Genomic DNA, 72,089 nt, shown 5'->3' on the forward strand with positions numbered 1-72,089 from the left:
AAAATAAATGAGGTATTATTTAATTTAATTGAAGTTTATTTTAGATGTACATGTAATATATAAATATACTTAATTACTTATTAGTCCATGAGTATATTAATTTATTTAAACTATAAAATTACAAATAAAACCAAAGAAATTTGATAAAAGAAAATATTTGAAAAAAAACGAATGGATAAAAATGTCAACATAGAATGTCCCTGACATGGGAATATGGAAACCCATGTTTCAAAAAGGCATCCAAATCGACTCGAATGTCTTCCAAATGGACATCTTAGGATATGCGGGCATCTCGAGATGTCCGGGTATCTTATATTACCGCAAAACAAACGTGAGAATCCATATGTCCGTCTCACGAGAATCTTGGATTCCCACGAAATAAACGGTCCCTAGAGATAAAGCGTCTACACTGATGTTAATTGGTCATGCCACTAGTGCACCGTGCATGCCACCATGTGCACATCCAACGCCCAAACACACACAGCCCTGTGTCGCCCGAGCACAGCTGGCCCATTTGTGTAGGTTATAAAAAGCTAGCCAATGTCTTGAACGTTTGTAACAACTTTGATGAATGATTTATTTGTCTTTACACTCAATTGCCAAAGCATTCTTGTGTGGAGTTTAAGATTACAAGCATTAAAAACGTTCAATGTTGATTTGTCATTAAATTTGTGGAATATTTGCCAAAGTGAGATGTGCACACAATCAAGAGGTTCTTAAGTCAATTCAATCATATATCAAAAATTCAAAGTATAAATAGTGTATATGGAAATGGTTTAAATTATTAATTAAGACCTTAATTATGATTTAATTAAATCCTATTTTGGTATATGAAACTTTAAGGTTTATCCAATTTTGGTCCCAAAACTTTTAATAGACTAAAAATACTTTTCTATTTGTTAGGAGACAATATGGGACTTTGGGTCGCATTTACAACACCATAATTCCAAAATTAATTTCAAACTCAGACATGTAATCAAACACCATGACAACGTTGAAAGTACTGGGAACATTTAAACCAATAACCTAAAATAAATATGTGTATTTAAATATAATAGAAAGTTTAAAATTTTAAAAAAAAACAAAATAATAACATAATCCAAATCAAACATGCAATGTAAAAAGAAAGCTGTGACATTTTTTTAAACTACATATTAAATTTATGTTATCAAAGTTAAATACTATTAATTAGCTCTCACAATCCCGAAAGTCAAACTAAACTCACTCCGAATTTAAATTTTTATTAATTAATAACGATAACCAATCAAAATCATTGATTAAAATATATGAGACAATAACAAGTTCTCGAACGAAGATAAATTTCTAATACTTTTCAACATCTTTCAAAGCCAAAAGCCACTAATAGTCCTATTAAAAAATTATTTTTTAAAAAATATATTATATTCCAGCACAACCACGCTCGGAGAAATTTCAACTAATCACTAAATGCCATGTCACAATTTAAATCATATTTAAGACCAATCATAAAATTACACGTGTCCTAATTAATTTAAATTGTGTCCTAAATCAATGGATGAAATAATGCCACGTGTCTCTCCTATGGCCGTCCGATGAAATCGATTAATTGGACCAAACCCATAAGGAGATTGGACTCAAGCCCATGGCCTATATGTGACCCACCAAGTCTCTATAAATAGAGGGAGTCACATCCCATTGAGGGGAGGGAGAGTGGAGGCATTTAGAGGATTGAGAAGAATTGCAGACTCAGAGTTTTCAGCATCCGGTGTCAAGCGAAGAATCTAGAGCCTAACTTGAAGACTTGAAGATTGAATTGTCACTCCGCCAAGCAACCGATTGAAGAATTCCTCTCAAGACTTGAAGACCTCACAAGCTGCACTTCAAGTAAAGGAACTCTTCACAAGCTACAAGCTGAAGACTTCACAAGCCGCAAACTGAAGAATTCGCAAGCCGAAGATTTCATCAAACATCCAGTTTCACAGCCGAAGATCGTAAAGATTCTTCAATACGCTCGAGACTGAAAGTGACAACCTCCTTGATTCGAGAACAAGTTCATTAACCCTCGAAGCGAGCTTACGTCAGAGAGAATTAATCAGAGGATCATACAGTAGAGTTGTAACAATTATACATAAATACAAATACAAGTTCATTAAGTCGAGTTTCCCTTATTGAATTTCTCGTCGAACACTCCGCCAAGCATATATATAATTTATAAGTAAATGATGTGACTAAATTGTATTATTTTCAAGTTTAATAAAAACTATAATGAGTATTACCTTCACAAGGTTTCAACTAGTATAAACCATAACATATATTAGGTGTGTCGATAAAAATTATAAATAATTTAAAACATATAGAATTGTTCTTCAAACAAGGTCATTATTAAATAATTCAAAAAGATTATCATATAAATTATAAACTATATATTCCTAAGCCACCATGTTTTACTATTTAACAAAAGTTATGATAAATAATATAAATTCTTTCCCTTTGGTACCTTAATTTGGATAATTAGAACCTTATCATCTTGAATATATTATAAGTTTTAGGCCAAATACATAGTCTTGTCCCTAATAATCTTTGTTATATTGTTCAATTTCATACCTAATCTTCTAAAAGTTTCAATTTCTTTCCATGTGCATTTTTAGAATATTACATTACAAATGTGAGGGACGAGATTCGAACCTATGACCCGTAAAAAAATTAGTGTCCATATTAACTATTGAGCTATGATTTGGCTATTTTATGTTTTTTTCAACTACCCTTCAAATTTGAGTATAGATTCATTTTTAAATGGGTTTTGTAATGTTTCTTAACCAATTAACTTATATTAAGATCGACTTTCAATCACAAAATAAGTGTTAAAAGAAAGATAATGTGTGAACTAATTAGAATGGTATTTTCAATGAAATTGTTAGCGTAGTAGTATTTTTTTTAGGTTGAACATAACTCCACTAATTAAAGTACTTATTTCCAACTAAAAGATCGTAGTTTTGAATTTCCATCACTATAGATTATACTAAAGAAAAAAAGAATTCATTTTGGGTTTGATAAATTATTACGGTAATAATCATTGTGAGGTGGTTAGGTTTTTTTTTTTTTCAATTTTCTTTTATTTTTATGGGTGTGTTGGAGGTAAATTACCATCTACTCTGTGTTAACATCAGAAACTGTCTTCTCCATGATGATCAAAAGAACCAAACAAGCCTTTCAAATTGGTTCAAGTTTAAGTAGCTCAGCTGTTTAAGCCGAGCTAATAAGCAACATATCATCGTCTGATCGACCTTCATCAGGTACAAACCGATCTTAAAGAGTACTTGTAGGTGCAAAGGCAAGGGGAATATTATGCGATAGGGCGTTGCGTTTGTCGGGCAGTCGAAGAGTCGTTAGAGTGTCGTCTGAAGCCCTATCGGGAGCTCGCCTTTATAAATATAGAACTTGCCTCTCACATAAGGTACACGAAACAATATTCTCTCTCGAGTATTGATCGGATTATATAGTGACTTGACGTTGGAGTGCTAACTCTGTTTTGCAAGTCTATGTCGGTTATTCACTCCAAACTTTGCGGATTCAAGCTTGATATTTTTATGATCAAATAAGGTGAACATTAATTTTTATTCCATTAAAACAAAAAATATTTCTGATTAATAAAATATACTTTCACGTCGTAATTAATCAAGTTAGAACATTTAAAAGATTAAAAATGACGAACTTAAGAAATAGCATAAGATTAGGGACGTAATTATGAACTTAACCTGATTTTTTTTCAATAAATTAAAATTATGGACGAGAGAATATAATTAAAGAGATTTATTTTTTTTGGACGAAAAAAGTAAAAAGATATTAATTATCTTGTTTGGCAGAATTTCTCTAGTGCCTAATTATTTAATTTTTAAAAAAATCATATGTTATTTGTTCTTATCACGAGCTTTGGATCAAATGTCATATTCAATTATAAAAATATTAGCATTAAAGTCAACTGAGGCGACCAATGTATAATCCAAAAATATTTATCTTTAAATTTGAGGCAAATTTTTGAAATAATCTTTTACAACACATTTTAAAAAATAGTACGCCCAAATAATGGGATACAACTCTAAGAAAGAGCTACGAGGCTATGTTTGAAGGAAATCAGAACCAAAGAGTGGGAATTAATTTTTTCAAAAATAAAAAATAATAATAATAAAAAAGTAATTGTAATAATCGAATCAAATGATGTATCCACTCAAGTTTTGTAATCCCATTCCTCTCCTACAATCTCATCATCGCTCACATCCCTATTTGTTACGTTGGATTTTTAATATGTGAAAGAGAGTGAATTTTAAATGAAATTGAGTAATTTAATTACATAACAAATTCTTTAGTTCATTTGTCGTTTTTATTTCTTTTTTGTCTTAAAGTTACAAAGTCGTGTTAAAAACACACATATGTTAAACTTGTTATTTCTTATGAGAGGTTCCATGTTTGGACAACTATATATAATTGTAGTTTTTCTCATTTGATAAATCAAGATTTCTCATTTGAGTTCTTCCTCCTCTCACACGAAATTTTCTCTTCTTTTTAGGGTGTTGTTCTTATTGTGTTTAGAACAAGTATATAAAAGTTCTACTAGATTCGAATAATTCGAGGTTAATGTTCTAATGGAGTTAGTCGTTGTATCCTGCTAATACAATCGATGTAATCTGCTAGCGATTTGTGCAGAGCGAATAATTGTTTTCAAGTCAGCACTATCGAAGCGTACCTTGACTATATTTGTTTGAGCCTGAAATTGATTGAGCTCGGATACGATTTAGATCGGAACGTTCTGGACGAACTATGGCCAACGATCCCCACACCTTCCCTGCACCCTTCTTGGGACCTGCAAAACAAAGTTAGCACTCCGACGAGCAAGTTAGTACTGGTCCGAGCTAACCTGCCGAGTCTACTTGGGATTACGTACCTTGCATTTAAGGCAAAGGTTTCTATTTATAGAAACTGGGCCCGACAGGGGTTCTGACACACCTAAAATCGCGGCGTGTTGTCGGGTACGAAAGGGACACTGTTACGGACTCTGTATTAGCTCAGCTCGGCACTATAGGTCCTACCCTGATTGCCGACTTGAGTATTTTGGAGCCGCTTTCTCCATTTCGCCCGCGCGTTTAACCAACTCACCTTTTTTATCATTACACGTGGCAGGCCAGGATTCGCCTCCAACATTGGCCCCCACTTCGGCGGGGCGGAGGTCGGCTCGGCGAAGTCCTCCGAGCTAACTGGAGACGGGTTGAATCCACGCGTGCATGTGTGACATCATGGATATCATCAGCCCTAGCTTCTGCTTCGGGAACCCAAACGCCGTCGTGAGGACAGCCTGGCGTCGGAGCTTTCTGGCATGGCTCAGATCGGCGGGGACAGAGCCACTGACTAGGAAGTCCTTAATTAGGTCCATCCATGTAGGCTGAGCTGACTGGACCTCCATTACCTTAGGCTGGTCGATGGACGACTCGACGAGTATTTCAACTGGCACCATTCTCGACAGGTCGGTCTCGTATGCCGAGGCTAAGCGAGCCAGTGCGTCGGCGTTGGAGTTTTCGGACCTTGGCACCTGTCGAATTACATAGTCCTCGAACTGGGCAAGGAGTCCTCGGGTTTTGGCCAGATACCTCTCCATACGTGCGTCCTTCACTTGGTACTCCTCGGTAACTTGATTGACGATCAGCTGGGAATCGCTGAGAATCAAGAGTCGCTTTACGCCCATCCCCCCGGCGACCTTCAGTCCATTTATCAGTGCCTCGTACTCGGCTTCGTTGTTGGAAGCTCGGAAGCTAAACCGGAGTGCGTACTCAAACCGAAGGCCACCGGGGCCGAGATGCAGCATGTCTGCGCCACAACCTTTCTTACTTGGCTCGGCAACAAAGTCTGCGGCGGTCTGACCTTTCAACGCTGTTCTTGGCTCGAAGGCGATGTCATGCTCACTGAGCTCTAGGGCCCACTTCATCAGTCGACCCGACGTTTCGGGCTTATAGAAAATCTGCCTCAAGGGGAAGTTTGTCGGAACGATTATTTTGTGTGCCTGGAAGTATGGTCGTAGGCGTCGCGCCGAGGTTATCAAGGCTAGGGCCAGCTTCTCAACACAGGGGTAACGAGCCTCGGCCTCAGTCAACGATTTGCTTGTGTAGTAAACAGGGCTCTGCCACCCTTCCGCCTCCCTGATAAGTACTCAGCTCACCGTATTCTCCGACACTGCTAGGTACAGGTAGAGTACATCGCCAGGCAGCGGCTTTGACAACAAGGGAGCCGAGCTGAGGTATTGCTTCAACTGCCGAAGTGCAACTTCGCAATCGTCGGTCCATTCGAACCGACCCTTTTTCCTTAGTATTTGGAAGAAAGGGTGGCACTTGTCCGTGGAGCGAGACACAAAGCGATTCAGGGCTGCTAGTCGGCCGTTCAACCTCTGCAGCTGTTTAACATTCCTCGGTGCTTCCATCTCGAGGACTGCCCTTATCTTGTCCGGATTTGCTTCAATTCCGCGTTCGTGGACCATGAACCCGAGGAACTTCCCCGACGAGACCCCAAAGGCACACTTGCTCGGGTTGAGCTTCATCTGATACTTTCGAAGCACGCCGAAGGCCTCTGCTAGGTCGGCTAAATGGGAGCTCGTCTGCTTACTTTTCACCAACATGTCGTCCACATATACCTCCATGTTGCGTCCGATCTGCTTGGCGAACATCATGTTGACCATCCACTGGTAGGTCACCCCGGCATTCTTCAGACCGAATGGCATGACATTGTAGCAATACAGCCCTTGGTCGGTAACAAAGGCGGTATGCTCTTGGTCGGGCATATGCATCCGAATTTGATTGTACCCAGAGTAGGCATCCATGAAGGAGAGGAGTTCATGCCCTGCCGTTGCGTCGACGAGTTGATCTATCCGAGGCAGGGGAAAACTGTCTTTAGACTTTAATGCACGCCGAAGGCCTCTGCATCCGACCCCTCCGGCTCTGCCCTTTCACGCCTGCCGACGTATTTTTTCAGATAACCCCTCCGGATCAGATCCTCGACCTGCTCCTTCAAGTGAAAACAGCGTGAAGTGTCGTGGCCATGGTCCTTGTGGAATCGGCAGTAGAGTCGCTTGTCTCGCTTCCCTGGAGGTCGGCGGAGCTTTTCCGGGGCTGCGAAAAGCGCCTCCAGGTCGGTATCTTCGGCCGCTGTGTAGATCTCCGCGATTGAGACGTTCAGCGGAGTGAACTTGTCGAACTTTGGCCCTCGACGGCCTGAAGGGTCTTTCTCGTCTCGGCGGCCTCTACTCTTATTGTGGTCGGCCCGCCGAGACGAGCCCCAACCATCACTGCGCTGCTTCTTGGGAGGAGGGGACTTTTGGTCCCGGTCCTTACCACGGTTGCTTCGCCGAGCTCCATTGGCTTTCGACAACTCCAAGTCGTCGATGTACTGGCGAGCTCTAGCAAGCATCTCGTTCAGGGAAGCCGGTGGTCGGCTTTCGAACTCTATCGTCAGGTTCCTGTCGTTCAAGCCCGTGGTGAAGTACATCATGGCGATGTCATCGGTGCAACTTACCACTTTGACATGCTCGTCCATGAATCGAGCGATGTACTCCGTCTGGGACTCGCTGTCCCGTTGCTTTACTGTTCCGAGGTGAGAGGGTGGCAATTTCAACAACTGCCGAGCTGAGAACTGGTTGATGAACAACCTCCTCAGCTGTTGGTAACTGTCGATGGTTCGGGGCTTCAACTGTCGGTACCACAATCTTGCCGAGCCTTCCAAGGCTATTTGAAATGCTCGGCACTTCATAGCGTTGCTTTCGGCCAGAAAATCCATCTTCCCCTCGAACACCTCTACGTAGGAGATCAGATCTCCAGATCTGTCGTAAGAACTCATGACTGGAGCCTTGAACCTCGGTGGGATAGGCGCATCCAGAATCGCTTGGGAGAAAGGCGGTTCCTCTTGCTCGGCCACGCGATGCGGATCCACAGGCCTGCACTGTCGCTTAAGATCTTCTATCTCCCTCTGAAACTGATCCCGGAGGAGGTCCACTTAAGACCGGAACAAATGGTCAGCGTGGGAGGACCTCTCTTGAACGTCGACCACTGGGCTTTCCTCCTCATCGTCAACCAAATACTCCCGATCTCCGGGTGCCACTACTCGTCGCCTCGGCATCTCGACACCTCGGCCCTGATGGGCGTTGGAGTTATCGAAAGATGCCAAGGGAGTCCGAATTGGTCGGATCCTCGGGCGCCGGCCCTCGACCCGATCGTTCTGCTGAGGATGGTCGTGAATCTGTGCTTCCAGGGCACCGCCTGTCCTCACTCGTTGTGGCTTTCAAGAGTGTGCTCTAGCTCGGGCCTCCCTGCAGGGTCGGAACTGATACTCCATTCTTTGGGTAGGATGCATCGGTCCCTTTCCTCGAATGGGATCCCTGGAGACGGAAGAGCCAGACACCTCGTTGCCTCTCTCGACCGCCTCAAGCCTTACTTTGACTTCCTTGAGCTCGGCGATCACGTCGGCTACCATGACGGGGTCCATGCCCGCATCAGCACTTGCCCCGGAACGTGCACCTGTGTTTCCCCAACCGCTGAGGCGATGTGCGCGGGGCGGCAACCCGTTTCTCTGAGGTTACAGTGGCGGGAACTGATCTGAGGTGAGGTGGAAGTCCCTGACTGCTACTGGATCGGATGTGGTCGGCCGACCTCCATTCTCCTTGACCACCCCCGCGTGGGGTCGTTGTTTGACGACGGGAGTTCCTGCCACCTGAGAATACGTGAGTCGAGGATGGGCTCAGGAAGTGACAGCATCCCTCATCGGAGAGCGGATAGGCGAAAGTTGAGATCGTGACTGCTGGGAGTGGGTTTGGGCCATTGGCTCAGATTGCAAAAGGTGAGGCTAACTTCTAGATGTGTCGTATCCCCACAGACGACGCCAGATGTTTGAGCCTGAAATCGATTGAGCTTGGATACGATTTAGATCGGAACGTTCTGGACGAACTATGGCCAACGATCCCCACACCTTCCCTGCACCTTTCTCGCGGCGTGTTGTCGGGTACTGAAGGGACACTGTTACGGACTCTGTATCAGCTCAGCTCGGCACTATAGGTCCTACCCTGACTGCCGACCTGAGTATTTTGGAGCCGCTTTCTCCATTTCGTCCGCGCGTTTAACCAACTCACCTTTTTTATCATGACACGTGGCAGGCCAGGATTCGCCTCCAACAATATTTATCAAGTTTTGATGTTCATCAAGTTGTTAGTATATGTATTGTTTGTAACTAGTTACATTGTATCTGTTTGCCAATATTACACAGTTTATATATACAACATATATTTACCAACATGTTATTCCATAGTTCTCACATTTTATTATATTTACTTTATAACTTTTATCCTTTCTCTCACCTATTAATAAGTCTCGTAACTTTTTTTATTTACTTGTTTTATATTTTTATTATTTTTTTTCATTCATACTACTAGTAATTTTTCTTCAAAAAAAAATTCTACAATTTCTATGAGTGGATGAGATTTTATTATAAAATATTATAAATTTATATTTAAATTTTAAATTTTAGTTTGTTATTATTAATTAATATCAACAAATTTTTAAAAATAGACTTCATTATTATTAAATATTAGAATAATAAAATTTAATAATATTTCAATTCATTCGCATTCCAATTTCAGCTAAGTAAACAAGGTTTGAATGTCCAACCATCTGTCAACTGGGCATGGTTAACTGATTAAGGTTATATCTTGAACCAAAACATTTTTTTTTATATCAAAGAAACATTGCATTAAAAATAAATTGTACCATTTGAGAAGGTTTAAGAGTACACGAAATACAACTGTTTTACATGATCTTAGGTATACAGGTAAAGGTTACGAGGGATAAGTTGTTGTTAAGAAGTTGTTGAGATACACTTAACATGCCTCGCAAACTTATGACACCTTTGAAGGAGACAAAAGTTTGGAGGATAAATACCGAAATCGATCTATGGTGTGAGCCTTTGTGAATAAGTCCGCAAGTTGTTGTTCGGTAGGAATGTATTGAAGGTTGAGATCCTTATGAGCCACTCGTTCATGAACAAAGTGAAAGTCAATTTCAACATGTTTGGTACGGGCGTGAAAGACTGGATTTGATGCCAGGCAGATGGAGGACTGGTTGTCACACTAAAGTGTTGGGACGATAGAGAGAAAGATGTGAAGATCCTTACGTAGTTGGCGAAGCAATGACAACTCAGCAGCGGTGGCAGCCAATGCACGATATTCAGCTTTAGTAGAAGAGCGAGTAATAGTAGATTGTTTCTTAGCCGACCAGGAGATAGGATTAGACCCCAAAAATATGACATATCCAGTGGTGGAGCGATGTCAGAAACATCACCAGCCCAAACTGAGTCAGAGAAGGCCTGAAATGAAAGAGAGCTGGCGAGAAGCGAATGCCTTGATTAATGGTACCTTTGACATATCGGAGAATGTGTTTGGCTGCAGTAAGATCACTGCTAGTTGGATGGTGCATCTGCTAGCAAACTTTATTCACCGCAAAAACAAATGTTTGGACGAGAGAATGTAGGGTATTGAAGCGCACCGGCCATCTCACGATACAACTGGGCATCAATAATAGAGCACACAGGTGTAGCGGAAAAAGAAATATTGAGAGCACCATGAGTGAAACATGGTTTGGCATCAGCCAAGTAAAACGAACTAGGAGGTCACGAGCATACTTAGACTGTGTAACCAGAATGTCATTGCCTGGGCAGTCAATCTCGAGACCAAGGAAGTATTTGAGCCTACCAAGGTCAGTCATGTCAAACCTGGTTTGAAGTTTGGAGATGAAGTGGGTGACAAAAGCAGCATCATTACCGGTGAGAATGATGTCATCCACGTAAAGCAGCAGATAGGTGATAGAGCTACCAACACAACGAACAAACAAAGATGAATCAGCATAAGATGATGTAAAATCAAATGTAGTAGTAATGTGCCCTGTAAAGCACTCAAACCAGACACGAGGGGCCTGTTTTAGGCCATAAAGTGACTTATGAAGTTTGCACACATAATGAGGAAATGCTGGATCGATGAAGCTCTGTGGTTGAGTCATATAGACCTCTTCAGTGAGATTGCCATGGAGGAAGGTATTTTTTACATCGAGTTGTCGTAGAGGCCAGCTAAAGGTACTGGAAAGAGTCAAAATAAGACGGACAGTCGGTTTCTTGACAACTGGGCTAAATATTTCGCCATAGTCAATGCCATGTTCCTGATGAAAGCCTTTGGCCACTAAGTGTGCTTTATAGCGCGCAACAGATCCATCAGGGTGACGTTTGATGCGATAAACACATTTGCAACCAACGATATTCTTCTCAGGAGGTAAAGAAACTAGAGACCAAGTACTTTGTTTTTGTAGGGTAGAAAATTCATCAGTCATGGCCTCTTGCCATTCAACAAATTTGGCTACTGCAGTAAACAAACTGGGTTCACTATCCGGGTTGGAAGTAGTAGATAAATAGCACATCTTACATTTAGAGATACCAGACTTGGAACGTGTCTGCATCGAATGAGTATTAGAGACTGTTGGCAACATGGAAGGAACAGGTGGTGGATGGTGCAAATTAGTCGGCAAGGAAGAGATAGGAACTAGAAGGGATGTCGTGTCAGTTAAAATGATGGAGGAAAGGTTCAACGAGGGAATGATAGGGGAAGAAATTGACTGTAGAGGAATGTGGATTGTAGTAGGGACGTTGGTGATATCAGAGCTAGGAAACAGAAGAGGGGTGACAACGCACCACAAATAGAAGCCATAAAAGAAACAATTATCCCAAAGGACATAGAAACGATCATTGCACTTTGCCAATAAAACAAATTGCCTATTCAAAGAACAAGGAATATGAACAAATTCTAGCCCACCAAAACTTTTCTCCAAAGTCACAACATCCACGGTCTCATTTAATGATTTTGGGGGAGATTTTTCAATTAATTGAAGGATATTGACAATTATGACACCCCTATTTAGAATTTGGAGGAAAATAATTGCATCCAAAGTTGCCTTATCCTCCACTATGATAGGTAAGGAAGGATCAAGCAAATTCCTAAAATAACGTTGATAACCGATCTCAAGACAATTAAGTCTGATGACCTCCATAGATCCCAAAACGATATTTGAACAAATTGCTGCCGCACCTCCATCGTCGCCCACCTTTTGCTTCGTCATCCTTGCCCCGGAACCATGTAAGTTCTCTAAACTAGAATGCAATGAAGATAAAGAGTCATCCTAAAAGATAACAGACGGTAGCCCTCTCCAATTTTGTGCATGGTAACCATTCAAAACGTCTTGATGACGAAGCCATGAACCATACATAACAATGTTGACTTTGATTGTCAGCCGCAACAACACTATTTGCATCCAATGGAGAGATCTCCGACACCCTACCACCATCCGCCATCACAGGAACTAGCGGGAAAGAAGGATCCTCCCTGAAAACTGCATCCACAACAGTAATAGAAGTCTCCGAAATATCTCGATCTATGCTACTTACTACTTGAAAAAACTAACAAAAAAACTAATTTATTTAAATTATAAACTTAAAAATAAATTAATAATTTTTTAAAAGATAAAGAAAATCAATGAAATAAAATATATGAAGAAAAGAACAATGAAAGGTAAAAATGTAAAGAGTGGATGCTCTCAACACGAAGAATCTTGAAAACTCGTGTTTCAAAAGGACATCCAAAACACGTTGGATGCCTCCGTATCAACATGCTAGGATATCCGTACATCTTAAAGATGCTCATGCATCCTACATTGTCGCAAGACAAACGTGGAATTCTAATGCCATCCAATGAAAATATTGGATTTCCATGAAACAAACAGACGTTTATTTGTTATCAAATTCTTAGGATTTTCTTTTTAAATAATTTTCGGCATTCTAAGTTTCTAACGCTAAACTGTGCAATTTCACTTATATTATTTATCTAGAAAAAGTAATAAGGCTCTAATAATATATAAATTTTTTTTGAGTGCCAAATCTCCTATCTTTAAGAACTGGGTTTTCAGGTGAGCTTTTTTCTCTATGGGATGGGTGTCTCTCTTTCTTCATAATCTCTCCAATTCTGCTTCTTTCTTCAAATTTCTTCCATCTCCACAATGGCAACTATCGATTTATTGGAAGAATGAAAAATTTTCAAGCTAACTTCTGAGGAGGAGGAGGTCACTATCGACATTGATGCTCCTGCTTCTGCAGAAACAGGCTCTAATTTGAATTGCAGCCTGGTAGGTAAGCTCTCTCTTAAACGTCCTGTTTCCTACCCAGTGTTGAAAAATACACTGCGTATCACTTGGAAGCTAGATAATGGCTACTTCTCAATGGAAAATATCGGTTGGAATTTATTCCTTTTCAACTTCTCTCGGGGCATTGATCGGAATAGAGTCTTTCACATCGGCCCTTGGGCTTTTGACAAAGCTGTGCTTGTGCTAATTAAGCTAGTCCCCAGGGTTCGACCTTCAGATCTAGATTTTAACAAACTGGTGATGTGAATTTTCTTTGATATTCCTGTATGAATATATCAATGGTGCTCAAGTTAGGAAATGTTCTGGGAACCTTCGAAGATGTTGACTGTGATGAATCAGTCCGCTGTTGGGGATCCAGTCTCAGAATTCGAGTAACTCTGGACATATCCAAACCCCTTAGAAGGGGAATCAAACTCAATCTTGATGGTCCTATGGGAGGTGTTAGGATCCCCATCCAATATGAGCGTCTTCTTGACTTCTATTTTTACTGTGGTAGGGTGAACCATACTATCAAGGATTGTGCTCTGTGTTTTAATGATGAAGGAAACCCTTGTTTGTGCACCAAGCATCCAAATGGACAGTGGCTTCGTTATTAAGGTTCGTTAAGGCAACAATCAACACCTGTGTAGAAGAGTGGTGAACATCCGACTGGAAATTCTGATAACGACTCGGCCCATTTTGGTACTAAGAACCCGAACGACACAATCAACCAATCAAATTCCCCTTCTCCGGCAATAGCATCTTCGGTAGGCCCTCCGGTAACAACATCTCAAACGGAAAATCCAGCATCAATGACATTGGTTTCCAAATCTGGAATCTTCATGAATTCTGCAGCATTTATGGCGGCTTTGAAATTGCCAATTATTTCTCCAATAGTTACGGAATCTCCCGATCCAATTATAAATGCAGATCCTAATGTGGCCAGTAATGTCAACATTCCTTCTAAAGAATTCAATTTACCATTATGTTCTGACCCCCACAATCATCAATTACCAAAATGGATCCTAGCCCCACTTTCACTGGTAATTTACGTCGCTGGAAGCAAAAGGCAAGGGATATTCACAATAGTAGTTCACCCTTGGGCCCAAGTCTTAATATTTCAGAAGCCCAACTTCAGCCCGCAAATGTTGGACCATCTAAGAGGAAGGCCTCCCTACATCAAAAAGCCTCTAAACCAAAGAAGCAGAAGTTACAGTAGGTCATGTTTTCAACCACGTCAGAGGACAAGATTAATGAAGCGGCGAAGGTTGCTGAGCAACCTCGTCGAGTGCCAGGAAGACCATTTGTTGGAATGTTCGGGGGTTGGGGGACCCACAAGCATTCTGTGTTCTACGTGACTTCTTGGTTCACGAAACCCACATGTTCTTTTTCTTATGGAAATGAAATGTAATGGCACTTTAACAAATAATTTGAAACTTACTCTAAATTTTGAGGGTTGTTTTACAATGGACAGTTTGGGCCTCAGCGAAGCTCTTTGGTTACTTTGGAAGGATTCTATTGATATTACAATTAGATCCTTCTCTCTTCACCATATTGACTGTTCAGTTATGTTGAATAATATCTCGTGGCACTTCACAGGTTTCTATGGACATTCAACGAGCCATAAACGCCACCTCACTTGGGAGCTTCTTCGTAGAATTCATAATATGGATGATTCTCCCTGGGTAATTGGAGGAGATTTCAATTATATCTTATGGAGCTATGAAGCCTCTCAATCTAGTTCATATGATTCCACACATATTTTTGCCTTCAGGAATTTAGTGGACCACTGTAGCCTCACTAATATGGGGTTTCAAAGGAGACCAATTTACTTGGTGCAATAACCGCTTTGCTACTTCACAACTTTGGAAGTGTCTTGATCGTTTTTAATGCAATGATTCTTTCTACTCTCTTTTTCCAGGTGCTCATGTCACTCATCTCAATTGGTCAAAATCTGACCACCGAGCTATTACAATGCATCTATTTACTCCTCTTTATAATTGTGGCTTGAGGAATAGGAAACCGTTCCGGTTTGAGGAGTGTTGGTCACAAAATTCGGAATGTGCACAAATTATCAATAGAGGAGGCACTTGGTTAGCTCCCGGTTTCCTCTCTTTCTTTTTCAGATAGTAGCAATGCAACTTCTTCTGCTTTGCATTCTTGGGGTCGGTCAAATGTTAGGGAGCTTTTCAGACAAATTCGGACCTAAAAAGCAGCCATTGCAAATGCTTATAATCAGCCTCATCTGCTGAATTTTTCTATTATTCATATGTTGGAGGATGATCTAGCTGGTCTTCTTGAATTGGAGGAGATATACTGGAAGCAAAGATCCCGCGAAGAGTGGCTCAAATGGGGTGATCATAACACGAAGTGGTTCCACAAAAAAGCTTCCATAAGGAAAGCTTGTAATGACATCCGAAGAATTGAAAATTCTCATGGCACTTGGACAGAGGACATGGAGGAGATTGAAAGCACTTTCATCTCGTACTTTCAATCAATCTTTACTTCTTTTAATCCTTCGGACACTGATATTAGTGTCATTACAAATCTCATTCCTACTCGGGTGCCATCAGAAGTGAATTCCCGTCTACTTGCCCTTTATGGACGAGAAGAAGTAGAAATTGCAATTAACATATGTTCCTGACAAAAGCTCCTGGTCTTGATGGGTTCTCCACTCTTTTACCAGAAATATTGGGATATTATGCGTCCAAAAACTATCGAGGCTTGCCTAGATGTTCTTAACAGCAATGAAGATATTTGTGCTTAGAACAGAACATACATTGCCCTTATTTCGAAGGTTAAACAGCCAAGGTCAATCTCTGATTATCGCCCCATCAATTTATGTAATGTCTCTTACAAGATCATTACTAAATCTATGACTAATCGTCTTAAGACTGTCATTGGTTTGGTTATTTCTAATTCTCAATCGGCTTTTGTTCCGCATCGAGCTATTACTGATAACATCATCATTGATCGTGAGTGCCTTTATTACATAAAGAGGCTGAAGAATGGTTGTAATGGTATGGCTGCAATTAAGCTTGATCTAAGTAAAGCTTTTGACAGAGTTGAATGGACTTATTTAGAATATATGATGAGGAGTTTGGGTTTTGCGACAAGTTGGATCTCCCAAATTATGCGTTGTCTATCTACGGTGAATTTTTCCATCCTCATCAATGGTTCCCCAAGAGGTTCTTTCTCTGCTTCAAGAGGAATCCGGCAGGGTGATCCTCTCTCCCCATATCTATTTTTACTATGTGCGGAAGGCCTATCCATGCTTTTAAATAATGCCAACAGGTTGGGACTTCTCACAGATATCACTTTTGATCTTGACAGTCCAACTATTTCTCATCTCCTCTTTGCAGACGACAACCTTATTTTTCTCAAATCATCAGAGTTTAAATGCCTTGTTCTAAGGTAGATTTTGGATTTCTATGGTCGAGCTTCAGGGCAATGTATTAACTTCTCAAAATCAGCTCTACTTTTCTCTCCAAATGTCTATTTTTAACGGAGAAGGTATCTTCAATCTATCCTAAATGTTCGACTGGTATTTGATTTTGGTATTTAGCCTGTCCTCCATTCCTCTTTCTCTAGACACAAAAGTCTAGATAGGAATTTTCTAAAGGATAAACTTTGGAAAGCTATGCAAGGGTGGAAGCGCACTTTCTTCTCAGTTGGAGGGAAAGAGATTCTTATTAAAAGTATTGGCCAAACAATCTCATCCTATGCTATGAGCGTTTTTCGTCTACCAAAGGGCTTTTGCAATGAAATCACCCGCATGTTTGCTCGTTTCTGGTGGGGTCAACTTCTGACACTCGGAAAATGCATTGAATGAAATGGGATAAAATGTGCTTTCCAAAGGAACTTGGGGGTTTGAACTTTAGAGATCTTGAAGGGTTCAACCAAGCCTTGGTGGCTAAACAGGTTTGGTGTATTCTCCAAAACCCATATCTGTTAGTTTCGAAAACTTTGAAGGCTAAGTACTTTAAAGAATCCTCGGTGCTTGATGCATCACATTGCAACAACTCATCATATTTATAGAAAAGTTTTTTGTGGGAAAGCAACTACTCTCAACAGGCTTGCGGCTCCGTATTGGTAATGGCTCTTCTGTAAGAGTTTTTTCTGACCCATGGATTTCAAGACCGATTCATTTCCGACCAATAACTGTTGATGATGGATATGATGATCTTCGGGTGGCTGAGTTCATTAGACCCCAAGGTGGATGGGATGAGCATTGAGTTTCTAGCCTTTTCTGTGCTGAAGATAGGGATCTAATTCTAGCCTTGCCTATTAGCCCTTGTAATCTACATGATTCCTAGTTATGACACTATGATAAAAGGGGAACCTATAGTGTTAAGAGTGGTTACAAGCTCTTCATAAATCTCAAATGTTCAGAGGCATCAACTTCTACCAGCTCTCAGTAAAAGGAACAATGGAAATCAATTTGGAATCTATCTATCTCTTCCAAGATAAAACTTTTTCTATGGAAAGTTGTCTGTGAGTATCTCCCAACAACGTACAATCTTAATAAAAGAGGTATAGCAGTTTTACCATTTTGCCTTCTTTGTTCATCGAAGGTGGAGACCACTGGTCATGCCATGTTTTTTTGCAAATGATTTAGGGGGATATGGCTTCAATTATTTTCCTCTCTTCCTCATCTCCCGGCTGATCCACAACTTAAATTTGTTGATATATGGATGGGTATGAAGAACAATTTAAAGAATGATGAAATTGAGTTGGCAGCAGTCACCTGTTGGGCGATTTGGTCCGATCGTAACAAATTTGCTCAAGGATTCCAAATTCCTGATTTTGAAGCCAAATGTGCTTGGATTGGCTCGTTTCATCGTAGCTATCTTCTTGCAAACATGGCTGACATCCCTCAATCTGCTCAATCAACTAATTTGAATCGGACTCGTCGGAACTGGACTCCACCGCTCAGAAATCAACTAAAGCTAAACGTCGACGCTGCTTGCAGACAACCTTAGACGGGGCTGGGCATGCTTGTCCGTGATTCATCTGGGCATTTGATAGCAGCGAACGTGTTTCTCCCCATCTCATTTTTGCCTCTTCTTGCTGAAATGAGAGGAATTTTGGAGGGTTTAAAATTCGCAAGAACCTTAAATTGCTCCCATCTTCAAGTTGAATCTGACTCTCTTCAGGCAATTCGTTTAATCAAAGGCGATTTGGATTCTCTCGTAGACAAACTTACTTGGTTGATGGAGGCGAAGCATCTTGCCCTAACCTTTTCCTCCCTTTCTTTCAACCATGCTCTTCGGTCGCGTAATAAGCCTACCCATTTACTTGCAAAGTGGGGATTTCTTCTTTAGCCACAAATTTTTGGACGGAAAAATGGCTTTTGGATTGTGTAATGGAGACTTCCCATCAATTTCTGTCCACGTGGCTTAATTTTAATACAACTTCCATTTCAAAAAAAAAATAATAATAATAATAAATAATAATATATAAGATTTTGGTTCCCATTCTTTTATTCGTAACATATTTAGTTATTCTGTGTTCATAAATGTAATAATTAAGTAATTGAGTTAAAATTTTGGCCAGAATTTGATTGAAAATCAAACTAGTCATAAAATATTGACAAGTGCTTTTCAAATATATATATCTCTCTCTCTCTCGAAAAGTGAATGAATTGAAAGAAAAATTTTAAAATATAAATTAATGTTCAGTTAATTGTCCACGTATAGGACTCGATCACAATAAGATTTTTAACATTTGGAACACAAATCATTACATTTTTAAAACCACGTAGATTAAATTGTGTATTTCAAAAAGAAGTAATAGAGCTAAATTGCTTAGACTAAAAATATCAATCTAATAAACGAATATAGTTCAATCGTAATTCACATATATCTCTCATCAAGAGGTGAGTTCGATTGCTCACCCCCACAAGTTGTAATCAGAAAAAAAAACCATCTAATACTAAAAACTTTATATATATTGTTTGATAAGGAAATTGACCAACACTGCGAACCTCGATTCAGACTGAGAGCAACTCGATGGACGAGCTGTAAATGAACTGGGCAGGTGACCTGCAAAACAAACACATTTCGATGCTAAAGTCAGTATCTGGCCGAACGAAACTCGAGAGAGAACTTAGCCAACAAATGGGAACAAGATTTCAAGTAAGCCTAGTCGGCTCGGCCTCGATGGATTGGTTCGACCGCAGGACGAAATTGATGACACTTGGCTTATCATCACGAGCCACGTATAACTCTTAATGTCCAACGGTAAGATGCCACGTGTAAACTAAAAATCACTTCCAACATATATAATAACTATTCTCTTAAATACAAAATAAACCTAATTTGATTATTTTCTTGACTATTAATAGATTTTTTAAGTTAAATAATAAGTAGTAATTTCTAATTACGTTTTGAAATGTCACATATAGTTATTAGATCGAAACATTAGCTAAGTCTATAAATAAATTAGTTTAATATTATTTCTAAAAGAATTCGCGAGATGAGATTCAAGTGAATTGAACCAGGGGAGTTGTGTGCAACGAGCTAGACAAGGAGACCTACGAATAAAAAATGATGCTATGATGCTCCAATCAGTCACAACGAATCTTTATGGTCAAGTTCTATAAGTCTTCCTACCAGCTCGCACTATGCACATGTCTTATCTGGAATGGAAATTTATTTCAATGATACGTGGAGTTGAAATTTAAACCTTCAATCCTTTAGTTTAGAATATATGCCTTAACTGATCATACTATATTCGATTGACCAATCTCCTTCTTACTTAATGGGTATTTGAAAGCATAACTATTTCTATACGTTTAAGGATTAGACATCCACCAAATGTTTAAGCAACATTTTTATTATTCTGTAATATTAGTGAGGAAAAAATATTAACAAAATATCACTTATTTGAATATAAATATTAATTATAAGATTGTTTATAACTTATTTAAAAATGCAAGATGTTTATTTGTTTATTTAAATATTTTTTTATGATTTTTTTTCTAGAAATTTCGTTAATGTTTTTATAAAATTGAGACATCAATGCATCTAGTGGTAAATCATTGATTACCAAGAAAATTAGTTAAGCATTTAAATCGAGCAATAAAGAAACTCAAAATATTAGAAAAGGCATATTCTACCAAATATCCTATAGCTTTGGGATAATTCCTTAATTTACTTGGAAACACCAATGGATTAAGATATGTCTTTTTAGGGAAGAGCCTCTCTTTTTGGATAAAATTCCAAAAGAATAAGGAACTTAGTATTCTTTGATCAAAACATCAAGAGAATTTATAGGAAAAATCATAGCATAAAAAGAACTCATGCTAAGTTGATTGGAATAGTCCACCTATAGAATCAAAATCCCCTAAAAATTCAAATAATCCAAAATGCCAAAAAGTACTCTGAAATGTCCAAAATAACCCTAAGTCTATTGGGATGTTTTCCAACTCGCTTTCATTGGAAAATAATTTTATTTTTGGAATAGCTAGCCAACCTATCTTTAAATGGTTGTCTTCTAGTCTATAAATTGACTACTTTATATCAAATGAATTTATAACTTATCTTTTAATAAAAATGATGGTTGTGTTTCAAGAAAATTAACGAGTGAATTGTAGATCGAATAAATAAGATTAAAATAAAAATGAAGAGATTAAAATGGTCACTTTTGTAAAGTACATGAACTAAAACAAATGTTTTCATGGTGCATTGATTAAGTGAACAAAAGTTGAAAACGTATAAGGACCAAAATAGACATTTAAACCAAAAATAGTTTTGGAATAGCCCGTCAACCTATCTTTAAAGGTGTCTTGTAGTCTATAAATGGACTACTTTATAGCTTAGTTTTTGGCCTACATTATTGAATGTTGTTCTTTCAATTACACACAAACTATTGAATTCACCTCTTGTGTATCATAGGCCATTTTTACATATTTCTAAAAGTATAATTTACATTTTGAAAAAACAACTCGAGGAAGAATAATTAAAATTGATATGCGACGTTATAAGAAAAAACACGCACTAAAAACGATTTTGATTTTGATTTAAAAAAAAAAATCCAAATAGAGATCAAAGTGAAACTGATGGATATTCTCACACAATCTCATTTGAGCAATCTTATGATTTTCATAAATATAAAATTTTATTTTATTTTAAAATTTATACACGTCAAAGTACATTGTTATTTTGTCTAGTACAATACGAAACGATAAAGTTGACCTCTTTTTTTTTTCTCCCTATAATGGGTGGCTATTACATATTATGATTAGGAACTAACATGAAAAAGTGAGTTGAGATGATAAATAAATAATACAATATTAAAAAAATCATAAATAAGAGTCAATTTGTAAGTTTTAAATACCTGATAACAAATGGTCATAGCAAATTATGTATGTTAGTTGAGATTGCAATCTTGTCTATGCACCAAGAAAAAAAAAGTACCAAAAATTCCTCACTTTTGTCCACCTTTTGAAATTAACACAAATTTCTTGCCTTAGAAGTGGAAATATTGAGTTTGTGTGGTGGCAAAATCATGGCCATTCAGTTAAAAGTAGGTGAAAAGTCGTTACTTGAATAAATTATTATGTTTGTTTGTTTGTTATATATGTTATGTTGGGTGTAATATATTACCTTCTTTAATGATTGGATTTCTTTTTCTTTTCATTTATGTCATTATTTATTTACCTTTTTATAATTGTCTCTTTTTGGGTATTTTTTGTTTTCAATATTTTTCCTTTGGTTCTAGATGATGTATGATGGAGATGGTTGACGCGTTTCATTGAGTTATGTATTTTTTCTAGTACAACAATTGTAGGAATCAGAAATTGAAACCGACCTCTAAAAAAGAATAATGTACTTTAACTGTTGAACTTATGATGTTGACAATAAGTTTCTTTTTGTCGTTTTAATTCTATATTATTATAAAAGGTAAAAGGTAAGTTATTTTATATTTTGATAGTTGATATAAAAAGGATTTTTTTAAAGCTTAGTATATATTATGTGTTGTTACATTTTATTATTTATTAATAATCTAAATATGAGTTTTTTAATTTAAATTGAGAATATATACCGGTTCACCCTAAATTCAAGATTACGGTGAGTCTTTTGCAACAACGGTTCTACTATAATGTGAAGGTTAATTATAATGAGTTTCTCTCACAAAACCTTTCAAATATTACAACAATTACTACCTGGTTTCTTGGTACCATGATAATGACTATTTAGAATTTACATGAAGATACCTTCGTTGAACTCACAAGAATGGGCTGTTGCCAAGCTCTACAACCTCTTTTCGCTCTCTCAGCTCACTATCGCTAACCACTTCTTCTTTATGCTTTTGTCAAAATACCTAGTAGAAAATGTTGTTTTTATACCTTCATTGTCATAGCACCACCGTGTTATCCATTAGCATCGTGACACTACGAACTTTGTAGCGTCATCTCCTAGTACGTGCACCTTCCACTTTTTTCCTTCGACTTGTGACAGAGCCTATGCGTTATCCTCTCAGCCTAAGTAACTGTTGCAGCTCCATCAATCTTTTTCATTTTGCATTCATTTTCCTAACATCTTATTATTTGCTTTCAAGGGGATTGAGTAGTTACCTAAAAAAATTCGAAGAAAGAATAAATATATCAATTGTTATTATTGTTTGTCAAAAAAGTACAACAGTGAAGTTCTAATAAATTTATTGGACGCACTCGTTTCATGATATTTGAATTGAAAGAGTGAATTTTTGAAGTGATGCCTAACGAAAAGAATTAAGAAATCTACCCTTTCACTTTTGTTCATTTTCTTTACAAACTTTAGTACATTAAAAGTTGGTTGTTTTGTGAAGGTGAACATTCCAACGTTAAATCTTCTGGTCAAGAATATATCTTAACCAATCGACGCTCCAATTAGAGTAAAAAAATCCACTTTTACTTTTAATACTTTATACTCTTTTAATTTACCATTGTAACAACTATAGTTGACATTAATATCTTGGAATGAGAATTTTATCTTTAAATTTCCAGAACTATTTATGCTCTATTCTATTTCAAGTTCATGTAATTAATGATATCAAAATAAAAAATAAAAAATAAAAAATTCATGTAATTTATGGCTATGGAAGAATTATGTGGAACTTAACCTTTGCAAGTAGATCTTGGATGAGTTTGATATATCTTTTAATTTAAGCATTTTTTCCCCTTTTTTTTAACTAGTAATTATTTTGTCAAAACCACAAGAAGTTCAGTTACCTTAAATTTGGATAATCACCTCTGAGTTTTTTCTTAAAAAAATATTAATCCAATTTTTTAAAAATTATTTTTTATTTATTATTGAATACCACACTTTTAATTATCTAAATCACTTAGAAAAATTACCAAATACACTTTAAATTAATAATTAATCAAAAGGTGCTTGTATAAAAAATAATTTTATTTAAAAAGCATTTCTTGAGAAGTCATCTCAAAGGCACCATCCATCACTTGTATAAAAGAAGATTTGATTCTTTTTTCTTAACCAAAAAAAAATAATAAATAAAAAAGATTTGATTCTAAAATTGTTAAATGCAAGTAGGGGTGTAGAGTCCGCGAGGTTTGCCTAGAAGCAGCCACCCTTAAAAGAGTGTGTAATAGCTTACTGATCGAGCGTTCTTGCGCCGACCTTCACCAAACGAGTACATGTACCCGAAACCGACACAGGTGGGTAGTTATTTAATATTTTTTTTTTGATAGATGTGTGAGGATTTTAACCTCATTCTAGGGAGGAGTATCTAACTATACTCATATTTCGCATTAAAAAAAAACTATATTGATAAAAGCTAAACTTATTGATTTAACTTTAACATTAAACTTCTCATTTCATGACATAGATTTCAATGATATAAAGTTAAACGTTTTTAATGCCACAAAATTTCAAGAAATATATAATTTGTGTTTTTTCAAAACGCTACATAATTTCAAAAACACAATTGATTTGAAGCTCATCTATATTTTGATTTATATTTTAGGTTAGATCACAAGTGTTGATGCAAGAATTTGTTCCCCTAATATCTCACCAAATTTGCACCAATCTTCTAAGTATGGAAGGGTTTAACTGACCTGCAAAACAGAATAGTAGTAGGACCGGTGTAGCTTTGACCACGCGGGCTTCGATGCTTAAGTTAGTATTGGGAAAGTCGAATGAGGAGAGTAGGAGAAGAATATGGGGTTTCAACGTACCTTTTAGGTGTGACCCATTTCTTTATTTATAGATTTTCCTCCCTCCTAGGGTTTCATTATTTGAACCCTAGGTCATTCACATCATCGGGCTTCTTAGGCAGTAAGATGCTTTGTTGCGGGCTCCAACATCAGAACTGGGTCGAGGTTCTACGAACACAAGTTGACCGGGACAGGGATCGAGAGAGAATTCGAGAGGTGTTCTCGACCCGTAGCCGAGAACACTTCGGTGCCTCGGTACTGAGGTCGGGCCAGGCGTTGAGTGGGCCGACCCTTAGGTTTTGGGCCGGCCCTGGTTGGTAGTTGTTTCGGCATCCTTCCTTCTCCTCCTCGGGATTCTCATTCTTGTTTGGACCATTTTACTTCGTATGACAACAAGCTTAGTCCTTCTTGAGCTTTTAAAGTTGTGTGTCCACTAGTATTTTTAACTTTCAATTTCGTATCCAATAAATTCTTGAACTTTAAAAGTGACTACTAAATCTTTACCCTTTCAATTTTTTATCTAATGGCTCCTATAAATATTTGTCATTTTATAAGATTCACAAATATATTAGATTCTAAGACAACATTTTAATATTATTATGTTTAATAGGTTCCTGAATTAAATTTTTTTTTTTTTAAATGTGACAAGAATCTATTAGACACAAAATTGAAACTTCAAAGACTTATTCATCATTTTTTAAACTTTAGTGACCTATTAAATATAAAATTGAAAGTTGATAAATCTAGATATATATATATTTTTTAAATTCAGAGATGCAATAGACACAAACCTAAAAAGTTAGAGCTAAACTTGTAATTCACCCTATATTTTAAGGTTCATATGACTAAGAAAAGTTTTTTGTTTTTTGTTTTTTTTTTAAATAATGTCTTCGGAAGGCTGTTTTAGAAACTTATTTACTTAAATGTCTAAATTTTTCTAATTTTACACTTTTAGATTTCTGCATGTAGGATTTTATTTTAATTTACCTTTATTTAGTTTATATCCACTTATATATCCGCATATATACATTCAAAATCACTATAGTATATATCCGCGTACCCGCATATATACAAGTTGAGTTATAAGATATATTATAATCAAATAACTATACTATATATCCTCACATATACAATATTACACACCAAATTAGAAATTGAAAACATCCGTTGGAATGCAAACCTTTCAATCTGGAGATGAATTACTCTAGCGACTGAGAAAAATTGAGGCGGCTGGAGACGAAGGCAAGCAGAAACGCCCAAAGAATAAGAACTGACGGAAATCTCTTTCCGAAGGCGGCCGGAGATGAAATGCTCTTGCGATAAAGAAAAGCAGAGCCGGCCAGAGAGGAAGGCAGAGGGTCGAAGAAGAGGAACAGAGGGTCGGAGAAAAGGAACGGACGGTCGGAGAAGAGGAACAGACTGTCGGAGGAAGAAAAGAAAATCGAAGAAGAAGATGGGTGAAGTTTTGAAAATGGATGAGTTTTTGGGTTTTGAGATTTTTTAATTTTGGAAAGTATTATTAGAACATTTTAAGGGATTTGACCCCCAATTAACCAATTCTAAATTTTAATAATTATTTAATATTAAGATGGATATACTAATAATTTGTGCGGTGGGTACCATGGATTGTTTTTAGATTGTTTGATGAAAAAGTATAAATTCTATACTTTTCTATCATTTTACGTAATTATGATTTCTAAATAGATGATCTATCAAATATCTTTTTTTTTTTTAATTGTATTTGATGCTCTATTCAGTGTCAAAAAGGCTTTATATGGTGTAATGGGCTTAGAGAATGGGCTTGAAAAATATGATGCAAAAGGAGCCCAAGAAGTACTAGGATAAATAGATGCATTTCTTGCATCTTAATTAGTTTCGACAAATTAAATAATTACGGTTAAATAACACGTTTGCTCTAAATATTTTCTTTGAATTAAAGATTTAGTCCCTAAATTTTAGTGTAGTTCAACGTATGGGAGTAGATGGGAGTAGGGTAGGAATTCAAACATCCAACCTTTTTAGTCCAGAATATATTTACTAACCAATTGAACTATGTTCAGATTTGTAAAATAATTTAATGATCGCTTAAGTTGTAATGATTTGGTTTCTCCTATGTAAAATTTTGTTACGGTGTAATATCGTTTTTTTACATATGTATAAAAGTTACAAGAACTAAATTATTTGACGAATTTTTTCATGGTAGATACCAAAACGTTTACAAATTTTGAACTTAAACTAAATTCATTACATACCAATATTTGAGACTATAAATCATTACAAATTTAGAAGTATCAAATCGTTGAACACTAAAGTTTATGAACTGAATTGTTCCTCTAATGGAAATACAAAGAAAAAGTACCTAGGGTTATCGGCTACTTTTAACCTTCTCTTGTTGTTTCACTCATAAAAACCTCTCATGAGTACACTACTATTTTATATATAATATGTAGTAAAAATTAATTTGTTCGGGTGCAAAATTTCAATGATCATTAAAAATAGGTAATGATCACTAAAATTTACTAAGTGTTTGAATCATGTTTTGTTTGTCACCATTTTCCTATGACAAATAAAACACTGATTGCAAACTTTGTTGAACAAATTAATTTTTTACTACATGTTATACATAAAATAAACGAGGGAAGGAAAATAAAATTATATGAACCAAAAATTCATTATAAAAAATCTTTATAGATGCATTCTATTTAGAACTTTCTATCTGCAAATGATCTTTAGACTTTCATGTTAAAAACAAAAATGTTACTATAATTAGAAAGAAAAACCTCAAAATAGTAATAAAAAATGTGAGAATATATATTTGTAGTCATAAATCTACGTGTATATATTTCTGGTCATAAATCAAATATTACTAGATGTAGTCTTGAACTAAGTATATAAGAAACGTGCAAGGATATTCTAATCCAAATAATGACTTGAAGAGTTTACAAGTATTTATCAATAACTTTGGTGCCTCATCTTAGTTAGCGTTGTTTCGTTAGTATGACTTTTTTTTTTTTTTTTCATTTAATGTTACAAGTTGGATCTTATTTAGTTGCTTCATATACCAGGCCAATAGTCCAAGCTATAGATACTTATAACTATAAATAAATAATACAATATAGATTGTTAAGTTGCAAGCCCCGTGACAAATAAAATTATGTATGTTGATGTAGGATTTTATCGAGCTGCCGAAGTCGATCACATGGTAGCTAGATGTGCTGACAAAAAGAGAACAAACACTTTGACACTCAAGTTAGTAGAACACGAGCTCATGTAGATCAATTTCGGAGTAGAATTACATACCTGGATGAGTGGAGGAATGTTCCTTTTATAGGCAGTATGGGAGGAGGGGGGAACTAGGCCGTTGGAACCGCCTCAGCCGATCCAAGTCCTCAGGTCGGTTGGAGAGTACTTGGGCGGTGCTCCCGTTGGTTTGTTAGACTGTTGGGAGTGGATTTACTTTTCTGGTTTGTAAAGTATTTTGGTTTCATCGGGAGCTCGATCTTCTCCCTTAGGCCATTTAGATAGCTTAGACCTTATTGACTTACTTGATTGATCCACATGAAATGTTGTATTTTTCCCTCCAACTGTAGAAGAATAACACCATGAGTAACCTTAAGGTTAAGGGCTAACTTAGAGACAGTGCAATCCTAGTTGAAAATACAAAAGTCATTTAAATAAAAAATGTGTCAGGAACCAAGTTTTGCTATACTCGCTCTCGTATATATCTTTAACAAATAAGCCAAATTAGTGGAATTAGTTCTTTGACAAATGACGTGCTATCTTTCCACGAATATTTATTGACTCTAAATGGTATAGAAGATTCGATAATAATACAACTACACTGTATATGGAAAGGCGAAACAGAAAACCCCAAAATTGAACAAAAGGTCCAAACTTTTGTTAAAAAAATTTTGATAGGACAATAAATTTTACTAGGTTTTGAACAATATTTTATACCGTAGTCAATGATAACAATAAAAAAGAAGTAATTAAGAAAGAAAGAAAAATTCTCATGAACTACCTACTTGTAGTTATTACTAAAAAATCACAGTGAACTCCAATAATTTGGCCGAATCCAAATATGGACATTAGTCTCACATTATGATAATAATTTTCCCCATTACTATTAAGCTCTCTCTTTCTTCCCCCCGCGTTTTCGTTGGCGAACGAGCCCATTAAAATATTCCCTTCATTGAATTTGCTCACAGTTCTTCATTTCTTCTGTTTCCTGATTTTGGGTTCTTCTGTTTTGATTCTCTATCAGTGGAGCTGCTTTTTTACTGTTCGAGCTCTTCTTCTTCTTCATCTCATTTCAGGTAATGGGTACCCTAATGACATTTCCTTTTGATTTCTGATGTGTTTCAGTGCGGGATACGGAATTGGGTTCGCTTGATTTCTCTATTGTTTTGAGTTTAGATTTGATTCACAATGCGTTTGTGGAACTTGTGGAATGTTTGGAATCTTTTGCTCGATATTGGGATTTAGGGGATGGATTTTTCTGTGTGGATTGATGTTGTTCTTGGGGGAATGAACTGGGTTGGTTGGTTGAGGGTTTATATTAGAGTACTGAATGTGTTTGATTGAATGCTTAAATGAATCTGCAACTCATTATTAGGGGAAAAATAAGAACTATAGTGCTTCATTTCAATCCAAACAGGGTATGAATGATAAACTAGAGTAAGAAGTATTGGATTGGAGGAGTTTCTGAAATTGGTGATGGATTGATGAGTATCTGATGTGAAGGGTGATGGAATCCAATTTAACGAAAAGAGGGATGATTCCAGGTGGGGTTTCGTATGGAGGTGTCGATTTGCAAGGATCTATGGGGGTTCATCACCAAGGACAATACTCCCTCAACTTATGCCAGGAAAATCATAATCGTAGTCACCAGCGATCTTCAGTTCGGTCCTTGGTTCGTGGTAGCTCTCCATTGACAATGGGAAGCTCGCAACATTGCAATCACCGGGCTAGACTTGTGGATTGTGGTAAAGGGGACATCAAGAATTCGGTGAGTGATGAAGACGAGCCAAGTTTTAGCGAAGAGGGGATTGATGGTGCAGGGAAGAATGCATTGCCATGGCAGCGGGTGAAGTGGACGGATAAGATGGTGAAGCTCTTGATTACTGTTATTTCTTATATGGGAGATGATTCTGCCTCAGGGTGTGGAGGCTTAGGTAGAAGGAGACTTGCAGTTCTACAGAAAAAGGGCAAGTGGAAATCAGTTTCGAAGATAATGGCCGAGCGGGGCTATCATGTTTCACCCCAGCAATGCGAGGATAAGTTTAATGACCTCAATAAAAGGTATAAAAGACTGAATGATATGCTTGGTAGGGGCACCTCTTGCCAAGTTGTGGACAACCCTGCGCTTTTGGACGGGATAGATTATCTAACCGCAAAGGAAAAGGACGAAGTTAGGAAGATTCTAAGCTCGAAGCATCTGTTCTATCAGGAGATGTGTTCTTATCACAATGGCAATAGACTACATTTGCCTCATGATCCGGAATTGCTACATTCTTTACAGTTGGTTCTTAGAAATAGAATTGATTGTGAGAATGATGATCTGAGGAAGCTCGGACATGAAGATTTTGATGAGGATGAATGTGACATGGAAACTGATGCTCGTGGTGATTTTGAGGAGAATCGTGCTTCGCACGAGAATAATAGGGGTCTGTCTGGGACTACTGGGGGCTGCATGAAGCGGGTGAGACAAGGCCTTGGGTATGAAGAAGGAAACTTAATGCATTCCTTGACTTCTAATGACTACAACAACCGTTCTCATTGTCAAGCAGAAGCCGTTCGAGTTGGAACGAACCATGTTCTACCTGAAACCCGTAGAATTTTTCAGTTACAAAAGCTGTGGATCGAGTCCCGTTCGCTTCAGTTAGAGGAGAAAAGGCTTCAAATCCAAACGGATAGGTTGGAATTGGAGAAACAACGTTTCAAATGGGAAAGATTCAACAAGAAAAGGGACCGAGAGTTAGAAAAGTTGAAGTTAGAAAACGAGAGGATGAAGCTCGAGAACGAGCAGATGGCATCACAACTGAAGCAAAAAGGAAAAGGGGGCGCTTCCCTCAAATAACAACCTCCACTTCCAAGACATGTCTCCTTCAACTGAAAAATCATCCCTTCGAAACCTCAAGAGTCCAAGACGCTAGTTAGAAGAAAGCTCTTTGGCTGCTGACATTGACATCGCAACCAACACGTGCCACGTCAAAGTCAAGACGGCGACGGTACGGACAACCAGTCTTCTCCTTGCATTTCATTTAACTAACTGTTGTTTTTGCTCTGAAGTCTGAATCATTTTGCAGAGAGTTGTTAGCTTAACACTTAATATCTGACTTATCACAACACTGTGTTCTGGTCCTAAACTTCATATTTTGCACATCTCTTTCACAAAGAGTCTCAATGAGAGGCCTTATTCCCACAATTTGCTTCTTTTTCTATTCTGGGCTCACTCAACTCCCATCTCTAAACAACTCATTTCACCATTCCCTCTGTTTGGCAATGATAGTTTGGCAATGATAGTACTGAATGAGTGCATGTACACAACAACCACAACAACAACACAAACACACACCAATTATGGATCAAAAAGTAGGCCCATGGCCCATCTGGCCCAGATTGAGGCCCAACTCTATGATTATTCATCTGGTTAGTTAATTTCTGTGGAGGGATATTATGATTTTGGCCTTTGTGGATGGATGAGAAAACAGTGTTACCAAACAAACTTTTTTGAAAATCTATTGGCAAAGGCTTATCCTGTTATCCACTTCCCGTCTCTCAACGTCACAAGATGTGGACATCAGTAAACACAGAAGTTGACATCAGAGAGGGGATGAGGAACATTAAGTTTTTTTTTTTTTTTTTTTTGTAATTTTTAAAAATATTTTAGAGTTGGTACTTTCCTTTTCCCATTTTAAGTTGATGTTGTGTGGGCACATGGGGGGCCTGCCACCCTTTACTTGCTGAAAATGGGCTTTTTTTTTTTTTTTTTTGGGGTTGAGTGCTATATTTGGGCCCACATGGGGCCCATTTAAAAAATTGTACCTCTTACTTAATTAACTTTGTACTTCCTTTTTTTTTGTTCCTCTCCTTTTTAAGTTTGTGGCTAATCATTCCACTTGATAATTTTGATTAATCTCTTAATCCTTATGATTAGTTTAGAATTTAAGGTATATTAATTAGGCAAAGACACAGAGAGAAAAGAAAAAAAGAAGCTCACTTGCCAAGCACATGCTCTCATGTTCCAATGATGCACAGAATTGCAGCAATCCAATGTGGGTGTTTTTTTTTTTGTGTATAATAAAAAATTTAGTAATCTGAAAAGTGATATTTCAGCATTAAAAACACTATTAATGCAAGAAATCCACAGCACATGCTTTTGATGAGCCTTGTAATTTACTCTTCCTTTCCCCACACACAACACACCCTTTTAAGTAAAGTACAATTTAAGTTGTAATTTAATGTTTACTTCACCAAGTAATATTCAAAATCATCTTTTGAGGGAGTTTTGCCAGCACTTTCTACAACATTTACAGGGGGGAAAAAAGTGCTCTTTTTTTTTTTTAACTACTTGAGAGTAAGTTTGGTATGATTTTTTTTTCCTTCGAACGGTGAAAAGTACTTATGGTCAGTTAAAAGCAATTGGGAAAATTTTAGAAATACTTGTGAAAAAAGTGTTAATCTAGAAACATAATGTTCAAATTTATTGTGGTAATTAGTCTTTTTAACTGCTGAAATAGTTCTTCAACAAATACAAAGTGGGTAATTAACTTAGGTCTTTTTTTTTTTACTTTTTGTTTTTTTAAAAGGTAAAGTTGTTCACTCATTATTTCCTTCTTTCGTTTTTTATTTTTCCTTTTTAAAGTGACTTTTTAAATGTTTCTGAATTTTAATATAAAAAAAAAGTTATTTAAAGCTTTTATTTTTAAAAACAACGTATAAATTATGAATAATAAAGAAATTGTCTATAAACAATTTTATTTGAATACACAAAATAAAAATAAAAATAAAAAACCATATATATATATATATATATATAGATGTGTCACACGGTTGCTTATGCATTAAAAAAGAAAAAAGGAACAATCATCATTAATGGCTTGTGAATTTCTGATTGCATAATTTAATCTTTATGTCAAGGAGAGTCTTGTTTTCACACATGTGATGTCATGTCATTGATTGTTGCAAAATATATATTTATTATATTAACAAAATAATTTATCATCATTATCTAATTAAAAAAAAAATTAATGTGTGGAAGGAAAGGAAAAAGAAAAATTATGTGGAAGTTAAACCTCAAAACTCTTTTTTTCCCTCAAACAAATTCAATTAATTTCCCAAAAAAAAAAAAAATTTCAAACCTACTCATGCAAAAGGCTAAAATAGCCGTTGAACGTCTAGCAATATATCAATAATACGTAGGAGTAAAATAAAAATGACAAAATAATAACATTATGTATTTATAAACAAAGTAACAAAAAAAAGTCCAAAACTTATTTACGAAAAAAATTAAAATAACCTTAAAATTCTATCAATCTATCAGTGATACACATAGGTAAAAATAAAATGACGTAAAAAATATCCAAATATGCATCCTAAAAATTAAGATATTTTTATTCATATTTGTAAAATCACAATTTTCTCGCTATATTTACAAATACGACAACGTGAATTGTCATTCATTACTTTCTTTTTTTTTTTTGCTTTTTTCTTTTTGTTTACTTGTAGGCTCATTGGGAAGTTGTGGTGCCCATGCCAACCTAGGAGTTTCTTGAGGTTCAAAACAAACTGCCTTAAATAAAATTAGACCAGAAAAAGGGAAAATTTTATAAATATATTTATATTGTTATATATATATATATAAAGAGATTAAAAAAAAAAAAAAAAAGAGAGAATCAACTTGGTGGGGTGGGTGAGCTGGTGCCAGATGAATAAGAGGTTAATCCACATGGTAGACAGACAGAAGATGTAAGTGACATTCACATCACATGCCCAACCCATGTGAACTAAACCTTTTGTCTCCATCTTAAAAACCCTTCCTTTTTCCCCCCTCACTTTCTCTAATTCCAAATGTTTTACAAATTCCTCCGTAGTTAGGTCGTCTCTAAGTACACTTCAGCCCTAGAGAAGACCTACCTATATACGTGACATTGTATGTCGTCTCTCGAAGTTATGACATATATCTATGTTAAATAATAAAATCAGTTTGGTGGTGTGTGGTTTCATATTAAGTGGACTTGATCGTTTCCAATAACGGAGAAATTTCCAAAGCATTATTTTTTAAAATAAGTTTAAATGTTAGTAATATTTAAAAAAAAAATCGCGTATTTAACCATATCTTGTTTTAGTATTATAATTCTACTCCATCACACATGAAGATTCGAATCTATAACCTTAAAAGTACGGATTTGAATTTTCTACCTTAATGAAAGATTTGGGTATCTCAACTGTTAAGGTCAGTGTTAAATGTCTCTTGTTTTTTTAGTTCAACAGGTAAGGGAGGAGATTTGAACTTATTATGCTCGAGTCATGCTCGAGTCATGCTCTGGATGACGGTTAAAGCTACCACTAAAAACAAAGTGAAAGTCATCTCTTAGAATTATTATTATTTTGTTTAAAAATTTCAACTTTACTTGTATTTGAGTGAAAGTGAATAGATTATAGGGATTCAAATTATGATGCAAGGAAGGGATATCAGCCTCAGATTCAGCATTTATGCCCAACTTTTATTATGAGTTTTTTTTTTTAAAGGCTTCTAAAGATCAACAACTTGACAAGTTGAAGCTTTTGAATATATAAATTTATCAACAAAAACTTAAAAAAAATTGGCTCTCTCTCTCTCTCCCTCCCTCTCCCTCTCCACTGGTTTTGTGGACCATGGTGTGTCACATTTATAGTGGGGTAAAAAAATTAGGAGAGTTACCACCTATTATAAGTTCAAACCCTTGATGCTTCATGTGACAAAGACCAATTGGATGATTTTAATTTTTAGGGTTTAATTAAAGGTGTCCTCAACCTCAACATAGAAATTTTGATTATATTCTCTCTCCTTCTTTGGGCAAAATTACTTTTGATGTGAAAACCCCTAATGCAATCATAAAAATTAAACAATCTAGGTAAACACAATGATTTGGGTTAAAATTGACTTTTGAGACAGGAGAAGGATGTGTGTTTGAGAGTAATGGTAGAATGAGGGTTTGAGAATTAGGACATGTTTTGGGAGTGATTTTGGCATGGGCAAAGTCACTTTTACTGATGCAAAAATTACTTCCATTTTAAAATAAAATATTTGACAAAGATTCATTAGTGATTTTGGAAAAATCTAAAATCACTTTAATGATTCTCGATCAATAACTTGGAAGGTGATATTCGAACTCACTACCTATTGATTGAACATAGGTGCCTTCAGGTTTTCTTATTTCATTTTATTTTCACTTTAAAATTTGAGAAATTTTATTTTTTTTTCATTTCTAAAATTTTTGTGACTATCTAACTTTATTTATATTTAATTTTGTTTATTCTCTAAAATTTTTGTAATATCTCTCTAAACAACTCGTCTCTTTTCTAAGTCTATTTTTCTTGTAATATTTCTCTCATCCTCTAAAATTTCTCACTCTAATATTTTTGTTGCTCCCTAATTTTTGTCTCTCTGAAACTTTTGTCAAGTTCTATTTAAACTTCAAATATTAATCATTCAAAATCGCTTCTAGTTAAATAAAAATCACTTTCACAAAATCATATATCTTTTGCTAAAATAACTCATTCTAAAATCATTCTCTAGTAGGCCCTTAATTAAGTATGTATTTGACATGTCTTTTAATATTTTTTTTTAATACAACGTACAAGGGTGGGATCTTACAGCCTTTTGGTAGAAAATAGATATCTTAGCTAGTTAATCTATGCTCGGGTTGACATGCCTTTTTAATATGTTTGTGAAAGGTTAATGACAAATTTGGGTGTGATTTTATGGTATCTTATTTTCAAACATTTTCTAATATTCTACAACAATATACACAAGTGATTTTATAAAACGATGTCACTCTCAAACAAGGGCCTAAAATTATTTTATGGTAATGTTTTGTTAAAAGTTATATAGTGCTTTCTATGAAAAATTTCACTATTTAGGATAATTTAACATCATGGGGTGGCGCTCATTGGGTCCAAAGGGACTATGACAAATTGAGAAATAATTGATTCAACTCCCAGGTTGGTCACCTATCTTAAGAATTAATTTCTATGTGTTTTGCGACACCAAATATTATAGGATCAGGCAGCTGCCTTGTGAGATTAGTCGAGAGACATGTAAGTTGATAAGGACAGTCATGAATATAATAATGATAATAATAATAACTAATCAAAAGTAATTTTATAGAGTGCTTTTGAAATAAATTTTATACTAAAAAAAACACTTTGTTTGAAAAAGGCATCGCAATCTTGGTCTAAGAATTTTCTCAAAAAGCACTTTAAAATATTTTTGTAAATTTAAGATTATTTTTGAAAAAGCAAAAAATGGTTTTAACTAATTAAACATTCAAATTCATCTCAAAATCAATGGACAACGAGATGAGTAGTCCATGTATATTATAAACCATTATAAAGTCACTTTTCTTTTCAATGTGGGATCTTTATCAAAACATACTGTATGAATCTATATTTTTATAAATAATAATAATAATAAATGACAAAGTGTAAAAGCTATCAACAAAATATCACTAATATATAGACAAATTTTAACTTATTTAAAAAGAGTGAAATGTTTATTTGTTATTTTAAATACTTTTTATAAATTTTCTACCTTTAAATTTTTTTTCAAAAATTATCCATCGACATTGATATTTTATCGATATTTTCATCAACATTTTCATAAAATTGAGAACTCTATATTTCATTAACACCGATATTTAAAACATGGATATAATTAACCTAAACTAACCCTAAAGCCAAAAAAACAAAAAATAAAAATAAAATTAAATAAAATTAAAAGCAAAGAAAAATGAGGAAACATGATGATTACAAGTTTGTAAGTGGGTGTGTGAGATCCAATGTGGTTCCACCTTTGTGAAAAAGATTACTTAACATATATTATAATATTGATTAAATTAGAAAAAAAATACACTTAGAATTTTATCCTTCTATGTGTTATAAACGCTTCAAAGATATTTTTTCGAACAAATATCTATTAATTTTTTAATTGAAGTTGAAGAAGCAGAATCTAGAACAATGTGACAATTAACATGACACTACAATAAATTTGACATTTAATGACGGTAAAAAAAACTTCACGGGTGGAAACAAATGACGGACCCACAATCAATCATGTTAAAAGTCAAATTTATCGTAGTATCAAGAAATTGTTCCAGACAAGCCTTCTATGTTAATTACCACTACATCATACAAGATTCTGCCACGTCAACTAATTTCCGTTCAAAATATAAACAAATGTTAAAGCTCAAAGTATTTGGAGGATATTTTTGTATTTTAGCCTATGTCTATGTACAACATATTATACATATAGTCAACCATGGTGAAAATTAAAAGTTGACTTAAATTTTGAACTACCAATCACATGACAAGATTGGGTTGTGAAAATATTATGGGTGACTACTCTACCCTCCATGATATATCCTATCCTTTTGAATTTGAATTATTATAAATGCAAATATTGAGAGAGAGAGAGAGAGAGTAGGTGTAGGCTGTAAATACAAAAGAAGGTGGGGGCATAGTGGGGGCACAATTAAGGGCATCTCTCCATATCTATCTTAGAGGAAGCTCTTCTGTAAGGCATCTATCCCTCCAATATCATATAATATAAAATCATATAATTCAATCATATAATATATATATATATTATAAATAACTATGAATGTTCTGCCAGCCAATCACCACTCATTCACTTCAACCATAAACTTCTCCACAAAAAAAAAAAAAAAAAAAAACTTTTTTCCTTCACTTTCTACATACTTTTTTTATGGGTTCTATTTGAATAAGCTACATTTTTTAAGGAAGATTATCATACTTCGATTAACTTAGGGTGTGTTTGATTGATGATAAAAAAAAATATATATGGAAAAATAAAGGATTCAATGAAAAAAAAGATTATGTTTGTTTTTAGTGTTTTCAGATATGTGTTTGATAGCAGATTTGGTAATTGAATCTTAATTTAAAAAATTGCTCAATATATTTGTAAACTGGTGGTAGTTACCAACTAAATATTTAATTTAATCTAAAAAGTATTAATTAATTTATTAACATTTTTGTTATGAATGATGTATAATTATTATTTTACAACGTTATATAATCTATAACATGTTATATTTTACATGTTTTAATTTTAACAAAAATAAAATGAATTTATACTATGAAACAATATAATTATTAAAGTTTTTATCCTATTTAATGTAATTCTTACCTTAAAATTTTAAATTCTAAATATGAAAACACTGAAAATATAAAAATATTATTAAAATTTTAAATCTGATAAACATAAAAATATTATTTTTAGAATTTTCAATATTTGATCTCAAAATTTGAAAATAATTTCTAAAAATAAATCTATTAAAGATTGCAAACGCGCATTAACTGAATCTATCTTAATTCAATGAATCTGAAAACAAGAAACATAATACGGATTGTTTGTTAGATTCTATGGAGTATTATGATTGGAGCAAGAGAGGAGAATTTGTATGCATATTTATGATCTCCAAGGGAGGTTAATTATTTATGGCTTCAACGATTGAGAGATATGCTTGGAAATTCTATTTGATTTTTTAAATTTTAGTGAAATTCTATTTTTGGGGTGTTTTTTTTCTTTTTTACTTTTTGATAAAATTTTGCATTAATGTATTCAATAAAAATCTTACTTGACTAATATTTCTCAAGTACGTTGGCGTTGATGCCACATGCAAATGAAAATTTGGGAAAATAAATAAACCATTCGAGTTTTTTTTGTTTCTTTTTTTCCCGAATATCTTACATTAGTACAAGATTGATCTAATCATAAAAAAAAAAGATACATCACAATTTAAATGAGATAGATATAAAACAAATTAATTTTTAAAAGATAATCTAATTAATAAAATGGAGAATTTTTTAAATGAATTTTTTTGAAAGTTTGAATAACTCAAAGTCTTATTATATTATTAATACAAAGTATCTATATTATTATACTATTAATAAAAAGTAAAGTGTTTTATACGGGTAACTTACTTTCCTTTCCTTGCAATCAACCCCAACCCACATTTTTCTTCAAATATATATTCTCTTTTACATTTCTCATCGGTAATTAAAGTAATTAAAATTAAGGTTCTATAATAATAGATAAAGAATTGGGTTAAGTCTTGATAATCAAAGTCACTAATCCCTCTTAATCATGCTCTAAGGGACGTGCATCTTACAATGAACTTGCTTAAAATATTGATACTATTTCTTTTTATTTTAAGGTTAACCAAAGAGAGATACTAAAAGTGTATTTAAAATTAAATAAAAATTAGGTTTATAGTATTTTAGGATTTAACTAAGATATTTAAAAGGTTTAGGATTAAAATGAAATTTAGAAATTAAAAATAGGATTATTTAGACCTGAAATTCATTATTCAACATGTTTAGAATTAAAAAACATGAAATTGAATTGACCTTTTAACTTGCACATGGGTGAAGAATGATAAGAAGATTATTTCATTGTTTTTTAATATATTGTGCATCTTAATAATATTTTAAAAGTAATTATTTAAAATTGTACATACTTTTCTAAGTTCTTTTTATTCTTACCAACTAATATGAGGAGTAAAATATACACAGCTGTTCTTTCAAACTTTTGTCATTGGTTCAATTAATATTGTTTTGGTTAAATTACAAGTTTAACCTCTACATTTTAATGTTTTCTTTTCTGAGCACAACATGTGGAGGCGGAGGATCGAACTCACAATTTCTTGATTGTAGATATATGTTAATTACTGTTGAACTATACTCGCTTCGTAATTATGTGTCTTTTTAGTTAAATAACATGAGGTGGGAATTCGAAGTTCTGATATTTTAATTGATTATATATGTTTTAATTAGTTGAGTTAATTACGTTCAAAGTAACAATAGTTGTGTTTTTACTCACAACCTCTTCAAATTCCCGTGTCATTCATTCGCCCTTATCTTATCTTGTCCAACTCTATATTACATTGGTTAAAATAATAACTTGCTAGTTCTGCTAGCAAGCCCCATCAGATATTTAAGTAACATTGCTAATGGTAAATACTTATTATAGAATGAATATTAAAAGTTCGTCAGAGACGTAATAAAAATTTTTCAAAGTTTATGAACTAAAAATAGACATAGCGTTAATCATCCAAAATTTGGGCTAAACTTATAATTCAAAGTAACCAACCTTCAATATGATATAAAGCTTAAAAAGACATGAAATGGTATGGTTAAAAATTTAGGGTTAAGTTGGGAAAATGGTTAACTAATTCAAAGTCTTACCAAATAATAATTGCTTGGAAGAAGTTGGAAATTTAACTCAATTGAGCTAGCACCTTCTATTCTTTACTTTTCTCTTGAGTTTCTTTTTATTGCTTCCTATCCTAGACATCATGTGATCAGTCTTAATAATCTAAGTAAAAGTTTTCAAGCTCATAAAGGAGAGGGTAGTTAACAATATTAATTTACATGATTAACCTAACAAAAGTAAATAGTCCTTTTTTTTGTGAGTCACAAATTTGATAATTCAAGAACAATCTATAGACAGAATCTCTCTCTGTCTCATCATTTTTTCCACAAAAATACAAGTGAAATAAAGTGAACTTTGTATCATGAAATGAAAATTCTAAATCAAATTATATATATACATATATTTTTTTTTTGTTGGGTATCACCTAAAACATTTATTGTTGATGATAAAAGATAAATCTACTATTGATTTTCTATGCAAAATAGTAAAGACTTTGGAAAAATTTAGCTAACAGTTGTATTATATTTGTCAAAGTGACATTGATATTATGGTTAGGTGGGTGATGGTAATTAAAGAGGATGAGAGAGAACTAGTAGAGATTTTGTAATTTTGCAATAAATATTTACCTTAAATGGTTGAAAAGTATTTACCTATAAAGTGAAGGATTTGACTACTACTAATTGCGGTAAGGATAGGATTTCTTGTTACGATAGAAAGAGGACGATGATAAGATAAAACTTTCATAAAAAAGTTCATAAATTTAACTCGGGAGAAGATAGAGTTATCTGTTGTCTTAGATGTAGAGGCACCACATCAACTCATTCTGAATTTGACAATTAAACTCTACCATGGTGACAATAATATATTGCAGTGGGGTTTTACAGAAAAATTATATAGTTTGACAGCAGGATATAAAAAGTTTAATAACTCTAATTCTTATTACTTTTAAATATTTAATATAGAAAAAAGATGTTCAAAACCCTAATTATAAAACCCTTCTCTCCAACTTTTTTGATCCATCCCTTGAACGAAGTATTTGTTGAATTGAAAACATTCTTATTCGAGCCTATAAAGTTGTGAGTCATAAGGTCGTCTTTGGGCATGTTATATGTTTTTCTTGAGAAGATGTAAATTTGATTAGTTGAGTTATATCTTAAGATAAAAGCTCATCGTTGAGTATTTAGATGAATAGTTTTTAGCTGTTTCATTGTCTACTAATTATAATTTAAGTCATTAAACGAAAACTTATAATCAAGTTTGATTCCTAGTTTTGTATTTTAGCTTCGAACATAAAAGAAGAGTTGTTCAAAGTTTACCAAGTCATTAGGTATCAAAACGCATTAGTCTTACGTGATAAACCCTGTTAATTAAATGAATTGTCACTGCAGTGAGTATATAAAGAGGTGTTTGCTTGGACGACTTGACTTAGATTTCTTTGTGCTTTTGGCTTTGACATCCCTTAAACTACAAAATTAGTCAAAGTTGGGGCCGTGGATGGATCGTATGAGATGTTGAATTCACTCGATTCAATTGTCCATTTCATTAAATTGTAATACATATATTAAGTTTGTGAAGAATGTTTATAGGATAAGTGTTTTTTTTTTAAACATAAGTATGAAACTATAACATTTGTTTTTGAGGGGCAATGATGAATGTTTGGCACTTGTTTTTGCAAAAATCTACAAACTTTATCGCTCTTCTCTTTATACCAATCTTTCATTTTACTCCTCAAAGTATAATTTTCTTATTAAAAAAAACATCAATTTTGCAAACGAAAAACAAAATGATGGTCATATTTTGATAACAATTTTACTTTTTACTTGTTCAAAAATCAAATTTAAAAAACTTATCAATACCTATGTTTTCTTTATGTTTAGCTTTTCACTCTTTTAATAATACTTTAAAAATCTTTATCAAGTTTTAAAAAGCAAAAATAAGTTTTTGATTTTTTTTTTAAATATTTAAAATTTGAGTAAGATTTCATAAACATTTGTTAAATTATATTTTAAAAGAAAAGTTAATAAATGAGCATGATATTCAGAAACAGGAAAAAAAATGTTAATAAAGTCATTAAGATTTAATTTTCTCGAAAAAAATAAACAAAGAAATGGATCACAAAAGTTTTTATTTTCCCATTGCCAAACAAAATAGAAGAGCAAAATCATAATCAAAGGACCTATTTTTTTTTCTCCTCCTTATATGAATCACTTCCCAACTTCATTCGATGTAGTGATCCATAACATAATGAAATCAATTTTTTTTTCTTTTATCACACCATTGCTTCTAAAAACATTATTGAGAATCAAATTTAAGAATAGAAAGAACGATTGATGAAGACTAGAAAGAAAAAACAGCCATATATGGTATCAGAACTCAAAAGTTTAAATGAACATTCGGTCAGTGAATATTGATAAAATCATCGGAAAAAAAGTTATAATAAAAGTTGATATTAATATTAAATTTGTTGTTGACCTAAAACATCCAATACACAGCCTTCATGTTGTTTTGGAACTTTTAGTTTTTGTGAACCTAATAATGACATTATACACATATATAGTTCCACATAGAAGTTGGCTGTTTGATGATTTTTGCATTAAATTGGCCTATGTAGCTACTTCCTATTCAAATTTGGTCCCACTCACACTTGAATTATTGTTATGTCCAATCCACTTGTTTTTTAACTCATTAATTGTATTCACCCAATTAATTGATTGTAAGTTTTAATATAATTTCTCCCCCAATTATATAATTGATATATTATATTAAAAAAATGATGTTCTTGAAGTTTCTTAATGTTTTTTTTCCCATAATTCAAATAATGAAAATGAGTGAGATGGCAAAACATATCCAAATTGGCATCTAATTTGATTTACCAACTACAAATAATTTGCACTATATTTTATTCAAATTTAATTTTTTATTTCTTGCTTGATGGTTCTCTTCATCTACTAGAAGCAAATGAAAAAAAGACACTTTGGTAATTAATGAAATTCCAAATTAACATGGTAACCCTCTTCTTAATTACTAGGTTATAATAATTAAAGGCTTATTTTGTTTTGTAATATTCGCTAAAAAGTTAGCAAATCTTAATATAATTCAACTAGTCATGACATCTATCTCCGACCAGAAAATTGTGAATCATCTTTACCTGTGTACTCAAATATCACTAAAAAGTTTGAAGGATGTGTATATGCTATATTAAAACGAATTTCAATATTTGAAAAGTTGTATATTTATTTGTTTATATTGGTTAACAATTATTTTATGTAACAAAAATATTATTATGTTTTCAGAAATCAATCCGAACATGGTTGAATTGAATAAATTGAAGAAGATATTAACTTGATTAAAAGGTCAAATGATCGAATCTCCACCCACCTATTGTTCATCTAGAAAAAATTATGTTTTCAGATAAAATAAATCTTAAAATTTGAATATTTTAATTAATAAATTGTGGGATAAATAGTAACTAAAATTTAATAGTAAGTATAACTTTCTAAAGTGACTTATCATTATTAGATTAGAAACATCAGCATTAGCTAAGCTAGTAATTAAGAAATTTTATTTTAGTACAAGGGTGTTAATTAATTTCAACCCAAGTTTGAAATGAGATATATAAGGTTAAATTCAGTTACATAGCTAAGTATAAGAATAAAAATAACTTTTTTTTTTCTAAAAATTATTTAAATAATTACTAAATTTTAATAATTAATTATTATTTCATTTAAAAATGACTTGTGAAAGAACAGAATCACACTCATTTATTAATTATATTTTTAGAATAGAACATTGCAAATGAAAATTTGAAGTTTAAACCTCTCAAGAATACTAGTGACGTCTTGACTAATTGAAGTATTAAGAGTCGGTTTGATAATGATTTTTGTTTTTAGTATTTGGTTTTTCTATTTTATGTTTTCTGTTTTAAAAAAACAAAAATCATATATATTTGATAATTGTTTTAAAAAAATAAAATAGAAAACCAAATATGTTTGATAAATATTTTATATTTTTAAAAAGTTAAAAAGTTAAAAAATTGAATATATATATATATATATATAAACAAAAATCATATATATTTGATAATTGTTTTAAAAAATTAAAATAGAAAACCAAATATGTTTGATAAATATTTTATATTTTTAAAAAGTTAAAAAGTTAAAAAATTGAATATATATATATATACACACATACACATACATAGATACATTATAGAAGAGAGAAAATCTACCGAGTAAAGATGAAAATGATTTGTGGCAGGAGTTGGATTGGAAAAAATTTTAATCTTCATCTTTGTGTTGTTCTCTTATTTAGGTCCAAGTTCAAGAATCTTAATTTAATAATTATCAGTTTAATAATTATTTTTAGAATTTAAAAAATAAAAAGGTAATAAATGTATATATTTTATAAAAAATATATTATTTACTAATATAAATAAATAATGTTGAAAAGTATTTAATATTTTATTCATAATTTATTAAAACAGTTAATAAAATATATATATTAATTATTTACAAAAATAGAATCGTGGGTAGGGTCGGGGTATGGTGAGAAATGCATTCCATGTTCTTAAAGTGGGACATGACTCTACGAGGATTTTTGTTATCCCTGACGTAGAGATATTAAAATAAAAGTTTAGAAAGATAAAACTACACTTTTGAAATAGAAATGTTATGTAGGTAAAAAAAAAAATTTAGATAAATAAAAGAAAACAATTTGGTGAGAGAAAAGTTAAAGAAAAAAAATTTCTAGAGAAAGTAAAGTCCATAACAGAGTATATGTTAGAGGAGTAGAAAGAGCGAGAAAAAGTTAGAAAAAATTGAGACAAGGAAGTTTGAAATATATTTGTCATAGAAAATAAAATAGAAAAAGAAAGAAATATTATAGTGGAATAAAATTAAATGAGAAAATTTAAACACAGAAAAGTTGAAAATATATTTCTCACATAAACATCATATTAAGAAAAGAAAGGAAAAGAGAAACATTGCAGGAAAATGTTAAATTTTGTAAGGAGAGAAAAATGAGAGTGATATTTTAAAAAAATAAAGAAATAAAAATATATAAAGATGAAAATTTTGGAGAGATAAATAATAGTAAATATTTTAGAGCTGAAAATTTACAGAAAGAGAAAGATAAATTTTCTAGAGAGAGCAATTTGAATGAAATTTGTAAAATGTTACGAAAAAAGGTTAAACATTAAAATATATATATATATATATATATATTGAAAAACGTTTTTATAAAACAAAATATAGAAAATTGAATTGCTTATTAAAAATGCATGCTTAAACTAAAAATAAAAAACGAAAACCAAACGGTTATCCGCCCCAATATTTTAAAGTTTTAAATTGATTTTAAGCACGCCAAAAAAAAAAAAAACCCTATAAAAGTATCAAAATTTGACATTTTCCCTTAAGATTCTCTAGCTGCTTTTGTATTTGTTGCATCAAATGTTTGGAAAATTTTGTACAAGAAGTCTTTGGGGTTTCATAGGATTCTTCTAAATTAATGATGTTTTTTTTATTATTATTTTCAAACCCTAATACAATATATAAGAACATTCAATTGTTAATTATAACATTTAAAGAGTTTACTAGACTTTTTAATATCATTAAAATTAATTTATCTTGACACTGACTTAAGAATAAAATAATTAAAACACAAATATGGATCAAAATTGATCAATTAATTGTTTTCAACTCAATAGACATTAAGTTGAAATTCCAACAATTTTAGATATATATATAAACAAATATGTATTTTTAAATATAGTTAAAATTTTAAAATTTTAGAAAACTAATGTAATAAAAGAGATAAATAATAAAGCACATTTATGCCATATTTGAAAAAATTAAAAGTTGTGACCGTTGTTGATTTTTTTGTAAAATAAGTGGGGTGGAGATTCAAACTCACTATATTTTTAGTAAATTAAAAGTTGGAAACTTTTGGTGCTTTAAGTTATGTTCAGATCATCATCCCAACGACTTTTAAATTATGTATCATGCTAGAGATCAGTTCAAGGTTTTTATTATCAGTTTTCTCTTCTAAAATCTTAAAATCACTTCTTTATTTTGTAACTTATTTTATTTTTTAAAAATAAAATGTTCAAAATTATATCTAAAATTTGTAAATTAAAAAGATAGCTACGTTTTCAAAAATTTATTTTCTTTCCTTGAAATTTGACTAGATTTTATATCTTGTTCAAAGAACCAAAGAAATAAAGCAATGGACTGGTAATTAATAAGGCTTAATTAAAAAAAATTATCCGATCTAAACAAAACTACCTTATTAAGATAAATAAAAATATTTCTACAAAAGGCTTGTATAGATAAAATTTCCCTTTCATTTTTCATTTTTATATATGATTGCTTCAATCAAAATTTTAAATGTGGATGTAGATAAAAATATTGAAGTTTCAGTTTTATGAAAATATTGATGAAATTCCTGAAAAAAAATTATAAAAATAAAAATTTTATAACAAATATTTAAATTAATAAATAAATATTTCACATATTTAAGTAAGTTATAAATTATTTCTATAAAAAAAAGTTACAAATTTTGTTATATATATATATTACAATACTATGAAAATGTCAAGTTACACCTCATGCCAATGTCGACATGAACATATAGAAATATCTATGTAAATGTCAAATAGCGACGAAAATTCAATACACTAACTTTAATATAATTGTCATTTTTAATAATAATATCTATCATGAAAATATAGCTCAATATATTTATTAGTAAATAGTTTATTATTATTATCATGAAGTAATAGCCCTAATGACTTTCTTGTTTATCTTAATAATATCCTCTTTAACTTTTTTTTAAGGGATATAAATCTTTTATAAAAAATATAGTCACAATAAAATGTCCTCCCCCACTTATTAATAATACTTATGCGCTCATTAATCAACACTCATCTTTCTACATCACCACTAAAAATTTGACAGTTTATTATTTTTTAAAAATATTTTTATACATTTTCAGTCAAAAAGTTTAATGGAGTTAATTAGTACTTACCAATAACCGTCTAACTTTTTTCCTTTAAGCTTATGTAATGGTCTCTCTTTAAAAAAAAAAAAAAAAAGCCACTCATCAATATAAAACTTAAAAATAACAAAATTGACAAATGGGAGCTTAACATTTTTCAACAACCTTATCACAATATAGCTATAGTCATTTTCAAATCAAAACTACACTTATATGAGAGGGACTAAAATGTAATTAATTAATTAATTTTGAGAAAAACAAAAATTGATATACACTTGTCATATATACCCCCAAAACTGTATGGCTACACATCCTCCACCATTTATACACAAATTTTTTTTTCCAATAATGCTAAAAGAGTAATAATCCAGTGTATCTACTCGGTGTCAATTGTTTCGGTACCCTTGTACTCGTCATCGTTTGTCTTAGATTAAAAAAATTATATTCGCTCACGGGAAACTTCTCAAATTAAAAGATTCTATATATTAAAAAGTTAAAACGTAAAATTTCGCACTTACATTAAAATTTTTTATTGTATTCTGACTGTATTTATTTTAAATATATTTATGTTTGATATTCTATAAAATTTCAAAATCTAAAGTAGATGGTAGGTTTTGAATCTATTTTTTCAAAGTCTCTCTTTTTATATAGAAATTTTTTAAAAGGGATGAAATTTCGAATTAATATGGATACGGTTTTTCATTTCTAAAAATTCAGAGAGACAAATGAGAGGAAAGATACAAAATTTTAAGCAATTTATATTTACTTTTTGAGTTGCGATAAATTAAGGGACACTTGTTCTCGTCTTTCTTCCTTGGCTTCGTCCTTGACCACAATAACTACCGAGGGATCCAAAATGGTTAAATTTGAGAAGGAAAGAAATTTCAATCATGGTTGCATGATGATAAGATCAGAGCCGTCGATTTTATTTTATTTGAATTAATATGGTAGGACACAACTCAACTGAATTGGCCACCATTTACTTCTACTCATAAATGGCTTGGCCTAATAACATTGACCTACATCTAACTGGCTTAAATCCACAGTGGATCCCACAATAAATAATTTTTATTTTATGTAAAATAAAATTCAAATTTTATTTCACTTATTTTTTCCCTCCCTTAAAGTATTTAATAGAATTATGGAAAAGCAAAATCTTATCAAACTACCATTTGTCCCAATCAAGAGTAGGTCCCTCCGTAGGCCCTGCTGTAGAGAACCACAGCCCCACCCAACAAGTTGAAAACTGAAAGCAAGCGGGGCTGTTTTTCCTTTTTTTTTTCTGAATTTTTAAAAAATATCTAAGTAAATTCGAAACCCGGTGGAGGGTATTTTCGTCATTTTGCTACTTACCCCCAAAGTATAAAAATACTGAATTTACTCAGACAATCACAGATCACTAATCTGCCGATCTAAAAATAAAATATACTCTTAGGATTAGCCTCTCAATGATTAAAGGTCAATGGGATCCATGTTAGGGGTAATTCCGTCATTTCACCCCCACTTTTTCCAAAAAAGAATAACCTCCGTTTCAATTTTTTTTTTTAATCTAGTCCCTTTTTCAAAAAAACAAGAAATTTTTTGTTCACAACATTAATTCTCATTAAATTGTAAAAATTTCCAAAAAATTGAAAGTTTTATTTTATAGTTTTAAAATTAATAAAATAAAATAAAAAGGTGAGGTTATATGGGCCGGCTTTTAGCTAAATTTAGCTGGACAGACAAAAACCAACTTATTATCATTATTGTCTGTATGCGCGAGCTGTTCAAAAATCTCTGTAATATTTATTATCTTTTTACTAAATCAAAATAAAATCCCCTTTTTTCTCCCCATTTTTTTATATTTTCCATTTGTATATAACTTTCTGTGCCACTTTTATTATTACTGAAACAACAACAAAAAAAAAAAAAAAAGAGAGAGAGAAACCCCAGGTGGCAGGTTTTTTTTAATTAATATTATCATTAAAAAAAATCAATAAAGACCAAAGATTCCGCAGCTAAAAAGAAAAAGAGAGAGAGAAAAAAAAAACAAGTTCTTGAGATTGACAAGCAGATCCCCACCAGAAATAAAAATAAAAATTTAATTCCATCCCCATAAAACCCCCTCCTTTTTTTCAGATTTCACCTCCAAAGAAAGCTCTTACTGATTTTATTATTTATTATTTATTATTTTTATTTGATTTTGAATTTTTTTATATGGTGGTTTTCTTGTGTGTATTTAATTTTATTTATTTTTCCCCTCACTACTTCCTTTTTCTTTCTGCTGTAATTTGCAAAGGGAGGAGCGTCCCCCCACTCCCCAATTAGGCTATATTCTCTCTCCCTCCCTATGTTGGGTGACTCCCTTACTTCTTCTTCCTCAGCTGCCCCCGACGCGGCCATCGCCGTTGCGTCGGAGGCGGGGAACCGCCACGACGCAGCGATCGGCGGAGACGTCGCGGGCGAGGAGAATTCGGGTGAGGAGAATGAGCGAGGGAGAGGCGGCGGAGGAGGCGACGACGGCGACCGGAGCTTCGGCGGAAACCGGTGGCCGAGGCAGGAAACTTTGGCGCTCTTGAAAATTCGCTCGGAAATGGATGTGGCTTTTAGAGATGCAAGCGTTAAAGGCCCTTTGTGGGAACAAGTTTCCAGGTAACAACAATTAAATTCTAAATTCCTATTTTTGATTTTTTTTTTTTGAATTTTTTTTTCTGATTCAAAATTTCATAACGCAAATGCAAATTTCTTCTCTTGAATTCAAAGATCTGGAAGTTATTTTTATTTTTATTTATTTTTGGTTTTTTTTTCTTGTCGGCAGTTCAATCATTTTCACATCTTCTGAGTTCTGAAGTGATTTTTTTTTTCTTTCCTTTTTCTCTAACACTTAATTTTTTTCTTTCTCGGGAATCTAACGGAAACTAAAATCCCAATTCAGTGTCACTGAAATTCAAGGAGAGATTTTTTTTTTCCTTTTTTAAGTGGAAGTTGTTGGTAGTAGTTAATTTAGTATTGGATTTTTTTTTCTTAAACATTATTTGGTGAAATTCGCAGTCTGCAAATTGTGAAGGGAAAACATAAAATCAATTTTGTTGTAGTTTATTTGAATCTTCATCTTATTTTAAGCTCAATTATTGTTTCTACACATGCAATTGGTTTATATATGAGAGAGAGTGAAATTAGATTATTTATTGTATGAAAATTTTCATTTTTTTTTTGTTGTGGGGCTCTATTTTTTGTTTTGTTTTTTTTGTTTTTTTTGGTTATCAGGAAATTAGGGGAGCTTGGGTATCATCGAAGTGCAAAGAAATGCAAGGAGAAATTCGAGAATGTCTACAAATATCACAAAAGAACCAAAGAAGTTAGAAGTGGGAAACCAGATAGCAAAACTTACAAGTTTTTTGAACAATTAGAAGCTCTTGATAATCACCCTCCTAATTTCCACCCCCATTTGCCTAAACTTCCTCCTCCACCACCCACAACCGTGGCGGCGCCACTGCCACCGCCACCGCCGACCACCGTCGTCTCCCACATTCCCTCCACTGTTCCATCGCCCGCCGCGCCGCCCCACTTGATGAACATATCATTCTCCCAACCAAACCCCACAATTCACCTCCAATCACAACCGCCCCCGCCGCCAGTGCCATTGAACCCTACCAACTTGACAACCGTCGCTCCTTTCTTGGCAGCGGGATTTCATAGTATTGAAGCGGATCTCATCTCGAACTCGACGTCTGACGATGTCGAGGAGTCGACATCGTCAGATGAGGCGTCGAGGCGGAGGAAGAGGAAGAGGAAATGGAAGGACTTCTTCGAGAGATTGATGAGGGAGGTGATCCAAAAGCAAGAGGAGATGCAAAAGAGATTCTTGGAGGCCATTGAGAAGAGGGAGCAAGAGCGAGTTGCGAGGGAAGAGGCTTGGAGGGTTCAAGAGATGGCCAAAATCAATAGAGAAAGAGAGATTTTAGCTCAAGAGAGATCAATGGCCGCGGCGAAAGACGCCGCCATAACGTCCTTCTTGCAAAAAAATAACCGAAGGACAACAACAAAACAATAACACCAACCCCCCGTCGCAACCGCCATTGCGACCGCCACCGCCACCGCTGCAACAACAACTGGTCATACCCACTTCAAATCCGTCGCCAGCACCGCCGCCACCGCCACCGGCTTCCACATTGCAAGTTATTGTGGCGAATTCCAGCCCACAAAAGGTGGTGAGCCATAATGAAATGTTGCAGTTGGAGATTGTGAAAACGGATCATAATGGTGGGGAGAGCTACAGCATGAGCCCAGCTTCAAGCTCATCAAGATGGCCAAAAGTTGAAGTTGAAGCACTTATAAAATTGAGGACAAATCTTGAAGCTAAATATCAAGAGAATGGGCCAAAAGGGCCACTTTTGGGAGGAGATTTCATCAGCCATGAAGAAACTTGGGTACAATAGAAATCCAAAGAGGTGCAAAGAGAAGTGGGAGAACATAAACAAATACTTCAAGAAAGTGAAGGAGAGTAAGAAGACAAGGCCTGAGGATTCAAAAACTTGCCCTTATTTTCACCAGCTTGATGCTTTGTATAGGGAGAAGAGCGGCAACAACGGCAACAACGTCAACAACAGCAAGCTCGATAATATCGTAATCGGATCATCGACGCGGATTTTGCAGCACCAGCAGCAGCCGTTGATGGTGCGGCCCGAGCAACAATGGCCTCCCCAGCAGGAGCTTGCCCGCCCCGACTCAGGCAATGAAGAGATGGAGAGCGAACCGATGGATCGGGATGATAAGGATGAAGACGATGAAGACGACGACGACGAAGAGGGTGGTGGGAATTATGAGATTGTGGCTAGCAAACCAGCTTCTGTGAGTGCTGCAGAGTGAGTGAGGACAAAGCATGCTGTGGCTCTGGGAAAACTCGGGCACGAGTCGGGTCAGGGTTGTCGGGGCGGGTTTCGGTGTGGGAACTGGATTGAATTTGAGGATATTCTTCATACACACACATCCACAGAAGTTACTGAAAACTGATGAGGGGGAAGGGAGAGGAGAGGGGTGTGGGTTGAGAAATTGTAGAATAGAGTCCGGCGAGAATTATATGTTTTTCCATTTTAATAATTTATTTATTTTTTTTGGACTAAAAAGAAATAAGTTTGGGGTTTAGAGAGAGAGAGAATGGAGTTTTAAGTGTTCCACAACAAGAAATAAAGAGAGAGACTCTTTTCTAGTGTTGTATTTTGGCATTTGTGAGATGTTTTATGTAAATTTCAAAATTTGTTTGTCTATTATAATCATTATTAGTTTTTTTTAAATAAATTTCAAAAATAAAATTCATGTGATTATCTCTCTCTCACCATGAAGAAAAAAAGAAATGATATTTATTTTATAAAAAAAATTATGATGTGAATCAAATCGGGATAAAATAAATTATGTTAACTAAAATTTACCTTTTATCTCTATTATTATTATTATTATTATTTTGTGAGTGTATAAAATTTGTAATTATATTCTAGTTTATTAATCTTAGTGATCATATTAATGAGTGAAGTTTAATATAACAAAGAATTAACGTGATGTTGATGTGGACACAATTTTTTTTTTGATAAATGGTAGGGACCATTTAAATTAATAAAGTCAAATATAAAAATAAAATTGAAACTTTTAAAAATAGAATGGAGGCAAAAATGACCTATATGTGAAAAATACATGAACCAAAAGTATAGCGAAGATTAATTAATGTGACGTTGATGTGACAATTTTGAGCATAGTTCTTGTAGTTAAGGTATATATTTGTTCGAATTCTCACTTTCACATGTTGAATTCAAAAAGGAAAAGTAAGTATTAAAGATACGCCTAAACATTTGAAAATTAATAATGTTGTAGAAATTTCAATAGAAAAATTGCATTTAATGTAAAAAAAAGAAATGTTAAGCTAAAAGTAAAATATTATATGTAATTAAAACACATACATATAAAGAGCACAAAAATTTGTATTAATAATAAGAAATATATATATATATTTAAAATAATAATTAAAAATTATGAATACGTATATTTTTGTATTTTATACAATAAGGACATGATGAGGCAGCCCAATATGATCCCACCATATATATTTTTCTTAAAATTTTTTATATCAATTTCACTTGCCCCTATTAGGCTATTTCCCAATAAATTAATGCTATTATTACTATTATAATATTGGTATTATTACGTCTAATATTTAATGTTGTATGGAAAATAATTTTTTAGAAAATAATAATAATTAAAACATTGGGAACTAGTATAGTATATGTTACTTACCTATGATATTTATATATTGCTCCATTAAAGTTTTATACGTTACAAAATTAAGATATGACATCGTCTCCTACGGAAAGGATTATATATGTTTAATTATACATCATTGTATATAAATTGAGAGAGAGAGAGAGAGAGTTGAATTGGTTATATCCCGACCAAAAGATCGTTGGATTTGAACGGATCTTTCAAGAGATATTTGAATCAATTGAGTTTTTCTACCAACGTGAGCATAGCTCAATTGGTTAAAACATGTTGAACGGATCCCGCCCTAACATGTTGTTGTATTAAAGAAAAAAATATACTAATACCTAAATATTAATTAATCTTGACCTATACAACGACTTTAACGAATTTACTAACATCTTAATTTCTTGTCCAAAACATTACCCATGTCTAAACAAGTTAGTTTTCCTCACGTAGACACAAAGTTAGTTACCAATGTTTTGATCATCCACAAAACAATCCTAACTAAAGCACTGATATCTCAATGAATCAAGTCTCTCAACATCTTCATCTACAAAACTCCAACAAAGTCACCAATTAAGTTTTTCACACTTACAAGGCACAAAGTTATTAATATCTCAACCAATTGATAACTCCTCCAATCTAGCAGATACCAGAGAGACAGAATTACTATATCGAACAAGTACGATTTTTTCTGAAAATTAAAGAGAGAGAGAGGGGGAAGGAGGGTAGAAAGTAAATAAAGAGGGAGAGATGGTAAAAAAGAGAGGAGAGAGAAAAAGAAGGGACAATGAAGGGTGAAGGGTAGAGGGCCTTTAGAATAGTGGGGTTGGGGATGTCAAGTTGGGAGGGCATCACATGTAGCCATGAAAATGGACCCTTTGGATAACATATATATGTATATTTGTAGGATCAATGGCCCCACGCCCTTTCTTCTACCTTCTTCTCACTCTCACGCCTGCCATGCAAACAGTCTTCTTCTCACTACCACACTTTTTTCTTTTCTTCCCAATACAATAATTCACCACCACTTCCCTTTTAACATCAATTCTTTTAGGTCACTTATTTCCAAATTCCATATCATAATCCATCCTTCTAGGTAGAATCATGTTTGCAAAAATCTTTCTATTCAATTTGATCTATGACGTATTACAACGATCCACTGGTCCAGGATTCGGTATCTAATTGTCTCAATATCCCCTACGACCTAAGATACTTAGAAGAGCGAAGACCATCCCTACATACCAACACGAGTTCTTTTAGGATGTTTTGTCCTTACTTACATGCTTCCTAAAAAATCTCTTAGGAGATTACCCAACCCAAGTACGCTCTTATGATTGAGCCACTAAAAAAGAAAGGTGCACATTGTTGCTATAAATAGTAACTATCAATTGTTCTAAACATTTCTTAACCATACTTCCATGATCTTAAGATCCCTAGCTCTCATTTAGATGTGCTATCCATTCATCCATATACTTCCCCTCTCTACTTGAGCGTTAAACGTTTATATTATTCTCTCTTTCTTACCTTGTGAGCTCGAAAATTACTGAGAGAAACTCAGCAGGTGGTTGAAGAAAGAAATCAAAACTTTAGATATAAAAACTTTGTCGAAATTTTAAAGAGTTCTAGGTTCGAATTTGTGACATGTAATGAACTTATTTTAATTACTATATTAAACTCACAAGTTACCACTGATTAATCTTAAAAGTTTTAAATTCTTATATCTATACCTATTGAAAATCATGTCACCGATATATGGGGCGCTGAAATTAAATAAATTAAATAATCTAAATATGATCAGTTAAGTTGATAAAATTAAACCCATTTCATATTGTAAACAAATAATTATATATATTTCTTCCCATTTTGACCCTTTTTAACAGGTCCAATTTCTAATCTACTGTCAACTCTCATTCCCAGCTTTTGGAAGAAAAATGGAGAGAGAAAGAGATAGCATTCATGAGGGATAAGAATGGGAGCATTTTTTCATTGACTTGAGAAATGGGGAAATTTGTGTGGCATTCAAGATGTGGACCTCTGATTGTTTTATTTATTTCTTTTTTAATTTTGCATTTCTTCAAAATTATTATTATTATTTTTTTTTGTGGATAGCAATAAATATTCTGTTACAACTTCAACAGTGTTTCTCAATTATAACATCAATATTTTATGTACATAGCAAAGACATAAATAACATCATTCTCAACGTAACTATTACTAGCACGATTAAAACATTTTACTCTTTCATTTAAGGTGGAAGGTTCTCTATTAAAAAAGAAAATACCTATTACTAAAAATTAACTTACAAGTCATATTGAAACTTGAAAATGTGAGAGAAGAAGAGAGATTTAAATAATTCAAATCTCTCTCTCTAGATTTATATGTTGTATTTGTCTCTTTTGAAGCCTTTTTTTTTGTTCTCTTTTCGAAAATATTTATAATTAGAGAACATTGACAGAATGAGGAGGGCCTTTTTGTTCATCACAAAACATTTGGGAGAAAAAAGAAAAAGAAATGCAAAAAAGAGGAGAGTTTGGTGGTTGGCACAAAGAGAGGTGTTTGTCGTTGTCGTGTGGGATAAACCCTACTTTTGGACCATACCCCAGAAGAAAAAAAAAAAAAAAACTTGGCTTGAACTCATTGTATGGATGTGATTTTTGGAGTTTCTTTTGCTGAATTCATAGGGCTCCCCCTCCCACCTTTTTAATCATATTGCTCCCTTTGTGTCTCCATGCCCCAAACTCTTCAAACCCTCCACCATACACTTGTGTTTCCCTCACTTCTCATTCTTATCATTCACATATAGCTTTTGAGAACCAAAAAAATAAAAAAGAAAAAACTTTCATTATTTGAAATGTATGTAAAGATGTAATAAGATGTCCCGTCATCTTCGTTTTTCGATTTTTACCTCAACGTTGATATAGTCTAATTTTGTTGAGGTGAACTTCATACTAATTTACAAACAAGTAAGTGTAAGAATTCATAAAAATAATTTTTAGGATTGTCAAGATCCATTTTGTAAATATGCTCTATAAACATGGTCTTCAATATTACAATTGTAATCGACAATTCTAGTTTTTAAGCCATAATTTATCGGTAATTTTTCTAAATTTTCTTATCTATTATTATTTCTCAAGATCACAACTTTATCGATTTTCTCATATAGTATCTATATTTGGATTTCAAATTAAATCTACAAGAATATTAATAAAAAATAAAATAAAAAGTTAAACACATAAAATACGAATGATAATAATTATATGTATTAAAGCAGTTGAAACATGACAATTTATATTTTAGTCCAAACTCTTACTAACTATTATATTTAAAATAACATCAAATAGTCAAATTCGTAGTATATAGGACGTAAAGTTAATAAAAATTTACTTTAGATGATGAATGTCCAAATTTTCAATTTTTTTAAATCGTGCCAAATTGAAAAGTTCATGGGGGCTGATAATTAAGAAGCCATTGAACCAAAGGGAAATTTTGTTAACATATGTAGAACGTTAAATACTTATTCTTTACTTTAAAAAGTTCGGGGGGGCTCGAGCCCCCTCTGGGCCCAACGTACATCCGCCCCTGCTCGTATCGATTGGAGTTGGGTAGAGAATTTGGGACATATAAGTTAGGATAACATCTTTATTCATATGTAATTGTCTAAAATATAATAGATAATATTTAACCATGCTGTTGTGAAAATATGGAGAGACCTGTTACATATTCTAATACTCCTCCTTTTATGATAGAGAGAAAGTAGGGAATAGAGCAAAATAAGAAGCTCTAACATTCTTCAGGAGGATGAGTAAATCATACGCACAAAGAAGATTCAACCATAAATATTTATACGATGATAAATGGCATAAAAGGTAAGCAAAGATACATTTTTTATTAATCAATTCTATTCAAAGGGAAATTTTGATTATTACTTGTTCATTTCCTCATCATAATACTCTTGTATTACTCTGATCACATAGATTTAAAATGTAGACTTAATTTTTTTTATTATTATTATTTATTTATAAAGTTTCAAATGCTCTAACTTGAATCATGACTTTGGAAATCTAGATGTTACTTAACCCACTATTAGAAGTAGCTTCAAACACATGTGGCCTGCATTGAAATTTATTGATCGAATAATTGAACAAAAGACGTGTCAGATAAGGTCTAGATATAAAGATAATTTATTAAAAATTAACAATAACCATAAAATAGTTTCTTATTCATTTTATATAATTGTCTAGAGACTAAAACAAAATATCTACATACCAGTCTAGAGATTAAAATATAATAGACCCGAAATTCGAGGGACTTACCTTTAAAGTTTTAAAAGAATAAGTATATTCATGGAGGAAAAAAAATTGGTTGGGGGGTAAGATGAGGCATTTTGAATGCAAAAAAGGGTAAATGGAATAATGAGTGTGTGTGGACATAAACAGTTTGTATGAGCAGCAAAATTTGAGCAATGGGCCACACATCCATATGGGGGAATGCCTAAGAAAACCAAACACACACAAAAGCAACCAAAGCTTTTGGAAAGCATCTAATAGGGGCAATTTTGGAGAAATTAAAAAAAATCTTAATTGATTACAATTCTAAAATCTAAATCAAACATTCAAAAAACACATCATGTTTTTCTTCTTCTTTTTTTTTTTTTTTTATATATTTCTTTTGAGTTTTAGTTTGGAAAAGGTCAAGTGAGTTTTATCCACTTTGATTTTCTCTTTGGTCAACTACATTGAAAAGATAGGACTTTTTGTTTAGTTTTTAACCTAAAAATGGAATAGAACCTATTGCAGTTCTCTTTTTCTCTCTCATTGGTGTTTAGCATTTTGCATAAGCATCCAATCCCATCTCCAATGATAGAATTTGATGCCTTTCATTTCTTATCTATAGCTAGTATATATTTTGAATGTTTGATCACTTTTTGGAGGGTGGAATAGCAATGTATGTGTACCAACTCAACTTCACTTAAAAAAGGAAAAGAAAAAAAAAGAAAGAAAGAAACCTTCATCATTAATTATCTTTTGAAAATATATTTTCAATATATCGGAGTTTAACTTATTATATTCCTAATTCTTTTGGTCTATACATATAGATATTAGGGTAAATTATACATAATTGTCTTAGATCTATATAGTCTTATATAGGGCCACTTGTTTTGTGGGAATCTAAGATTCTATGAGTTTCCACATTTGTTTTTGTAGGAATGTAGGATACTTGGTGTTGATGCTGATTTCTAGGTGAGGTTCGAGTAGGTGCCACTCGGGTGCCACGTACACCTTTATCTCTATTAGTCTAATATCTGCACACACAGAAATCTTTCACTGGTGTAATGCTCTGCTGGATGTACTTCAATGCTGAAGTCAGAACTCAAGTCGGGGCAAAGAGGTATGTAGCAGAAAGAATAAGGGATCAAGAGTCCTGAGAGTGAGAGTCTACATGAGAGTGTGTGCGAAGTCCTCACAAGAAGTTATGTAGAAAATACGGCTTAATTTCCTTAGAATTGCCTCTTTCTTTATATATGAGATGAAGAAGGTTTGAGAGGGAGGTCTTCACTCCCTTAAGCGTTCACAGGATACAATTATGTTGCGCCAAGTGTCTTTAGAGACGGCCAATATCCTTTGTCTCCAATTGTCGCATAAGTAAGGAGCTTGACGGCCTCCTCTATGGTCCCTAGTGGAGTGCAACGGTTTGGGTACAGGGTGTCAGCACCCTACCTACTGACTCTCCATCATACGGGAGCCTTAGGAGCGCTTCGTCTTATTGCTAGTATGCTCGAATTCTTTCGGTGCGCTCGATCGTGTTAGGTTGGTTTCTTGACTCAGCCCAGATGACTTAGTTTGGCCTTCTAACGTGTGACATTTCGTTTTTACCCGATAAGACTTGGGTATCTTAAGATCTCTAGGTACCCTAGGTTGTCCAAACGGGATGCATATAGGATATTTTGGATTCTCGGCTTTCTACAGAATTCTATATCGAGATATGAGATCTCGGAGCTGAAGTATATGAAGAATGGCTTTTTGGTCTGCAAATGAGGCTCAAGGGCTTGTTAAGGAAGGTGGCAAGGTATCCTCTCATCACGTTTTGTCCATTTTTTTCATATATTTTCATCTATCAATGTTGTTTATTATTTATTTTTATAAAAAAATAATATTCTCATTCATTGATAAACAATTTTAGACAATTAAGTATATTTATATATTACATTTACATATAAAATAAACTTTAATTAAATTATATAATATCTCATCAGGATCCTATGATTGATATTAATAATTATACATGTAAACAAATTCTATAAAAATCAATATTATTCCCTTCAATCTGGTGTTTTTTGATTTGATAATGTAAAAATATAATTCAATAAAAATGCAATCATTTAATCTTTTAAAATAAAAGTTCAGGTTAAAATTAGAATTAATAGTTAATATTGAATATTTTATTAAAATATAAATTAATATGTTCTACAAAATAATATGTAAATTTTAAATTGATAAAAATACATATTAAATTAATAAAGACATAACAGCCAATGTATAAATTACATGAACATAAAATATATAACATTTTAAAATTTTCAAAAAACAGACATAGTTACAAATATTTTCATATACCATTATAAAATTTCTTAGAAAACAAATAAAGTTATCTAAAGATGTCAGACAATCTGCATCTAAAATTTCAGACATCTAAGATCTTTAGAAACACACAACCCTTAATATTTTAAAGTGTTAATTTAAATCATGGTCTCTTTTAACTTTTTTATTTTAAACCAAACCACTTCATCAACAATTTTTCATTAAAATGACAACTGAAATTAAAAGATATTTCATAAATATGACGATCGTGATGATTTCAGTCTTTTCAAGAGCATCTTTTATCTACTTCCATCGCTTAACCAAGAGAATAATATATATCCATATTTACCTATCTTTCTACTGTATCACATAAATTCTATCGCACAAAAATTTAGTTTGAGATAAAAATAAAACTATACTAGAATCCATCAATGCCGTCATTACTTACTTTTTGACTCAAATCATTAGCACTAATGATGAAACTTTTCCTCATTTGACTAATCCCTAACAATCATTAGAATCACTTATTAGTGCCTAAATCTCATTATTTTGACCCTAATTGATGAGCTTATATATTATATAGTTTTTTGTGATACCTAGTAAGAACATCTAGCTGCTGGTCACGTGATTGAAAATGACAAGCCCTTTTTATTGATTTTCATAATTAAGCCAATGGTGCGGCAACACATGGCATGGGAATTACAATTTATTCTAATTCCATTTTTATCATTCAAGTTTTATTTTATCCTTTTTTGTGGGTCATATTTGTTTTTTTCCTTAATTTGACCAACATTGCAACTTCAAACTTATATAGTGAAAGATACAAATATATGGGCTTCATTGACAAAAAGAATTATATGTTTTGAGAAGTGTACTATTTGGTGATTAATTTGGCATTAATAGAAAAGTTTTATGGTTATATGTCAACAAGATGAGGCTGTTTTTAATTAAAAGAATAACTATTTGGTTACCATTTTTCTACTATATTTAATTACTTTGTCCACTTTTGAAAAGTTGGACTATATAATATACAATCCCTTTTCTTTTATTGGTCCAACAACAAACTTCCATATATGTTTATATTGTTTAATTAAGTAGTTTTTAGAAACGACTTGACCTGACAATGAGAGGAAGAAATTAGGAAATGAATTCAAAGGGAGATATGTTAATGCTATAGGAACAATTGAAAATTGTATACTATTTTAATTATTTGTTTAGTTTTTTTCAAAGTATATCTCATTAATATTAACGGTTCCATCTCAAAACCAATTGGTAAATATTAGACTGAATGTTTGTTTGAGCTTTCGGACTCTGATATGATATCTTAAAACTAATTAGCTATAACAAAGACTTTTGTTAGATCTCTTATATTTTCAATACAGGATCCTTGACACAATTTTTTATAAGAGTAAAACAAGTATATTATAATAAGCCTACACTAACCTTAAAATGATTTCTTCAGGCTTGAATCATATACAAAATTCACTTGTAATTTTTTTTAGCAACTTTTAAAATTTTTAGATAATAAAATATATTATTTGAGAAATTCTAAAAACACATTAAAAACGCGTCTTAATTTTTAGGAATTAGTCACCTCAACAGTGTTTATCCAAAATAAGATGGATGTTTGAAAAAGACATAATTTATAACAAAGTTTTCATGACGTTGATTTTTAGGTGTTAGTTGTTTTAGATGGAAGATTTAATTAATTTTATTCTCAAAGTGCTTAAAAAACGATTTCACTTAAAAATACTTTTTTCAAAAGATATTCCAAAACTTAATCTCATTCTCTCTACTACTAAATCGGCTCAAATCATACATTTAATTATAATGGGTAATAGAATGTATATTCCTTTTCCTTTTTTTAGTGAACAAGGAAAATATGCTAATAGGAACTTCAAGCTTAATTATATGCAAGTAGTTGGTCATCATCTTCTGAAAGTGAGTATCAAACGTTCCACGGGCCATTTGTTTTTTGGGAATGTAGATGTCCGGCATCTTCAGATGTCTCGAACCTCATATGCTCGGAATTTTAGACGTCTGGAATTTTAAATAGCCACGTTTGTTTTGTACGAAAATTTATAAGGATATCTGAGAATATTTTTTATAATTGCGTTTGTTTTACATGATTTATTCATTGGAATATTGTAAATTTATGTAATGTTACAAAAATGCCTTTAGCGGTCGTCATATAATTTATACGTTAAATTTAATATTATTCGAATTCATATAAAAATTGTACTTTTATTAATTTAATATTATATTTTTATGTCAATTTTAGTTTATGTTTGGTGACTATTAGAAGAGTAAAATAAACGAAAGATTGCACCATGAATTAAAACAAATTAAGGTATTATACCATTGACTAATGTTTATTTTATACCTAAATGTAGCATATAAATAAAATTATATTTAGACATTTATCAATGAATTAGTGCATACATTTATTTTTAAAATAAGATTAAATAAATGAGAAATAAATATTATTGATGAAAAATATTATAGAACAAACACGATGAGGGACAAAATTGTTCAAAGAAGATACCCTCAACATGGAAATCTTAGAAACCCATGTTACAAGAGGGCATCTAAAATTGCTCTGATGCCACCCGTATGGGCATCCTAGGATGTCCGAGAATCCAACCTTCCTATCAAACAGATACGAGCATTTGAATGATCATCCCTCATGAGATTCCCATAAAACAAACAGCTCCGTAAGAACGTAGTAAGTATCTTATACATTAATTTATGTCATGCGTGATATAGTACACATTAACTATTAATTATCTAAAAACAGACAAACAGAAAAAAATCACACATAATTAGAATTGAGTATTCATCTTTATGTTTATTTGGAGGAAGCTGAGGAAGGACAATATAATTGTTGTTACGAAGAAGCAAGGTGAAGTGGAAATATGTGTGAGATTTTTGATAGTAACATGTCAACATGAGCATTTTCCTTTTCTATACAACCAAATTAATTAATTAAGCCAAACTGTGTGTGATATAATTTCCAATCACTGTCCTAGTGATTGGAAGATGACCACTCAGTTTTGAAGGGGGCCTTTTGCTATTAATGAGAGAGGGCCCACAATTTTCTTATAAACCTATCTATGTGGGGTGGGGACAAAAGCTTTGGATATAGGGTGTAAATTTTTTCTATTCATTAAAGCCCTACTTGTTATTGAGAGTTTTTGGCCTATGGAAATCTTGAGTAATAAAGTAATCCGTTCAAAAATTCAATAGATGAAATCAATTTCGACGTAGGACCTTTCTTACCGTATTGATTTTTTCTTTATTATTGTATGTCTATTTACTTTGATTCTAATCTCTAATTAGATTGTGATTCTTTAAATAAAATTGAGCGATTGTATCTGCGGTACTTGAGTGAACTAGAAACCTAATCCAGAGGAAGATATATGTATTGAATTACCACTTTTGTTAAAACTTTACTCGTACACTTTTGATAAACAATTTCTACTATAGCGACAGTTAATATTTTTCATGTCAAATTTAAACAGAGATAAAGATTTCCAGAAGTAGTTGAAGAAAATCGAATGCTCAAGAACAAGAATTATCATCTTTTCTGATATCAATATGAAAATTCTGAAAACCTAGAACACTATTAGAACGAGCAAAACCAATAATGAGAATGGAAGAAGAAAAGTACATAATGAATTGTAGTGGTTTGACCATAGGTCTACATCCACTTTGAATCATCGATGAATTCTTAATTACTCATAATGATATTGTTATAGGAAGATAAAACGAGATCAGATTGAACGAGCAGACGACGGGAGTTGGATCAGGAGAGGAGCGGTCTCACCAGGTAAAGAGACTAAAACCTAGCCACCCAAGCCGGCCATAGCCGACCCGGGGTTGGTGCCGAAACCTTCTTGGTGTTGAGGAGTTCTCGACTCCTAGATCGAGAACCCCAATGGTTATCTCTCGACCCCCACACAGCTCCATTCTAGTTTACCTTGTCTCGACCCTGGATTCGACATTGGGCCCATTACGAAACGCACAAGCCTAAGAGTCCAGATCTTCTGGACACACTAGGAGTCACCTTTGATAATTCCTAAAGAGATTAGGAATCGACTTCTATAAATAGAAGAGTAAGATTAGGTTCGTTCACAATACCCTACACTTTATACTCAACTACTCCGATCCTAACTTAAGCATCAGAGCCCATGTGACCAGAGCCACAACGGTCTTAGTGCTATTCTGTTTTGCAGGTCTCGTCGATCCCTCTATTCTAGAAGATTGGTGTGAATTTGGCACAATTCTAGAAGAGTAAATTTCTGCATCAACAATTGACGACGTCTATAGGGACGACTAGGCTCTAAAAGTCAAAACGACCAACACCGAATTAACTAAGAACTGCTCGAATCTGAGGAGGTCTAGGGTAAAGCAAATCAACAAATTCTGAGGCAAGACCTAGAATGAACTAATCGACAAGTTGCAGGACAGATCTTGGGTAAGATAAGTCTACCCATAAGAAGAAGAAGATGAGCCGAAGAACTGCTCAAACTCGAGGAGGTCTAGGACAAAGCAAGTCTACAAGTTCTGGGGCAGGGCCCAGAACAAACAAATAGACAAGTTCCAAGATAGATCCTTGATGAGGTAAATCGACAGATTCCAAAACAGGTTCCCGGAGAAACGATCAACAAATCCCATAATGGAGAATGCAACTTGATGAAGTTGTAAGGCATCCAAAAGACAAACTGGCTGGTGTGAAAAGTCAAGGGAATGTATCAAGAACACAACCCCCTTTTTTGAAAAACTCGAACAACAAAAAGAAAAAGTAAACATACGCTCGTTCAAGGTCCACAGAAGGACAAAGCTACTGCAAAGACCTGACAAGCGAACTACATAGCTGGTCGTGACCCGATCTAGGGTATGATTGGATCCAAGGAATGACTAGGTCTCGACCGAGCAAGTCTCTGCCGACCAGATGTCTTCCGCCGACCAGGTCTGTATTATCAACTAGGTGTCTTCCGTCAACCAGGTGTCTTCCACCAACCAGATCTGATAACTGCATGACAACAAAAGTCAGCAGCACGTAGCAGCAGGAACTACCTGGAAAGTAGACCCAGTCTCCAGAAATTGTGCTCGGTAATAAGAAGCTACTTAGCCGACACGAGTAGACAGAGAAAGCATATGAGCTTAGCGAAAAACGAAAATATGGATCCTAAGAAGATAATGGATAAGGCAGATACATCGCCGAGGAAGAGATAATCACTCTGAAGTTCAAAATTCCCTGCTATCAGACGATACGACAACTCAATAGACCCTACCAACCACCTGGATGCGTACACATAATGGATGGACATCTAAGGAGTGACAAAGATTATTAGGGCCAAGGTATTTTCATTCGCGATAACCAGCACGACCTGCATCTGGTTTCGACAATTGAGGAGAAAATCAATTTTCTTCTTCAAAAAATTGGCTAGAGTATTTGGAGGAAGAAATAAGAGTCGACTTGTAACCAATTGATTATCCTTTCTATCAAATTGTTGAAATTTTGGAGGTTGACATCTTGTTGGCATTCTCAAGTCATCAATCATTTTGGTGTATGGCTTAGAATACATGAGGGGGTTTTGAGAAGGTCCATCATACTGAGCTCTAATCTAATTTGTGATCATGTCATGGAGCTACTAGACAGATAATGAAGCAATTGAAATAAAGTGTTCTTTTTTATCTTCTTGCATGATGCTCTTCTTTTGTTGCTGGCTTTTACAACGAGATTTTGGATTGATTCAGCAACATCCTGACTTTAAATCTTATTCATGAGGGAAGTGATCTTATAGTCTCTATCTTCAATTGTCTTTATCAATATGTTGATTCTCTTCTCCATTTCCACCAACTTTTCTTCCACGGTGGATGAAGCTTCCATGGATGCCATTACTTCTTGGTTTGAGAGAAAGAGATGAGAGGTAGAGATGTCTCACTGGCCGTGCCAATTTGTTCGATGAGAAATTCAAAGAAGAGAAACTCAAATTAATGAACTTGTATTTTTATTTATGTATGTGAGTGTTACAAATGTATAATCTTATAATTAATTATCTCAGATGTAGACTTTAATTCAAGGGCTTGTGAGTTTGTTCTTGAGTCAATAAGGTTGATGCCTTCAACTTCATGCTTGTCGAAGGATATTTGAATTCTTCGGCTTTGAGCTTGTTGAAGAATCTTTAAAGACTTCAGCTCTACGCTTGTTGAAGAATCTTTGAAGTCTTTGGCATGTTGATGAAGTTTTTAGGCCTATAGCTTGATGAAGTCATTCGGCTTGTAGCTTGATGAGAGATCCTTTGGCTTGTAGCTTAATGAAATTCTTCAGGTTATAGCTTGTGAAGTTCTTCAGCTTGTTTAAGTTCTTTAGCTATGTAGTTTGTTAAAGTTCTTCGATTTGTAACTTGTGAAGTTTTTCGGCTTGTATCTTCAAGTTCCTTCTCCTTGTTCAAATGAGAGTTGACTCCCTCTATTTATAGAGCTTTGGTGGGTCTTATATGAACCATGAGCCTAATAAGTTTTGGCCCGATTTCCTTATGGATTTGAGTTCAATCTCCTTATGAGTTGATCCAATTTACTGATGTCATCGGACGACCATAAGAGAGACATGTGGCATAATTTGATTCTCCGATTTAAAATTAATTTAGAGAGGTGAAGCTCTTCTTCTAGCTCATTCTCCATGAGGTGACCCCCTCTATTTACAGAGCTCTGGTGGGTCTTATATGTGCAATGAGTTTAATGAATTTGGGCTCGATCGCTAATGGGTTTGGGCCCAATTTGATCCAATTTACCGATGTCACCGAACGACCATAAGAGAGACATATGGTATAATTTGAATTGTCAATTTAAAGTTAATTTAGAACAGGTTCTAAATATAATTTCAAATTGTGACGTGACATTTTTTAATTGGCCAAAATTTCTCCTTTAACAATCACTTTATCAGAGATTATATTCCAGATATTTAGGTTAATTATGTGAAGACAGAATATCAAATATCAGATATCTTCAAAAAGCAACTCAAAGTTTATGTCTTTAACAATCCAAGAAAATTAATTGGAGTCACCAAGAAATACATGTATTTAATTCTAGATATATTATACATGTACATGAACTTGTATTTAATTAAATACATTCATGGATTTAGTTATTTGATGTGGATTAATTATAGGTTCACGCATGTATTAGTTAGTATGATGTGAGTTTATATGGGATTTAGATATTTTTATAGAGTCCTATAAATAGGATTGTCTTTCATGTATTTCATGCAATTCATGCAAGTGTGTAAGGAAGAAAACAAAAATAGTTTGGGAGAGTTTCTGAATCAAGTTTGTACTTTGTGAGGGATTTTCAATACAAATGAAGTTGTTTCTTCTTAAACGAGTCTTGTTTGATTCCCAATTTGTGAGTGTCTATCACACCTCCAATACAATCTAAGTTAGAAATTGCAAAGTTTTGAGTGATGCAACTTGATTCTAGAAGTTGGTTCCAATATTTATGAGGAATTTTTTAGTATTATTGGCTGATGTGAATGAGAAATCAGAAGCATGTGGCATGTTTAAGATAATTAAAGGACCTTGTTGAAAAAAAAAATAATTATTTTATGAAAGTTTTAAGACCAAACAGATGAGGAGAATTAGCTCCAAATTAATCCAAATGTTTTTTTGGAGAAAATAGAATTAATCAAGTTATGGCAGTTCTATAGACTCCACAACATAGTGTTGTTGAGATGAAAAACATAATTATACTCAATATGGTCCGGAGCATATTAATGAGTAAGAAAATGCCATAAGAGTTTTGGGCAAAAACTGTTGAATATGTTGTATATTTGTCTAATCGTTCCTGCACGAGAACCCCACGAAATAAAAATCCTTAACAAGCATGGACAAGAAAAAAGCTCATCTATTGCTCACTTCGAAGTATTTAGGAAATATTGCTTAATTCTATGTATCTTATTAAACGCGTAGTAAACTCTGATATCACTTTGTTGGAAACATGTGGTGGACACTCACAAATTGAGAATCAAATAAAACTCATTGTTTAAGATGAAACAACTTCACTCGTATTAAAAATTTCTCACAAAATACAAACTTGATTTTTCAATTCCTTCAAACTTCTTTTTGTTTTCTTCTCCACACACTTGCATGAAACACGTCAAATACAATCCTATGAACCATACATGAATAATCCGATAATTACATTTCCACAGCATATAGTTTCGACCTTTGACCCCATTTGTTGCACAAACATAATACCTTACTTAAGTTGAGACTCCTAAAGGTGCAAAACATAATTCTAGAGAGCTATAATATTATTGCACCGAAGAAACAAAAAATATGTAAAAGTATGAGCTCCAAATATATATGTATAAATTATCTAGCTAGCAATAGTTACCAAAGAGAACAACCTAGATTGTTTCATGAATCAAATTTAAACACAGACAAAGTGATATTACATTTCCACAACATATAGGATCAGGTAACTTATAGTTTTTTAGTTTGCTTAGAAGGCCAAAGTCATTTGTTTCTCCATTTTAAATTGTTCGGATTTCCAAACAAAACCCTCATTGATGAAGGGCTTGAGAAGTTAAATACAACCACTCAAATAAGAATAAGGAGTTAAATTAACTAAATTAAAGATACAAATAAATGGTTGGCAAACGCTCAATAACATTAGGTTTGATTTTAGTTGTCTATAATCATTATAAATAATATTTAGATGCTGACTGGTCAGCACTTATCTCTATGTACTGATCATCATTGGAAAATTGATAGTTCACTGTAAAAAAAAAGGTTATTTTTACCTTTCTCTTATATGTCAACAATTTAATGGTAACCAACTAGTTGTTGATCAGTTAGTGCCTAAGATGCAATAATTAATGAGTTGATTTGATGATTCATCTGAATATGTGAGATGATTATTAATATTTGGTACAAAGTCAACAAGGAATGAGATGCTGAAAATGCTTTGGAATAATTTTTCTTTTCTATTCTATTATGGGGAAGATTTAGCTATTCGTGAGAATGACCTAAATTTGAGGGGTAAATGAGATATATCTCATTTTTTTTAAATTTGTTATTCTAACCTTAGTGACATCATCCTATTGCGGCAAATTACTTCTCATGCCACTCATTCAGTTCTTTTAATTATAGCGATAGCGGTAGCGACAGAAATAGCGATAGCGATAGTTTGCATTGGTAACATACTATCAGTTCAATCTCAACAATTCCAAAATTGTTAGCGGTAGCCACAGCGATAGCGGTGTAGAATCGTATGGCACTACTAGAGGAGATGAATAGGGTTGCGTACCAACTTTTAGATTTTAAAAAGAAAGCTTAGAATAACAAAAATCAAACGAAATTTAAATGCATAAATTGAAAGAGTAGAGAGAGATGACACCACGAATTTTTATAGTGGTTCGAAAATTCCTACCACGCTCTCCAATACTCTTTCTTGGGTATTTTACTGCACCGGCTCTCTTACGAGTGAGAACCAAATCGATCGACCATTTTTTGTCATAGACTAAAGAGAAACTCACTATCGTTTTTAATGGTTCAAGATCCAACCAACACGATCTTTTTCACTGGTTCAATATCAAACCATTACGATCATTTTCACTGGTTCAGGATCAAACCACTCTCACACAATCCCAAGGTGCACCCACATGCCTTAATACAAAATCTCAAATGAAGTAAAAATAAGTAATACAAATAAAATACCTCACTAAGGTAGATTACAAATTTCGCACTAAAGCAATAACTACAAAGCTACACTCTAATATATCTCCCAAAAAGTTTTAAACAATTTTTTGTGTGGAGAGAATGAAAATTTTAGAGCAAAATAATTGGAGAGAAACGTAGCTTTTGTAATTGGATAAACGATGTATAGGATGGTGAAATTTGGTCACTTTAAATAGAATTTTGAAGACGAATTTTGACGATTGAATTTAGTGCAACAAAGTATGGATGATGGAGATTAAAAATAAAGATATTTAAAAGAATAAAAACAATTATGGAGATTTAGAGAAATTAGTGGGGATTGAGATAATTTTGTGAAATTGACAGCGGAGTGTGGAGATTGAGAGAAGTGTGTAGAAATTGAGGGAAAATTCAAAATTAATAATTTCTTAATTTAGTTAATGCGCCATGTGTCACCACATGGTTCGTACACGTCATCCACCATGTCAGCAAAATTGTTGATACCACGTTAGTGCCGCATCATTGTCATGTTGGCATAATTTCACTGTTAGATGTCATGTCACCTACCACATGATCTACCACGTCATCTGCCACATGTCGGCTTCTAATTGGTTAGACTGTCCACGTCACTTACCACATGTGTTTTCTCTTCCCAAACTCGTTTTGACCATAAAGTATTTAAACTCTGATTCGAATCATTCAAAATGTGTTGGATTCGTCTTTATGAACTCTATGCAATAGACACTTTGAAACGCTATAAACATTATTTGTAAATAAAGTTTATTATCATCAAAATATTTGACATGATTGGTGCTTGTAAAGCTAAAAAGCGGTAGCGATAGCACTATCTCTTTCATCCTTTTCAAGCTTAACACGAGGAATGATTGGATTATGCACAGAATTGCTATTTACCATCCCAAAACTTCGTAAAATTTCTGCTACATACTTCTTTTGACAAATAAAAATCCCATCCGACTTTTGCAACACTTCAAAACCAAGGATCATCAACTTACAAACTTACAATCAATATCATGCTTTCTCTGTTAGGTTTAATAAATAAAGTGTGCTCGTAATCACACTTCTCAAAACGTTCCTTCATAAATTAAGCTTCTAGCAGCTGTACCATGCACCCGATGCTTGATTAAGTCCGTAAAGTGCTTTTTTAGTTCACCATATAAAAATGAAAATTATGCTTTCTCTGTTTAGACAATCCATTACTTTTTAACTGCAAGTTCAATAACTAAACGGATTGTCTCCATATATGCCACGAGTGCAAAAACCTCAGTGTAATCTTTTCCATGTTCTTGAGCATACCCCTTCACCACAAGTTTGGCTTTGTACTTGGTCAGTTCTCAATTCTCATTAAATTTAGCCTTATAAACCCATTTCACTTCAACTCTCTTGGACCCTTCAGACAATTCCACCAATTCCCATGTATCATTCCTCCCTGTTGCCTCCATTTTAACATCCATGGCTTTTCTCAATTTCTCATGTTTCATAGCATCCTAAAAAAGAATAGGATTGCTAGTTGCAAACATAAGAAACTGAGCCTCTTCATCCCCTTAAGAAAGTCACCTCCCCTTCATATAGTCTTTCATCCATATTGGTTGCATTTTATTCATTTCTTCATGCGAGCTAGCAGAACCTCCTTCAATTGATGGATTGAAATTGTGAATTTCCTCATCATCAATAGCATGCGAACACATCCTCCATTCTCATCTATTGTCTCCTCATATGAATGATCATCCCATTCTAAATCACATACAATTTCAGCTTCATGCTTCTTATCTCAATCCAAACACTACTTGTCTTCTTCGAATACAACATCTCTACTTATTATAATTCTTTGTGAAATATGATTATAAAATTTGTATGCCTTTCACTATTTCCAAGCAAGACAAAACTGATGCTCTTATCATCCAACATACTTCTAGTACCATCGGGCACATGGACATGTAAAACACATCTAAAAACATGAAAATATTCAATAGAAGGCTTACCTTTTTTTTAATACAACATGTGGGATGGGGATCGAACTCACAACCTCTTGGTTGGAGATATATGTCAATTACTACTGAGCGATGCTCGCTTTGACAACATAAGGCTTACCTCCACCCCATGATTCCTCAGGAACTTGATTTTTAACCAATATTGTTAGACTTCGATTTAAAACATGCATTGCCCAGTTAAATGCTTCAAGCCAAAAGGTTCTTTAATTTTTTTTCTCCAAGAGCATGCTACAAACCATATTCATAATGGTTTTGTTCTTTCGTTCTGCAACTCCATTTTGTTGTGTCGATTAGGATGCTGTCAATTGTCACTCTATGTCATTTACATCACAAAAATGGTTTAATTCATGTGATGTAAATTCTCCACCTAGGTAAGTTTTTAATAAAGAAACATGATTCCTTTTCAACATGAACTTTGCTATTTTCTGAAAATAGCAAAGGCTTTAGATTTCTCTATCAAAAAATAAACCCACATTTTTCTACTGAAGTCGTCAGTAAAAGTGATTAAATACCTCTTTTTGTTGTTGGATATTAGTGTGACCGAGCTGCAAATGTCAGCACATGTCAATTGTAGAAATTTTACTGCTCTCCAAGTACTTCTTTTTGGAAACATATCTCTGTCACTAGTACAAATTCGGTTACCGTGACCTTTTTTTAACGTCACAAAAATCTTCCGTGACGTTTTTAACGCTGTCACATATACGCCCATCACGAAAGGTATACGTGACGTTTAAAAAAGTCACGAAAATTAACACAC

General features: G+C 33.5%; 3 protein-coding genes across 4 annotated transcripts; 2 read left to right on the forward strand and 1 right to left on the reverse strand.

Annotated features, from left to right (window-relative positions):
* Positions 1–6,915: 6,915 nt before the first annotated feature.
* On the reverse strand, positions 6,916–7,851 carry LOC148208093 (uncharacterized). The gene has a single exon (XM_088119686.1). It carries the CDS (start codon positions 7,849–7,851, stop codon positions 6,916–6,918), a length of 936 nt encoding a protein of 311 aa, XP_087975812.1.
* Positions 7,852–28,468: 20,617 nt separating this feature from the next.
* On the forward strand, positions 28,469–30,821 carry LOC111021176 (uncharacterized). Of its 2 annotated transcripts, none has more exons than XM_088119355.1 (2): positions 28,469–28,694; positions 29,163–30,821. In XM_088119355.1, the coding sequence occupies exon 2, from the start codon at positions 29,201–29,203 to the stop codon at positions 30,455–30,457; it is 1,257 nt and encodes a 418-aa protein (XP_087975481.1). In that variant the 5' UTR covers positions 28,469–28,694; positions 29,163–29,200; the 3' UTR covers positions 30,458–30,821. The 2 variants fall into 2 exon arrangements, with proteins under 2 accessions (XP_087975481.1, XP_022153723.1); XM_022298031.2 differs by having other exon boundaries at positions 28,470–28,694; positions 29,036–30,821.
* An 18,129-nt stretch (positions 30,822–48,950) lies between these two features.
* LOC111021133 (trihelix transcription factor DF1) lies at positions 48,951–52,056 on the forward strand. Its single transcript, XM_088119913.1, is given in 4 exon segments — positions 48,951–49,441; positions 50,057–50,810; positions 50,812–51,183; positions 51,185–52,056. Coding segments are annotated over 4 exon segments (1,902 nt in total). The 5' UTR covers positions 48,951–49,139; the 3' UTR covers positions 51,659–52,056.
* Positions 52,057–72,089: the final 20,033 nt, after the last annotated feature.

This window comes from Momordica charantia, assembly GCF_013281855.1.
Source record: "Momordica charantia cultivar OHB3-1 chromosome 11 unlocalized genomic scaffold, Mcharantia_2.0 BLBB01000011.1, whole genome shotgun sequence".
In the NCBI taxonomy this organism is placed as follows: Eukaryota; Viridiplantae; Streptophyta; class Magnoliopsida; order Cucurbitales; family Cucurbitaceae; genus Momordica; species Momordica charantia.

Bases quoted from the DNA above. Each gene is read 5' to 3' on its own strand.
- LOC111021176 (XM_022298031.2), top strand. From the start codon at position 29,126: ATGGAATCCAATTTAACGAAAAGAGGGATGATTCCAGGTGGGGTTTCG.
- LOC148208093 (XM_088119686.1), bottom strand. From the start codon at position 7,851: ATGAGTTCTTACGACAGATCTGGAGATCTGATCTCCTACGTAGAGGTG.